At 32.6% G+C, this 72089-nt stretch overlaps 5 protein-coding genes and 1 pseudogene across 5 annotated transcripts; 4 read left to right on the top strand and 2 right to left on the bottom strand.

Moving 5' to 3' along the window:
* The first annotated feature begins 10020 nt into the window (after positions 1-10020).
* Positions 10021-14046, top strand: LOC131602244 (L-ascorbate oxidase homolog). The gene is made up of 8 exons (XM_058874311.1): positions 10021-10313; positions 10398-10507; positions 11888-12158; positions 12386-12485; positions 12576-12918; positions 13002-13367; positions 13493-13571; positions 13662-14046. The coding sequence occupies exons 1-8, from the start codon at positions 10185-10187 to the stop codon at positions 13872-13874; spliced, it is 1611 nt and encodes a 536-aa protein (XP_058730294.1). The 5' UTR covers positions 10021-10184; the 3' UTR covers positions 13875-14046.
* An 18241-nt stretch (positions 14047-32287) lies between these two features.
* Positions 32288-35521, top strand: LOC131602243 (rop guanine nucleotide exchange factor 1). Its single transcript, XM_058874310.1, has 5 exons — positions 32288-32916; positions 33052-33168; positions 33278-33798; positions 34013-34363; positions 34867-35521. The coding sequence occupies exons 1-5, from the start codon at positions 32658-32660 to the stop codon at positions 35293-35295; spliced, it is 1677 nt and encodes a 558-aa protein (XP_058730293.1). The 5' UTR covers positions 32288-32657; the 3' UTR covers positions 35296-35521.
* Positions 35522-42276: 6755 nt separating this feature from the next.
* On the bottom strand, positions 42277-45166 carry LOC131605276 (zinc finger BED domain-containing protein RICESLEEPER 2-like). Its single transcript, XM_058877651.1, has 5 exons — positions 45136-45166; positions 42983-45046; positions 42832-42900; positions 42420-42479; positions 42277-42323 (listed from the first exon to the last, which is right to left on the bottom strand). Exons 1-5 carry the CDS (start codon positions 45164-45166, stop codon positions 42277-42279), a joined length of 2271 nt encoding a protein of 756 aa, XP_058733634.1.
* A 7821-nt stretch (positions 45167-52987) lies between these two features.
* Positions 52988-57087, top strand: LOC131605275 (protein FAR1-RELATED SEQUENCE 5-like; annotated as a pseudogene).
* A 3199-nt stretch (positions 57088-60286) lies between these two features.
* Positions 60287-61725, top strand: LOC131605273 (uncharacterized). Its single transcript, XM_058877650.1, has 6 exons — positions 60287-60299; positions 60379-60530; positions 60669-60933; positions 61022-61111; positions 61433-61517; positions 61596-61725. Exons 1-6 carry the CDS (start codon positions 60287-60289, stop codon positions 61723-61725), a joined length of 735 nt encoding a protein of 244 aa, XP_058733633.1.
* A 1551-nt stretch (positions 61726-63276) lies between these two features.
* LOC131602242 (uncharacterized) lies at positions 63277-68211 on the bottom strand. Its single transcript, XM_058874308.1, has 5 exons — positions 67885-68211; positions 64449-64745; positions 64120-64344; positions 63906-64034; positions 63277-63597 (listed from the first exon to the last, which is right to left on the bottom strand). Exons 1-5 carry the CDS (start codon positions 68119-68121, stop codon positions 63370-63372), a joined length of 1116 nt encoding a protein of 371 aa, XP_058730291.1. The 5' UTR covers positions 68122-68211; the 3' UTR covers positions 63277-63369.
* Between the last annotated feature and the right edge of the window lie 3878 nt (positions 68212-72089).

Raw genomic sequence — 72089 nt, 5'->3', positions numbered from 1 at the left:
ATACGTTCATACTAATCAACACTTATACTGAAGCTAAAGAAGCTTGGGAAATGATTTTTGGTCGTTATCTTTATTGAAGTTTCGTGTTGGATGCATTTTTCACTTCAAAGCGTCTTCTTTGGTTGGACGGTGTTTGAGGTGCCTCGCATTAGCCTGTTGATGTATGTTAGGCAGTCAGCTTACCCGAGGAAGTGGTTTGAGAGTGACCAGGGAAACTTCTAGGTTGTCGAATGGCTCTGTCCAATGCTTCGTTGGATTGCTTTTTAATCGTCGGAGCAGGGTTCCCTCCCTGTCAAGTCTTTATTTTGGAAAGGGAATGTCGATGAATGATCAGAGGAAGTTATCTTCAGATCTCCTTGCAACTAGATTAAGGGGTAGTTTTCTTCTGGCATGCTTAGTGATCCTGAGATTTATGACCGATCTGGAGGCTCTGGTGCATCAAGTGGAAATGTTGTGGTACTTACATGATGCACCTCGGTATTGGATTAGTGCCCGGTATTAACTACGAACTTGTGGTATCTCAAAGACGCCATCTTGGTAAGAACCCCGGTAGGAAGAAAACACGAGGGCGACATTAGGTCAGTAGATGAGTCGATACCTTCTGGTCCCACCTTCATGGAAATTGCCTTTAGATCCCGAAACAACCCTAGATATGAATATGATATTATGCGGATTTCTCGAGGAAATTGGAGACCTCGATGGGGATATTAAGGCGGATACGGGGACTAACCTAACCGTTTGCGGAGAATCTCTGTGTTCATTTATGAGCACTCTCGATTCTGATAACTAAGGAAGCTGTGAATCATGAAACTGAAATGCGAACGTGATTCATGGAGGAGATCACTGAAACTGAAAAATTGAATGCATTTCTAATTCGGTAACCTAAGAAGGCTACGAACTGGTGAATTAGAAACTGAATCTAAAATTGTGGAAATCGTAGAAATTAAAGTAGATTCCCACAGACGGCGCCATTGTTCCGTTCGAGAACAAAAAATGGAAGCTTTAGTTCCGCGAATGAACCAGAAATAAGGAGAATTGGATAACTGTTGATCTTTAACAATGGTTCTGATCTCCTTTAAGGTGGCGCGGTGTGGCCCTGCATAGTTAGCACTCCAACGCTTAAGGCAGTTCAAGATTCAATATGAGTATAGTAAAATTGGAGGTCAAGGACTGTGTACCTTCTCATAGCATGTGAATATTTTTTATATATTGGGTCGAGTAGAATAGGTTTAAGATGGATTAGACGTTGGTCAATTAGGCCTTTGGCCGATCCAAAACGATTCCCTTATTTAAGCAATACAAGTTAATGATCATGGAAGCTATGATTGCCTTGTTTGATCATGTCCCATTACAACTACTAATGTGTCTTAAATGCATTGTCTTAGTGTTTAAAGTTTCGTCACTTTGTTGTCTCCTCTATATTGGAATCATATCAGTTAGGTCGGGCTAACTTCTTAGCTCGTGATCAAGTCAATCTCCTAAAAGAGATAGTTTGTCCTTAAAACTTTAGGGTTTGTTTTTTCAACCTTATCAAGAATTTCTTAGATCACAATCTATTTTTCGTATTAAGTCCCTCTATTAAAAAAATAAATCTTAAGAGTATAAATTTCAATAGTTTTTTTAAATGTTCTATTTAAATAATACAATTTAACACATTATAAATTGTTCATATCCACTCTATTATTTATTATAATGTGAATAATTAGTAGTTAAAAAGAAATAAGTCGAACAATTAATTTTTCTTTATCTTTTACTACTACATATTTTGTCATGCGTAAATAATTATTGTATGAGGGGGAGAGTAAAAAAATGTGTGAATGAATTAATGGCCATTTGTCATAATTGTCAATTTGCTTTATATATGAAACGAACAACGCCCGCCGCATGTGATGTGACTGGTTTACGTAAACCAACCACAAAGCCTGTGAATAAAATGAAGAAAAAGGAAAAGTATGTGGATGGTTCATTTCAATTTATTTATCAAGAATGCTAAATTTACACCGTATTATGACACTACACCGTATTTTATACGGTTTTTTAATTTTTTACAATATTTTATTTCCACCTAAAATTTTGTGCATGTATTTAATGTATACTACTCTCAGATAATATATACGGTGTAGGCCTAAAGTGTAAGTTTTAAATGTAAGTATAGCACTCCTCTTTATTTATATAATAAATCTGAACATATACAAAATGTCAAATTCACCAGGTTGGCTCTATACAGTCAACAACGACCAAATGTTCTATGTACATAAAAAGCTATTTATTAATTCATAAAGAAAGCAGTATTATTAAATTATTATGATTTTTTAATTATAAAAACTATTAAAATACCCGTGTTTACACATAAATACGGATATGTTATACACATATAATTTTAAAATATAATAAATTTAAAATAAAAAACATAAACTTATTTCACCAATTTTTTTTAAAAGATAATAAATTTGTGTCTATATTTATTTTTGTATATAAAAATATTTTAATAAATATTATGTTTTTTTTTCTATAAAAGTATTATTTTTATTTTGACATTATTAATAAAAATATTTGAATCAATAGTGAACCTGTACATAAATTTTAATTTAAAATTCTTTTTTGAAATTTAGTCAAAAGTATTTTAAAAAATAATCACCTTTAATTTAATTTAAAATTCTAGTCAAAACTCTTTAATTTAAAATCAATTATACACTTGTAAAATTATTATTTTTAAATAAAAATCAAAGATACATTTATAAAAAATTTCTAGCATATATATATATATATATATATATATATATATATATATATATATATATATATATATATATATATATATATATATATATATATATATATATATATATATATATATATATATATTAATCATTCATTTATTTATTTACTATAAAATAGTTTTTTAAATTCTAAATCTTAATATTAGTTTGATTTTTTTTTGTTTGAATACTTTTAAAAATTAAAAAATATTAGAACAAAAGCATATTTTGAATATCATTATTGTGTCCTAGAAAAATATTTTGAATATCATTCTTTATTATATTTTAATTTTGTACGCGCATTAGAAATATAATCGATAATTTTAGAAAATATATAAGTGATTACACACCTATACGACGAAGAGTAAATAGAATTCATCAAGATTATAATAATAACTTTATGGTATAAAATGCACAAAATAAAAATAATATTATTTATAGAGATCTAATTTCAAAAAACAATATTAAAATACCTAATAATCAAATTTGAGGATGTGCAAAACAAAACAAAAAAATGAAGAAGGAGTATATAAGTAAAGAATGACCAACAAATTTTCCTTTTTGAAACAATAGTTCATTTTAGTTATTTATTTGTGTTAGCATCAATTATATAAAAATTGTAATTATTATTGTAATCATGAAGATATAGTATAAACGACATAAAATAATATGATTAATTTTATTTTAATATCAGTTAAGTTAACAGTGTGTTGAAAATTAATTTTAGAATACATGTAACTTAATTACCCGAAATCTGTAATCAGGTTATAGGCATACATTTTTAATTTTTCTGTTAGTTGCTTTTTCTGTTAGTTGCTTGTATCCCAATCCATTATGTTTGTGTACCATTGAGGTATCAATGTAATGAGTGTGTTGGATGAACATTTTCACCCTCAACTACTCTCTCTCTCTCTCTCTCTCTCTCTCTCTCTCTCCCTCTCTCTCTCTCTCTCTCTCTCTCTCTCCCTCTCTCTCTCTCTCTCTCCATACTCAATTACTCAATTTTGACCAACTTTGTGGTTTCAAGTTCTAACATTTGGCATCGAGAGTCTGGTTCGATCCTTCAAACACCTAGTGTAAAACACGAATTAAGTCTCCAATGAAATAATCCCTTCAAACTAACTCATCCTTGATGGGAAGAATTACAAAAAATTGTGCAAGCAGATGAATGTGTTGTTTGGCTACCAAGATATTCTTGAAGTGATCAAGAACGGTGTGAATACTTCTTTTAAAGGTGCAACAGATGCACATCGAGCATCACATAAGGAATAAAAGAAGAAATATTTCAAGGCGTTGTTTTTAATCCATCAATGTGTTGATACGAATATTTTCAAGAAATTTGGTGATTGCGATTCATCGAAGCATGCGTGGGAAATCTTGGAGAAGGCATATGCAGAGGCTGATAAGCCGAAGGTTTTGAGGTTACAAACTCATAAATTTCAACTTTAGTTGATTTTAATGGAGGAGAATGAGACCACCAACAATTTCACGAAGAGAATTACTCGATTGGTGAACCAAGTAAAAGCATGTGTAAAAATGATCACTGAGCAGTATGTTGTCGAAAAAATCCTGTGTTCTTTGACGGAAAGATTCAATAACATAGTCGTAGCGATTGAGAAATCGAAGGATCTTGCGAAGATGCACAAAGAGGAGCTACAAAGCTCTCTTGAGGCACATGAGCAGAGAATGAAGGTAATGAATGTTGATAAGGCAAAGACAGAGATTGCTTTGCAAGCGCGTTTCAATGAGAGAGACAAGAAGGCGAATGGAAAGTGTTTTATGAGCAAAGGAGAGGGAGTTTTTAAAAAAATTGTGGAAGAGGGACCTAAAATTCCAAAAATTCAACATTTAAAAAGGGTGAAAACAATGGTAGTAGGGTTGCTGGATCAAACAACTCTAGAAGAGGAAATGTAATAGGTAGATGTGGAAGATGAATGGTTGACAAGAGCAGTGTGTTGTGCTTTAATTGTCAAAAGCTTGGAAATTTTGCAAGAGAGTGCAATTACAACAAGAAAGAACCTCAAGAAGATGAAGCTATAGTTGTATGGCAAGAGTTTGACGATGAAAAAACACTTTCGGTTATCATCTCAGAGGGGGAATACAGCAACAACAGGTTGCGGGACAGCAACAATGGTTTGAAAAATGTTGCAGAACTATGAACCATGTTGTGATTGATTAAGTTTTTTTAGCATAGATATCTTGCTACAACGACTAGTCAAGAAGAGTGGATATGGAACTATAGGCTTGGGCATCTCAATTTATGAGATCCCAATGCTTTGCAAAAGAACATAATGGTGACAGGCCTGCCATTAATCAACATACCAACTAAAATTTCTGAAGTGCGTGTGCAAGCAAAGCAACATAAAGGAAAATTCAGCAAGGATGCGGGTTGTAAAACCAAGCATCACCTTGAGATGGTGTATTTAGATGTGTATGGACCGATGCAAGTTGATTCAATTGGTGGCCATAGATATTTTGTCACATTCATCGATCATCATAGTATAAAGCTATTGGTATATCTAATAAAGAGAAAGGATGAGGTATTTGAAATGTTTAAGAAGTCCAAGTCCATGATTGAGAGACAAAGTGGTGACAAGCTCAAATTTCTCAAAATAGATGGTGAAGGCGAATATGTCTCAAATGACTTTGGGATGTTTTGTGATCAAGAGGGCATAGTACATGAGGTAGTACCACTTTATATACCGCAACAAAATGGTGTGGCCGAAAGGAAGAATCGATTTATTATCAATATGGTGAGAAGCATGTTAAAGAGGAAGAACTTGCTGAAAGAGCTATGGGGAGAAGCGATAACCACAACTACATGTTTGTTGAATAGGTATCCAACAAATAAGCTTGATAAGATAACACCAGAGGAAGCATGATCTCGACTTGAACTGAATCTGAATCACTTAAGTTTTCAGTTCGATAGCATATTGACATGTGTTGGGACAACTTACAAAGAAGATGTATGATAAGTGAGAATTGATGATATTTGTATGGTATCAATGGTGGTTACAATTTTTGTGATGCAACGAATAAAAGAACCATGCTTATTCAAGATGTTGTTTTAAATGAAATTAAGCATCTACAACAACGTGTAACTGGTTACCAGAAAGTTGTAATTGGTTACAACAATGAGAAAATAATCCTTATAATGCTTGATAAAACAGAAGCAATCCCCATTGAAACCCGAATTAAAGAGAATGTGAGAATATTAATAAGGCAAATAAGTTTTCCTCCAAGACTCTAAGATTATAAGTGGTTCCAATATAATAAGATCAATGATGATGGTGATTTCGTCCATTTTGCACTTATGGCTGAATCTGAACGCGTTAAAACAAAGGACGCCTTGAGTGATCCAAAGTGGATTTGTGCTATGAAAGAGGAGATGGAATCGATTGAGAAGAACAAAGCTTAGGAGTTAGTTGATCTATCGGAAGGAAAGAAGTTAGTTGGTGTAAGATGGGAAGGAAAATAGTCAATTGGTGTAAGATGGGTGTACAAAGTGAAGGCAAATCCCAAGGGTGAAATAATAAAGCATAAGACATGATTAGTTGAAAAAGGATTTTTTTCAAAGAGAAGGCATAAATTTTGAAGTGGTATTTGCACCCGTGGCTAGAATTAAAACCATTAGGGTAGTTGTTGGTATTGCAAATAACAACAATTAATCTGTCTACCAAATGGATGTAAAGTATGCATTTTTGAACAGACCGCTTGAAAAGGATGTATATGTAGAATAACCCCTGGTTTTATTGTGAAAAACCAAGAGTCAAAGTTTTACAAATTGAAGAAAGCAGTGTACGGTTTAAAACAAGCTCCAAGAGCTTGGAACAAGAGGATATATGGTTTCTTAAAGGAGATTGTCTTTTAGAAGTGTGTATCCGAACATGAGGTGTATGTGAAGAATGATACAAATGAACGGGTGCTAATCCTTTGTCTATACATAAATGATTTATTGATTATGATCATCAACTAAGAGTGCATTTTAAAGTTCAATTGTGAGCTTATGAAGAAATTTGAGATGACCGACCTTGGTCTTATAATATTCTTCCTTGGCATTGAGTTCCATAAGTTCAAGAAGGGACTACTCATGTACCAAAGAATGTAAGCGCTTGAGATTTTGAAGAAGTTTGAAATGGAGCAATGTAATACTTTCATTACTTAGGCTGAGTTGAGGCTGTAGTTGTCAAAGAATGAGGATGAGCAAGATGTTAATCCAAATCAGTATAGGAGACAAATTGGGTCTTTGTGTTACTTATGAAATATGCGATAGAATTTGGCGTTTAGTGTCGATATTGTGAGTAAATTCATAGAGAGACCGAAGATATCTCACTTGGAAGTAGTCAAGAGGATTCTAAGATACGTCAAAGGATTTATTGGCTGCGGAATTATTCTTCCCATAATGGACAGATGCAGAAAAATGCAATTTTCTCAGTTTTACTGATTCCAATTGTTACAGAGATAAAGAGGATATAAAGTTTATAGCTGGATAAATCTTTATTTTTTGATGAAACACCAATATCATAGAGTTCGAAGAAGAAGCCGATAGCAGTACTCTCTTCCTATGAGACTGGGTACAATGTCGCTTCGTTGTATGCTTGTCAAGCCGTGTGGTTAATAAATCTATTGAAGGAGCTGGGCAACGAAGAGGGTGATGATGTAACACTCATGGTTGATAATGTTTTTTGTAACACCCTAGACTGCTGTTAGGATTATTGATTGACCCAACAAACCAACACGAGTCTTTTCAGCATGACTTGTCCTCACTTACACGCTTTATGGAAAACTTCTCAGAAAGTCACCCATCCAAATATTACTCCAAGTCAAGCACACTTAACTATGAAGTTCTTATTTGATAGGCTACCGAAAAAAATATGCATCTTTTTGGTATATGTAGTACCAATCAATCCTTATAAGTCTTTCTTTAACCATGTCGTCCCTTCCCTACACAGCCTAAGGATCCCTCTCATTCCGATGTGAATTTCGTGACCACTCTCCGCCCTCATCGGCCCCATGTGTTACATGTGACCACTTTCTGCTCTCTTCGGCCTCGAGTGTTACATGCCCATCAGATTTCGCTCAGTTCATCCCTGAACCACATCGTATTAGGAGAGTTCTGCTCTAATACCATTTGTGACACCCCAGACTGCTTTCAAGATTACACACTAACTCCATAAAACAACACATGTCATTTCAACATGATTTGTCCTCGCTCACACGCTTTTCGAAAAATTTTCCAGAAGGTCACCCATCTAAATACTACTCCAAGTCAAGCACACTTAATTGTGGAGTTCTTATTTGTTAGGCTACCGAAAAGAAGATGCATCTTGTTAGTATATATAGTACAAATCAATCTTTATAATTAATCCTTCAATCATGTAGTCCCTTTCCTACACAGCCTCAGGATCCCTCCCATTTTGATGTGAATTCGGTGACCACTCTCCACCCTTTTCGGCCTCTGGTGTTACATGTGACCAATCTCCGTCCTCTTCGGCCTCAAAGGTTACATTTCCGCTATAAACCTTGATAAGAACCCGATTGAGTATGGGAGGAGGAAGCATATTGAGATAAGATTTCACTATCTGAGAGAACATGTTAGTGAAGGAAGGTTGAGACTGGGATATTGTATAAGTGAATACCAAATGGCCAATTTGCTGACAAAAGGAGTGTCAGGAGAAGTCTTCAAAAGGTTGAAAAATCATATGGACATGAAAGACTTGGAGCACTTGAATTAAGATGGTGTGTTGTGAAAATCACATAATTTAACTGTTGTAACATTGCTGCATTTTGGTAACTGATTACCACTGTATTGATTTGTCTTGTTTAGAACAGTTGTAACTTGGTATTGCGTTTTAATAAGCGGTTACCACTGTGTTGAGAATTAATTTTAGACTAAACGTAACCTGGTTACTAGAAAGTTGTAACCAAGTTACAGGCAGACATATTTCAGTTTTGTGTTTTTTCTGTTAGTTGCTTGTATCTCAATCAATTGTACTTGTGTATATATACCTTTGAGGTATCAATATAATGCGTATGCTGGATGAACATTTTCACCCTCAATTATACTCTCTTTAACTCTCTCTCTCTCTCTCCCTCTCTCTCTCTCCATACTCAATTACTTAATTTTCACCAACCTTGTGGGTCCAAGTACGTTCTAACACTCTTCTCATTCTTGACGTTATTCTTGTCATAAATATTTATTCCTTTTAGGCTTAATGACTAAATTGAGCTTCTTTTTATTGGATCAAACTTGGGTGCGGGTGCGGAGACTGATTAAGATCATATCAGATTTTAGCCTATAACTCAATACGATAATGGACCAGCTTTATTCCTCTACATTGCCCATGTACGACCACAAATTAATACTATATATAATTGTGTAAGTTTAATATCCCTTTTAATCATTTAATTTGTTCTCAGAGTTCATTTTGCTTCTTTATCTAAAAAAATATTATATTGATCTCTTGTTCAAAACGGACCATCTTTTATTCTTTTCATTCATTAGTGACACATTTTAATATTTTTTCCGTCATTAATTCAATAAATAAGATTAATATACTACATTTTAAAAGATTAAAAGACTGATATGATACTTTTAAGTTAAGGAAAAAAATGAATTTGGAGTCAAATAAAAAAAGTATTAAGTCAACTATGTATATTATTTCTAAAGTATTTTACTTTACTTTGTATTTGAATATAAAGGTGGAAAACATACGGATAATTAATAAAATTAATTCAGTCAAATTGTAATGTTTTGAAAAAATAATAATTTCAGTCTAATTTATATTTTTATATACAAATTTTTTAAATAACACACATTTTGAAACAAATAGAGTATCCACGAAACTTCCCTTCACCAGTCCTCCTAATTATTTCCAACTATAATCACAAAAAGCACCAACCAACAATCAAACAAGACAACATACATAGAACTAATACCAAAAATAAAACATACATAGAATGTCTTTTATAAAAACCGCGTACTTCAAATTTAGACATAATATTAAAAAGATACCGTGTGTCGCGGCTCAATGTACTGTCACACAGCTTCAACATTATATGCTCATTGCAAACTGGATCACACGCTACACGCAATCACCGCTTTTATTTTCCTTTTTTGCATTTATTTTTTTGTGATTTTATTATGCACCCTTCGCATTTATAATATACTAATAATCAACTACCTCTACAATTTGTCTTTATATTACAAATATTATTATTACTATATTGAGTTACCTTACCTATAAGGCTTTCGTGTGTGTATATATATTCATCATAAATGTGTGTGTTGTTAGTCCAACTATAATCTTCTCTTTACACTTTGTTGGATTTCTCTTCCTCTATTTATTTCATTTACGTTTCTCTCTCAAATACACATCCAAGTACAAACCATTTGTTTGTTTCTTTGTCTCTTCTCTGTTCAACATGAACCTCGTACTTGCTTTGTTCGGTTTCTGCTCTTTCTTTTTTCTTGTTGCTGCTGAAGATCCTTATAGATTCTTTGACTGGAATGTTACATATGGCGACATTTATCCTCTCGGTGTTAAACAACAGGTTTGTTATTATTTTTATCATTCTTCTTATTTTTGTTTGAATATATGTTACTTGTAGTATCTTATAATTTTGTATTATTTGCAGGGTATTCTTATCAATGGTCAATTTCCAGGACCTGAAATTTACGCTGTAACCAATGATAATTTGATCATCAATGTGCACAATAGCTTACCAGAGCCATTTCTTCTCTCATGGTATGAAAACAATGTAATTTATTTGTTGATATCTTGATTAGATTTGATAATCCACTAATCTGTAATGCACAAACACATCGTTTATTGGAAAATGCGGAAAACACATATGCTTAAATACCACATTCTTATAGGCATAGTTTCGTCACTTTCAAAATGTTATTCTGTTTGACTAAATTTAAGTTGACTTTTTGACAAATATTTTGTCTTTAAATATAATATTTTTTAAATTTATTTTTTAGTAAAATAATTCATGATTTTTCTTTTTTATAAAATATAAATAATATTTTTTACTTTTTATAAAATTGTAAAAAAAAAGTATCATTTCCTGAAATTTATATTTTTTATAAATATATAATTTCAAAGGATAAAAGTACTATGTTTATTTTCTGACAGTCTATTGCTTAGAAACTTTTTTTTTAATCATTATTTTTATAGCTTAAAAAATAAAAAATATTATTAATTACGGTTTTATCAAAATTATTTTTGTTTAATTATTATAAAAAATTTGAAGTAAGATAATAAATAATTAAATGTATTATAAAATAGTTTTTTTTCAAAAAAAAACAAAACTTAAATTTTGGCATAAACAATCTTAAAATGACAATTAAAAAAATAACGATAGTCTTACTAATTCATTTTATAATCCCAAAGTTGACTATTATAAGCTGTCTTTTTGCATCATTTCCATGTAGAAGATGAGAAATTAAAGTTGATACATTCATCAACTAAACAGAATTTTAACAAGTATACATACACAGTACATAAAATATAGACAATTTTTCAATACTAAACCACTTTTTTTGAAGGGACACTTGTTTAGTTTATATTTTTCTGGCAACTTTTTGTTTTAAATAATTTTTTATGAATTTCAATTTCCTTGATGAATTTGGATATCACAAGCCTTTCTGCCAAAATACTACTATTAACCTGTTGTATTATAATAATAATAATAATAATAATAATAATAATAATAATAATAATAATAATAATAATAATAATTATTATTATTATTATTATTATTATTATTATTATTATTATTATTATTATTATTATTATTATTATAAAAATCCATTTTTTGGTTACAAAAAACATGAGTTTATTAAATGCACCCACTCGACCAACATTTCTGCCCTTAATATCATATCACGGTTCAAACCCAACTAACTCCAAGCCCAATTAATATCTTCACGAGTCAGGCCCAATCTTTACTTTGGATTGGTCAATATCAATTATATATTATCATCATCATCATATATACTTAAAATAAAATAAAAATTATACCCAAAAAAATAAAAAAAAAATAAAAACATAAACTTCATTAACTAAACATAAAAACTTACATTATGAAACTCTAACAATTTTTTTATTGAAATGAAACAGGAACGGTGTTCAACAAAGAAGAAATTCATTTCAAGATGGAGTTTATGGCACAACATGTCCCATTCCTCCTGGTAAAAACTTCACATACAAACTTCAAGTCAAAGATCAAATTGGAAGCTTCTTCTATTTTCCATCTCTTGCTTTACACAAAGCAGCTGGTGGTTTTGGATCCATCAAAATCCTTAGCAGACCATTGATTCCTGTTCCATTCCCTACTCCAGCTGATGATTTCACCTTCCTCATTGGTGATTGGTACAAACTTGATCACACGGTAATCACCTAATTTATATAGCACAAACGAAACACCTATGAAAAAAATATGTCTACGTGTGAGAGTCTTGTCTGAAATCAACTCAGACACTTGTGATTATGTTTAATTTGTTATTTTTTTAAAATTAGTATGTGTCTGCGGTGTTTCTGGTATCTATGCTACGTAGCACTTAATAATGGTCTCAAAATTTTCATATCTTTATTAACATGTGAGTTTATGAATTTCAGATCCTGAGGAGATTTCTTGATTTGGGACACAGACTTCCACTTCCTCAAGCTGTTCTTATCAACGGTCGCGCAAATTGGACAACATTCACAGTTGAACAAGGTTTGTTACTTGTTTTTCTTATCAATGCTTTTTGTTTTTCTTAGTAACTGAATTATAAGTTCTAACAAAATTAACATTTGTGTTCGACAGGAAAAACGTATCGGCTTAGAATATCGAATGTTGGATTAGAAAACACACTCAACTTTAGGATTCAAGACCATACTATGAAACTGGTTGAAGTGGAAGGAACACACACTTTGCAAACATCGTATTCATCTATAGATGTGCATGTTGGACAATCTTATTCTGTTCTTGTCACAGCTGATCAAGCACCTAAGGATTTCCACATTGTTGCTTCCACTCGATTCACCGAAAAGATCCTCACAAGCACTGCAGTACTTCACTATAGTAACTCACAAGGATCTCTTTCGGACGCCATTCCTGGTGGACCAACCGATATTGATTGGTCCATCCAACAAGCGCGATCAATCAGGTAAATTTTTAATACTTAGCGTTAATAACATTGTTACATACAATAGTAACATTCGATATTTAATAATTTGTTGCAATTTATAGGACGAATCTTACTGCGAGTGGACCAAGGCCTAATCCACAAGGTTCATACCACTACGGTACGATAAACATTAGTAGAACAATCGAGCTAGTGAGCTCAGCTGCACTTGTCAACGGTAAGCAAAGATACGCGGTCAACGGTGTTTCTTTTGTACCGGCAGACACTCCTCTGAAGTTAGCTGATTACTTCAAGATTGACGGAGTTTTCAAAGTTGGAAGCATCCCCGATAGCCCTTCCGGTAAATCAACTCATCTTGATACCTCAGTCATGGGTGCTAATTTTCGATCCTTCGTTGAAATCGTGTTTCAGAACCGTGAAAATATCGTCCAAAGTTGGCACATTGATGGATACTCATTTTGGGTCGTAGGGTAAGAATTCGCAACCACATTACTTATTTCCATCAAACGCACTCATTCAATCAATCAAATATGATTGAATGAATGTGTAATTTTTTTTTTTACGAAGTCATTAAACATAATGTTTTCGAATACAGAATGGACGGTGGTACATGGACGCCTAATAGTCGTAACCAATACAACCTCCAAGATGCTGTGTCTAGGAGCACAACACAGGTTAGTTTGTTTACTACAATGTTTTGTTTTAATTTTTTTGTTCCTATGATTATGCTAAGTTATTGAAATATTTGAATTTTTGTGCAACAGGTATATCCTAGGTCATGGACTGCAATTTACATGGCACTAGACAATGTGGGAATGTGGAACATTAGGAGTGAATTTTGGGCAAGACAATATCTTGGACAACAATTCTATATGAGGGTATATTCAGATGCTGGATCCCAAAGGGATGAATATCTAATTCCAGAAAATGCTCTTCTTTGTGGCAAAGCAGTGGGTAGAAAAACTACACCATTATGAGAAATGTTAACCAACAACAAACTATATATATATATATATATATATTAGGGAATAACTTTGTCATATTCTTTGCAAATTCTTATGTAATTTCTTTGTATTATTTATTTGTAGTTTTGTACTACTTGTTCATCATCACATTGTGATAATAAGGTAGTGTCCCCTTATTGTTTTATTTTTTGTCAATTAAATAATTTTTCTGTGATCAATGTATCAGCATCTTGCTGCTTTAGTTTTACAAGAATGAATTGAAATGAAATGAAGCAGACTAGTTCAATCTGAATGTGTACAAAACATGAGTATGGCATAAATGGAGAAAGACAATAAAGTTGAAGTTTCATATTTAGATTTGAAGAATTGTGATGTGTTTTCATTTAAGATTGTGGATTTGTTAAAAAAAAAAAAAAAAACAAATTAGAGGTGTGATTAGCTGAGCTGAATTAAACAAAATTAATACTAGTTTATTTCAAGTTTTAAAAATCACTAAAAAAAATAAATAATTTGTTCTATAATTTATAATTATAGTTTGATTTTATGTTATGAAATAATTTCTAAATTGATTTATATTAAAATTATATTTAAAAAATTGTCTCTCTTACTTAAAAATAAAGTAGAATATTTGTACAAAAGACTAAATTTATTTGACTGAAAAAGTAAAGATCCTTATGTAGTAGATGACAACATTTCTCAATGTCTAGCAAATAGCCACCACCATCTAATCTGCCCATGCATCTAAAGCGACCAAGTCTAAAGTTGATTGTTACATATTGAGTTTAGTGTTTAGGCAAATGGAATTTAAAAAAAAAACACTCTAATTTAAATATATATAAAATGTTTAGACTTCTAAGACGTATCAAATTTGGTTATTTGAGTTAGCTACTTTGTTATGCTTTGATCGGCCGTCAGAGATATTACCACAAATATTTTGATACTTAGTTCAGCAACCGAAAGAGATGGACAAAAATATTTTAGGTTTTAAAAATTGTGTAAATTAGTTTGACGTTTTACTACCCGTTATATAGGAGGTTTCTAGGTTTACGGGTTCGAAACCTTCTATAATAGGATCACGATCCAAATAAACAAGTGGCAGAATATAATCTATTATATCAACAGACTGTCCTCCTTCTATCATTTGCTCATATCAAGTGTTTTCTAGGTCAGGCTCATGTATGTTCCTGATGTCCAAGAACTATCTATGGGTATGCATTTGAGGGCAGGGCATATCAACCCTACACCACTGGCCTAACATAATAATTTTTAGTCCATTTGAACAACATTTTGGCTTTACCGGCTTTTTATTGGGCCAAATGTTATTGGGTTACAAATCTTATTAGGCCATAAGTTCTATATCAACCCAAGCGGGAACACTTACCCCCCCGGTCTGGTATGGCGGTCTAAGACCCAAGCTTCTAATTACGTATTATGTTGAAATAATATGTTAATTAGAGTAATTAGTAAGATTAATAATGTAGATTATTGAACCAATGGTATATTAGACCTTGAATTGAGTAAGCGAGTGTATTTTGATCATTGTGCAAGTTAGCTATTCAAGCTCTTTTGGAACTCAATTTCCTCATTTTCACTCTATCATTCTCTCACTTAAAAAACCAGATTATAGGAGTTAAGGCATAAAGAGAAGACACGAGTCTTAAGAGGAAAAAAAGAAAAATTTCACCAAAGCTCATCTCCATGGATTGCATGTGAAGAATTTGAAATACCCAAGTAAAAGCAACTTCAACTCATTCAAATCTTTTTGCCACTTGGCTTTTCAACTTAAAATCTTTTCACAAACGAGAGACTTAGTTTATTTCACACCGACGCAATGAAGCTTCCACAATTGAAGATCGAGCGTTTTCCACTCGAATGTGATGATGTCCAGAATCTGTATGAATCCATGATTCAGCCATCCATTCTTGTAGTGATGCAAACATTCTCTTATCCATGTGTCGCGTAGCATTGTTTCCATTTGAAAGTGATCGAGTATCTCTCGCTAAAATCAATCAACAAACTTCTGTGGTTACTATCACCATGAACTACGAGGCTCTGACTTCTTCATTGCACGTGGAAGATACGTAGGCACGAGACTTTTGAAGTTTTGGCGAGCACAAAAAAAAAAACTTCTTTTCTCATCACCTGAATCTTTTTGCAAACAATACCGCTTTAGCGTAAAAACACATATTTTTAAGAGGTTCCTGTGGAGTACCACATATGTTAGGGGTGCTAATACATTCCCCTTGCATAACCAACCCCCATATTCAGATCTTTCTTTGTTGGGTTTTATCAATATTTTCCCTTTCCTTTGGAAATAATAATGTTCGGTGGTGACTCTTGCTTTGTAAGTTAAGTTAATCAAATGCTTAATCTCAATTTTTCTGCCGCGACACTATGTTATTTTGGTTTTTATGATTGGCGGATCATGCATAACACTCTAATTGGTTAAGTTTATTACTGAATTTTCTTATTTTTTGTCGAGTCAGGAATTAGGATGTTACAGTTTGTGATGGGGTTTGATTGATTTAGTCATACGGCGGTGGCGTTTGTGACAACACCTTTCACTCATCGTTACATTTTATAATCACAAGGAAATGAGAGTTTCGATATGATTTATTTTTCCTTTGTTGGAAAAAAACCATACATCACAATAGCATTTACGTATTACATATACCGTAAGGTGAATTTAACCAAGCAACAAAACCACTACCAATTAGCCACTTGGGGCATTGGTAGGACACATGATAACCAACTTTCCTTGCAGATGCTCGGTTAGAGTAATTTGCGTAACCTATTAGGGGCTTACTTTTCATATCCTTTAATAGAATGGTGACAGAAGCGACATTGATCTCCATGACGTTTCCTTTGTCTTTCTTTTGGTCGTATTATAGAGCCTTGTATATCATTTTTTCCTTACATAAGTCGATCCATATTGTCACCCAATCATCATGGACATTGTGATACTTCATCTTGAGAGGGACCAAGAAAGCCATTTGGGTCTAAAGTTATTGGGAAAGGTCCGCCTAAACTACAATTATAGACGTTTTTGTAGAGAATCACCAAGACATGCAGGCCGACTATCTTGATGTCTCTTACTTCTACCAAGTGACCATTAGTTTGACATACCCCTAGGGGCAGCTCAGTGTTCCATTGAAATCTTGAAAGTTGGATCCTTTATATAGCCCCAACTTCTCCTTCTTTAGCCCTAACTTTTCAAAGAGGTTCAGTTACATGATGTTACAAGAGCTTCTGTCATCAATGAGGATTCAAGAATTGTCAAAATATGCAATGGATACATTATCACCAATGGATAATTCTTTCTAATTCCACGGCCGAAGTCACCCATGTTACAAGAGCTTCTGTCATCAATGAGGATCCAAGAATTATCAAGAATTGTCAAAATATGTTTGGTTCACGAGGGGAGGGGAGAGATTTTATTAATAATTTACATTTTTATCCTTATGATTTTATATAAGTGATATGATATTAAAAGTTGAAATTTCATAAGTATTTTTTTTGAAATATTGATAATATTGAGGAATTAAAAAGTCATAACTTACAACATAACGATAAAAAAAATTGAGTACACTTGATTCGTATTATAAATGTTGACATAAAATAAACTATGTGTTGATAACAACTTTTGACTACATAAAATCACTTATTATTAAATATTATATACATTACAATATAATAAACCAAAAAATGAATTTTTTAAAATTTTATATAAAAAATATATATAATAGAATACATAACAAAATTAGAAAAAAATTAACATAATTAAATATACAAATAAAAAAATTTAATAAAAAAAATTGTAGTGGTTATAATATTTATTAAATAAAAAATAATAATTTGAAGGTGAAGAATAATTATAATAAATTGATGGAAGTAATAGAGAAAAATCACAAAAAAAGAAAAGCAGAAACACGAAAGAAAATAATAATTTTAAAATAATAAAATAAAACTGAGGATATTCTAGTAAATATATTAATTTATTAAATATCAAAACTCACTCCCTCTCCTCTCCTCCGAATCCCCCCGATTTAGGGGACGCAAAAAGTGTGATTTGGAGGAGTTTTGCTCCCTTCCCTTCCCTCCTCTCCGCTCTTAGAAATTGAACCAAGCACATTTTATTATAAATATCCCATCCATTTCCCTCCCCTCTCCTCCATCTTCCTCGAACTAAACACGCCCTTAGTGTTTTTTATCTTTCCCCCTTTTGGCTCCATTCACGAACTCTTTTCTTATTTGGAGAATCTTCTCAGCTCCTACGCCTTGTATTATAATCCTGGCCTCTTTCGCGATGACCATCTCGGGTGTACTCAGTTAGTTACCTCTTCTTAACCAATTATTTTATTGCATCCTTCAAATGAATGCAATCATTTCTGTTGTACTCGTGAATCTTATGGAAACAACAATATTTTGACTTGTTCGTCCTAGATGATTCTCAAAATAGGAAGGGATTCCTAATACCAACCTTTTTGAACTTAGTGTTTGCCCACTCCTTCCAGACTTTCTTCCTTGAAATGTTCAAAGGAGTGTAAGAGCTGAAACTTGATCGAGGTTTGTGATCCTTGTCTTCTCTACAACAAATGTTGTCTCTTTCTGATGTTCATGTTCGAGGTTCCATGCTCCCCAATCTCCCTCCCATTCCGTGTTCATGAGTTTTTATTTATAATTGGTATAATGATATTCCGTATTCAACAAATCACTTAGACTACACGCTTCTTCGATCCCCATATTTTTCTTGAACATGAAGTCTGGTCTCAACCCCTTCTTAAACATCCAACATTCTAGCCGTCGTATGTGCCCCCATTGATATTACCACTTTTGTGAAACATTCAATGTATTCGCTCAAGGTGTCCTTCTTTCGCTAAATGACTTGACTGATGGCCATAGTTGTGGTTTGTCGCTTTCATGCGAAAATTTGTATGAGGAACCTATTATTGAAGTCCCTCCATGAATCAATGCTCTAATATATGAGGGTCTTGAACCACGTTATCGTAACTGCAGTCAAGGTTAGTGCGAGAAGCTTGCACTTCACTACCCATTGGGATTGATACTAGTCCAACCTGTTGTCTACATGCTCAACATGGTCGTCTAGATCTTCAGTTCCATCATAGATGTGTAGCTTTTGTGGCTTATCTAAAGACCTCAAAATCCCGCTATCGAGGATGCAGAAAGACATCAGTTCTTTTTTTTGCTTTAAAATAAAAAGGTTTCCATCGTATATTTCTCTTCTTCAGAAATGGCATGTTAGTGAATGATGAGAACGGTGAACCTCAATATGAGTATGACTTCTACTACCCCTATAGAATCATGTGGGGAAGTTCTATGTCTTTATTGTCGGTTACGAACTTGTGCCCTTGGGTCCACTTCTTATGATGCAACAATATCAATGAAAGTTGACTCAGACTGCTTCCCGCATAATGTTGTTCCTTGATGCAATATGTTGCATACTCTCTTCAATTTTGAATAATCTATCTACCAAGAATTGTGAGTTCTTCTCGTGAACTAGATTATAGACGTTGCTCAATAGGTCAATGACCCCTTGTACTAACTTTTTTCCTGTAATAATTGGAGGCCTGTGAGCATTTCTTGTCCAAGCATGATTGATAGATGAAGAGGTTTGTGTAATGGCTCGCCTTGGTGGGGCTGTTGTATGGACCTGAAGGATAGAAGATCCAGGAATGCTCCTTGTCCAACTCTTGGAGGAGTAGAACCTTGTTTGTAAGTTCACAAGGATACGCTACCATAGTTGGCTTATTTTCTGCAGGAAGAGGATGATGGAGAGGTCAAACTCTAACAACTTCAGCAACAGCACCGTGCCATTGAATGACAGATCGAGTGACTTTGGATGTCACCATGATTGAAAAATAAGATGGTGAATCTTACGGAGGAACATGTTGAAACTTCAAGAAAATGAGATATAAAACTTTGGAATCAAAAGAAATCTGAGTGTGAAATTCACAAAATTTATAAGTCGATTCTCATAGACGACGTCAATGTTTTGTTAGAAAAACCTGAATATTCCCTGAATCGGTGAAATGAGATCTTTGGTCAATGGTGCAAGTTTTCAATGCTACAGAGATAGGTATGACCTGCATGGTAATATCTCTTAAGTCCAAGTCAATGACGAAATGAGAAATAATGTGAGAGTGAGAATGCATTTTTTATAAATGACGCACTTTACTCTTATATACTAAAAGCAATTGAAATCATTCACGTGTGGTGTAACGCGTTGTGCGAATAGCCGTGTACAGGGTCGTCCCTAGGGGTAGGCCACCAAGGCTACCCGCACTACAAAAAAACTCAAACTTGCCAAGTGAAAACCACCCCGCAAATACAAATATCACCTTGCAACGCAACAATTGCGAGGTGGTATGATCACCCTGCAAAAACGTTAGTCGCAACTTTTTGCATGGGGATTCCCCACCCGCAACCTCCGTGTCTGACACATGTACATACTACTATGTACCATCATTAAGTTCCAGATCTATTTCCCTCTAATTTTATTAGAAAACTTGCGAAGTGGTCCTTACGCCGCAATAAAAAGAGACGTTGCATGTTGCGAAGTGCATTCCACCCTGCAACTAATGTGTCTAACAAACCGCCTCTGTTACTTTGTGCCATCATTAATTGCCAGGTTTACTTTTCTCCAAAATTTTCAAAAAAACTTGCGAAGTGGTTCTCACCTCGCAACGTACAAAGATGTTGAGACTTGCGGGGTGGCTTGTACTTCGCAACTTTTGTGTCAGTAAAAGCAACAAACGGTCACCTGCCACCCTGACTTCTCAGTAAATGCAATATTTGATTTTCCAAGAACTTTTTTAAAACATTGTTGCGGGGTGTTTAGCACTCTGCAACTTTTTTTTTTCCAAAATTTCAAACTCCCCTCCCTCTGTTGCGAGATGGAAAAATATTTATATTTATTTTTTAAAAAAAATTGGGTTGCGAGGTGGTTTGCATCCTGCAACTGCAATAATTTGTGAGGTGGTTGCCACCTGACAAACTCACCCAACTAATCACCAGTTTTCTTGTAGTATCGTTTAAGGCCTCACTTTTTTATTTTATATTTATATAATTTAAGTTAATTGATTTTTTTATTTTAAAAAAACAACCTGTTAGATAATGTTATATAAATTTAAATAATAACATATTCTAAATGTATAATAATAACAATTATTTATAATATTATTGTTTTATTTGTTAATTTAAAAACCAAATATAAAAGGAGACCTAATATGTAAGTTATTATTGTTTTTTTATAATTTTGACATTGTATTTCAATTATGATTTTTTTAAATAGTGTTTAGATGAGTTAAATTTATCATTTATTAAAACGAAATATTAAATAGAATTAATTATAATAATTTAGTAAAATTCGAAAACATATAAAATATAATTAATTTAAAAATATATATTTTTATTATATTAAAAATATTTAATTTTAAATTTTACCTCAAGCCTTAAGATGTGTTGGGCCGACTTGACCGTATATATGTTTTTGTGTTATTTTGCATTTATCTACATTTTTTTTTAAATCGGCTAATGGAGATAATGTATTTTCTCCCCTTCTTTGTGACTGCAGGACAGATTAGCGAAACCAGCTTAAGCATGCATGAACAACAGTTGTCATCATAACTCACAACCATTTCAATCATCGCTGTCAGCATGTTTACTCAAGAATATTGTCTTTCGTAATACTCCATAAATGTATCCGTTGCTCCGGCGTGTTTTATTTTGTCATCATATATCACAAGCCACCGTTCCCATTGTAGACAGTTTCAATACAAACAATTCACCATTAACACCATTAAATTATAAACATTGATTCTAGTTGATCACATTTTAAAACCCATTTAATGTCATAATCACACTTCTTCCTTTGGAGTACGTTACAAGCGTACTCATGCCTAAAATCTGAGATACACATTCGTTAATAACAATAAATTAACAATATAATAATTGGGATATAAATAAATAATGGCAGCCAGTCCTAGTAGTATTAAAGTGCATCCGTGATAGAGTGCGTGAAGAAAGCAAATGAAAAAAAGATTTTGATGACGCAAAAAATATCTTGTTCGAATGATGCGACACGTGGCCCAAGTTTCTTGTTTGGTACCAAACACGATGGCTCAGTGTACAATAGTAGCAGTAGTAAAAAAAGAGGTAAAGCAATGAAGATGTAATAAAAGTATAAAACAAAGGACAATAGCTGTTGTCTATGTAATGCAATATTGCAAATTGCAATGCAACCTCATCCTTGTAATCCACTCGCTGGCAAACGTGAAGGAAGTGGAATACTTGTGCTTCACACAATGTCAGATTTGTCTGCGCCATGCCAAGTTTTTTTTCCTTTTTTTTTGATTAATCGATCCGTCCATGATCGAATTTTTTATGGTCCTACCATCTTTTTAGAAACTAATACCCAATATACCACATTTTTCCTCCTTTTTCCCAAAATACCATGTTTTTAAAAAAAAAAAACTCAATTATAGAGCATCCGCCCTTTGAATGGGCGGAGCTTCACCTTTTTTAGGAACATCCGCCCTTTGATTGGGCGGAGCAGTGTCTTTTTCGTTTTTTTTTTTTTAATTTTTAATTAAATTAAAAAATAAATTAAAATAATATAATAAATATTATAATTAATAATAAATCAATAATATATATTAAAAATATTATAATAAAATATAATATTAATTTCACAACTTGTTTATAATTTTTTTTATTATTTAATTAAACTATTTTATTATATATTAATCATATTATTGAATTAATATATTTTATATATTTTTTGTTTTAAATATCAAAAATAATACAATTAATTTTTTTAATTTTAATATAAATTGAATTAAAATATATTAAATCATGCATCCATAAATAAAATATTTTTAATTGATAATTTAAGTTACAATGCAATTAAGAAAAATAAAATTACAATAAAGTAAATTAAACGGTATTTAATTGCCGCCTCGACCTGGTCGGCGTAACCGTTGGTTGGTTCCACAATTAGGAGGATGTACATCTCTCGTACTTCTTCGAAGAGGCCCTTCATCATTTGCAGGTTGAGTAGAAGGACCTATCTCATATCCGCGATCATATAATTCTTCGACCATTTCTTCATTGATAAAATCAGCCGCCGTCGCACTGCCATAACTCAATCTGGTCCCCTCGTTATTCCAATCCTGTTGAGTGGTGTTATGCATTGAGGTTTGCATGTTGACATAGTTTTCTTGATTGGTGTTAGGGGTAAATTGTTGTGATTGAGAAAAAGGCATTTGTTGTTGGGGGGTTTGATAGTTGTGGTATTGTTGTTGATTATAAGATGTAGATGGGTTATGTTGGGTAGTGGTATGTTGCATTTGGGTGTATTGGGGTGTTTGGTAGTGGTGTTGGTAGGTTGGAAAAGGGGTAGGTTGTGAGAATGGTGTTTGTGGTTGGGTGTATGAATTATATGGGTTTTGGTGATGATATTGTTGGCTTGGGGTAAAAGGTGGTTGTGTTGGATTGAAATTTTGTTGGGTGTTTTGAAAATGTTGTTGCATGTTAGGGATAGGTGGTCTGGATTGTTGGAAGTTTGAGGTGGAGGGTTGGCTACGAGGGTCAAACAAGTATCTATTCGGGGATAAATACAAATTTGACACAGTGGCATACCATGACATGTAGTATGGGCTCGGTTTACATTCTTGAGGCATGATTTCCCCCTGCAAGACAGTTTTATGGCGATTATGCCACTGACGACGCTCATTCTTGTAATGGTCTTTCCAATCATCGTATGGCCATTGATCGGATAATTGACTTTTATGATACTCTTCCATGCAAGTTGGAGGATCCGGTATGCCCTGTTTAATGCCAAACTGGAGCTTAACCCTATCTGAATGATGCATTTCAACATAAGTGAAGCTTATGATAAAAGTTTTTGAACTCCACACGCCACTATCAGTTGGTTCCAGATCTTCGAGTTCGAGATAGGGCCTCCATGTAAACTGTTACATACAATTGTTTAGTTAAAAAATAGTTATATGAAATAGTAGTAATTGATTTAAGTGTTAAATATATTACATCTGTCGGCTCGAAATGATCGATGAACGTTCGATATCCAGGAGCACAATGATGGGGTGTTTTTTCATAATTCATCCCATGTGCAGACCACCTAAAAAAAGAAGAAATTAGTACCTAAAAAAATAAAGATATAATTGTAAAAATATATTTTACGTACTTAGTTGCATATGGAAAAATGTATGGGTTACGATTCACTGGTGCCAGTCTCGGCATTCTCGACCACCCCCAGGCTTGAAGTAAGACTCCACAACCTGCAAAATTATGCACTTCTTTTTTGGCGCATCTACACAAGTGTCTGTACAGATGTGCTAGAGTTGCAGATCCCCAACTATACTGACCTGTTTTATTAAAATCAGATAATAATGGTAAATACTGCAGATGTATAGTGTTACCATTAGTATCGGGAAATAATAGACCACCAAAAAGCAACAAAAGATAAACTCTAGCTTTTTGTACAATTTCTTCGATGGTAGAAGCATCGGTTAATGTCATTCGTTTTTCATATTTTTCTTTGAGCCAAGTCATTTTAATGAATTGGCCCTTTCTACTTGTGTTTGTTAATGGTTCACCCAGTAGTTCTTCAGCGATAGAATAAGACACGGATGTAGATCCAGCTACTGCGAAACCATCGATACGTAAACCCATCAACATATGAACATCTTCAAGCGTAATGGTGCATTCACCGGTTGGTAGATGGAAAGTGTGTGTTTCTGGTCGCCATCTTTCGCATAAGGCTAGGAGGAATTTTCTATCTACGCCATAGTGTTGGGCCAGATTTGTATTTGTATTTGTATTTGTATTTGTATTTGTATTTGTATTTCTATTGGTTATGTATTTGTATTATCCTTTATTAAATCAACTAGTTGTATCTTTGTCTCGTTGTGAAATTGTCTTCAAGGCCCATACTGCCACTCTTTATTTTGGACAGTCAAATACGCATGCTTTCGTCTAGTCCCATCAGGTCAGTCATTGATCAGTGTGTCTGCATTTATCATACATGTTAGGCGTGCTTGTAAACAGTACGCAACATCATTACTTTTTTCTACCCACTACTATTATAAATTAGGGGCTCCTATGGTTGAGTTTACACACAGATACACAAACTCCAAATACCAAACAATCACACAAACACAACCATGCCTCGCCGGACAACCATTAGGCCAGATGGATGTCACCGGACAACAGAGTTGCCGCCCCGGAGATCAACATGGCGTGCCGAACCTGAACCGGAGTATCGCAGAAGGACCGGACATGTCATATTCTCCGCCGTCAAACCTCCCATGCCGGTAATGTTTTGGAATCTCTCTTCCGTCGAGCAACTCAAGAGGACTCTCCTAAGATTTTTAGAGGGGGAGTACGAGGTCGGCGAACAGATAAGAAGCATCAAGAGGCTTAAAACAAGGGTCGATGCTGTGACTGGAGCAACGATAACTTTCTGGGATAACGTGGCATACGACATTGATGCCATTCAAATGATGCATGGACCTAATGACATTGTTTTAACCGTGGTGATTTCTTAGATGTTTTAGTTTATCTTTTTCTGTTGGTTATTTTCTATGTACCTTTATCTTTTTCTGTTGGTTTTAGTCCATTTGCGGTCCTTTTAATTAATGAATGAACTACTCTTTTCCGTGGACATTGTTTCGAGTTAGCTGATTCACTGATCTTATCTCTTGCAATTTAATATATATTTTTTTAATATTTTAAAATAATGACAATTTTATTAATAAATAACAAAAAAAACAAAAAAAAAAAGGAATACCACATAGGCGTCACCCTAGGTGGCTTGAAAGAAGAAAATGAACTATCAAGCCACCCTGGGTGGCGCATAGGTTCAAGGCAAATGGGCATTGGCGCCACCTGAGGTTAAACTTGATTCTTTGGATTTTTTTTCCATTGCAGTGGCGGATCTGAAATTAAAAAATAAAATATTTAAAAGCTCCGCCCATTACAGTGGCGGATCTGAAATTAAAAAATAAAATATTTAAAAGCTCCGCCCATTACAGTGGCGGATCTGAAATTAAATAATAAAATATTTAAAAACTCCACCCATTGCAGTAGCGGTACTGATAATTGCAGTGATATACCAGTATTTAAAATTTATAATTAATAATAATATGATTAATATATAATAAAATAATTTAATTAAATAATACAATTTTTAATAAACATGTGAAATTAATATTATATTTTATTATAAACAAGTTGTGAAATTAATATGAAATTAATATTATATTTTATTATAATATTTTTAATATATATTATTGATTTATTATTAATTATAATATTTATTATATTATTTTAATTTGTTTTTAATTTAATTAAAAATTAAAAAAAAAAACGAAAAAGACACTGCTCCGCCCAATCAAAGGGCGGATGTTCCTAAAAAAGGTGAAGCTCCGCCCATTCAAAGGGCGGATGCTCTATAATTGAGTTTTTTTTTTTTGAAAACATGGTATTTTGGGAAAAAGGAGGAAAAGTGTGGTATATTGGGTATTAGTTTCTAAAAAGATGGTAGGACCATAAAAAATTCTCCATGTTCCGATACATGTTCTCATTAAACTCTTTTGGGAATGAAGTCCCCACTCTTGTATTCTTAAGTGGACTAGTACTACTATTTTGTTGTGTGCGAGTGTGACCACTAATGAAAATCAACAAACACTAGCTAGAGACTTAGGAAATTACATTGACATTTTTAGACAATATGGTTAAAGTATTCCGTACCGGTATATTAAGCTTAATTCACTATAGGTAGTTTGATTTTTGTAAAAGCCAAAAGTAATTTTTAAAATACAAATTGATTCCAGAGTGATTTTGAAGTGTTTAGTTAAATTGATTATATTTGAAATTAAATTTATAACTTGTGAGTTTAAACGTGTTTTTTATACTGAATTTGGTTGTTCAAATTATTTTTACATAAATGTATTTAAATATAAATCAATTTTATCAAATTCAATACAGTTAAAATTAATTTTATTGAACTCAATACAGTTAAAATCAATTTTATTAAACTCAATTATGTCAAAATTAATTATGTGCACTACCAATCCAAACACACTATGAGTATTGTTCCAAATTATAACAAGTTAATTCATCAAACAAACGAGTCAGTCTAAAATTGTTAGAACTTGAAATCAGTTGGTTTGAATATGGAAAGAGAGGGGGGGGGGGGTGTTTACAGAATTAGAAAGAGAATATAATTGAGGGTGGAAATATTTTCATTATTATTGATAAAATACATCCAAGGTATTTAAACAATTACAAGCGAATTGGAACACAACCAATAAGTCAAATAATTTTAAAAAAAACAAAATTGTGTACTTGTAATAGATTACACAAAACTTGTATTCAGTTAAAGTATTCCGTACCGGTAGTATTAATTTTAATTCACAATAGGTAGTTTGATTTTTGTAAAAGCCAAAAGTAATTTTTAAAATAAGCCAAAAGTAATTTTTAAAATACAAATTGACTCAGAGTGATTTTGAAGTGTTTAGTATTTTGAAGTTAAATTGATAATATTTGAAATTAAAATTTATAACTTTTGAGTTTAAACGTGTTTTTTATATTGAAATTTGTTTTTCAAATCATTTTTATATAAATATATTTAAATATAAATAAAATCCACTAAACTCAATACGGTTAAAATCAATTTTATCAAATTCAATTATGTTAAAATCAATTTTGTGCATCGTCAATCCAAACACACTATAAATATTGTTCTTAATTAAAACAAGTTAATTCATTAAATAAACGAGTCACTATGAAATTGCTAGAACTTGAAATTATTTGCTTTGGTTGGTGAAAATGGAGGGTGAGACATAGAGAGGTAGAGAATTAGAGTGAGAATATAATTGAGGGCGATAGTATTTTCATTATTATTCATAATAATACCTCTAAGGTATTTAAACAAATACAAGTTGATTGAGACACAAGAAACAAGTCAATAATTGGAAAAAAAATCAAATTTGTGTACTTGTAACCGGTTACACAAAACCTGTAATCGGTTACAGCTGGTAAAAACTCTAAAAATATTAACAGTGGCAACCAGTTATTACGAATGCATAGCCGATTACACCAACATCAAGATTTTTTTTCTTCAATTTATTTGACTTTTTCACATGTCTGTAACCGATTACACCCCGGTGGTAACCGGTTACAGCACTTGAATTATCAATTTTCACTTACACACCAATTTAATTCAAATGCTCAAAGTCTTCCATGTTCGTGCTCATCTTCAATCTTTTGAACACTTTAATTGTGACTTCCTTAGTCAACAAATCAGCCACTTGGTCTTCACTTTTACAATTTTCCAATCTCAACTTTCCTTTACTAACAAGTTCTCTCACGTAGTGAAATCTCATATCTGCTCCTCCCATGTGCAATTTGGTTCTTAGCAAGGTTTATAAGAGAAAATTTATCAACTTAGAGCGTTACATCGTCACCCTTATCGTTGCCCAATTCATTCAATAGGACTCATTAGCCACACGACTTGTCACACAATAACGAAGCGGCAATGTACTCGATCTCACAAGACGAGAGTTCTATTACCAGTTCCTTATTCGAACACCATGAGATTGGTGTTCATTCGAACATAAAGATGTTTTCAGCTGTAGACTTTCGATCATCTTTATCTCCGCACAAATTAGAATCGACAAAACCAAGCAAATTGCATTTTTTGCTCGTGTCCGTTGTAGGATTTTTTTTTTGCAACCAATAGGTACTTTGACGTATCTTAGAATCCTCTTGACTGCTGCCAAGTGAGACACCTCGGTTTAGCTAGAGTAATGGCAGCATTACAATGCCCCATTTCAAACTTCTTCAAAATCTCAAACACATACCTTCTTCGATGCATGAGCAGTCCTTTCTTAGACTTGTGAAACTCAATACTGAGGAAGTATGTCATGAGGTCAAGGTCAGTCATCTCAAACTCTTTCATAATCTCACTCTTAAACTTAGAAATACACTTCTAATCGGTGCCCATAATAAACAAATCATATACATATAGAAAAAGGATTATCACCCTTTCACTTATATCCTTTTCACATATACACCATGTTCGAATACACATTTCTTGAAGCCAATCTCCTTTAAGAAACCATCTATACTATTGATCCAAGTTCTTGGAGCTTGTCTCAAACCGTACAATGCTTTCTTGAACTTGTAAAACTTTGACTCTTGATTTTTCACAACAAAACAAAAGGGTTGTTCTACATAAACCTCCTCTTCAAGCGGTCCTTTCAAAACACAGATTTCACATCATTTGATAGATGGACTAATTGTTATTATTCGCAATACCAACAACTAGTCTAATGGTTTCAATTCTAGCAACCGATGCAAATACCTCTTTAAAGTATATGCCTTCTCTTGCGAAAATCCATTTGCAACTAATTGAGTCTCATGCTTGATTATTTCACCCTTGGGATTTGCCTTCACTTTAAACACATATCTTACACCAATTGGCTTCTTTATTTTCGGTAGATCAACTAACTCCATAGTATTTTTCTATCAATCGATTCCAGGGTCTCCTTCATAACACAAATCCATTTCTGATCACTCAAGGCCTCTTCCATCTTAATGGGTTCAGATTCAGCCATAAGTGCAAAATGGATGAAATCACCATCATCATTGATTTCGTTGTCTCAGAACATCTCACAATCTCGGAGTCTTGGAGGCAAACCTCTTTGCCTCGTTGATCATCTTACGTTCTCTTCAATTTGGGCTTCAACAGGGGCTGATTATGCACTCTGAAACTCGGGAGAATCTGAATTTTCAGTGTTGCAACCAGTTACAATTTTATGGTAACCAGTTACAAGTTACTACAACTCCTTTATTTCATCAAAAATGATGTCTCAGTTGATCTCAATCCTTATGTTTGCTACATCATACAACTTGTAACCTCTGGTGGAGTGATACCAAACATGTATCATCAATTCTCCCTTATCGTCCAACTTATTTCTAAGCTGCTCTGACACATGTTTATACGTTACGAAGCCGAAAAATCTCAAGTGGTTTAGATTTGGTTTGAATTCGGACCATGTCTCTTCCGGCTTTATCTTCTCCAGCTTCTTTGTTTGACACCTATTCAGCAAATAGGGAGTTATGAATATCACTTTCCCCTGTAACTCTTTTGGCAAGTTCTTCTTTTTTTAATATGCTTCTCACCATGTTCATAATCAATCGATCCTTACTTTCGGCAACATCGTTTTGCTGCGGTGTATAAGTTGGCACTACCTCATGTACTATTCGTTCTTGATCATAAAACCTCCTAAAGTCATTTGAGATGTATTCACCTCCACCATCTGTTCTGAGAACTTCGAGCTTGTGACCACTTTGTCTCTCAACATTGGACTTGAACTTCTTAAATACTTCATGAACCTCATATTTTCTCTCGATTAGGTATGTTTGTAGCTTTCTACTATGATCATCGATGAATGTGACAAAATATCTATTGCCACAAATTGAATCAACTTGCATCAGTCTACACACATCAGAATACACCACCAAAAGGTGATGCTTGGTTCTTCAACCTACATCCTTGCTGAATTTACCCTTTCTGTTGCTTCGCTTGCACACATTCTTCATTAAGTATCAAAACTCAATTTGCATCCATGACGCGTAACACCTTGTTCTCCATACGAATCTTGTAACCATTCTCAAGCAATTGACATATACTTATAAGGTTACATTTGATTCCATAAATATACAACACATCCTTTATCAAAGGAATGTTTACCATCCCTTCTCTCGATTGATACATCTCCATCCCTTTCGCCATTAGAGTGGTGTCATCTGCGAACTTCACTTTGTCCTTCATGGCACGATTAATTTTGACAAACCAATTCTTCCTTCCGATAGAACATCTAGAGTTCAAGTACCATTCCTCACTGCACGAAATTTCCTCTTTCGTACTCATCATAACATTTTCTAATGCCTGTAACTGGTTACAACTTTTACGTAATCGATTACAACATGCTTCTACAACGTTCCCAGAACTACAGCTGCTTTCCCACACCCTGTTGTTATTGCATCCCCCCTACGTGATCATGACCAAGAGTGTATTCTCATCATCAAACTCTTGTCTTGCAACCTTGGCTTCATTCCCTTGAGGTTCTTTCTTGTTCGTGTTGTACTCTCTTGCAAAATGGCCAAACTTTTGATAAGCAAAACATTGCATCTTGCTCTTGTCAGTCATTTTCTTTTCACCTCTAAAGTTGCCTTAACCACCATTTTTGTTGATGTTGCCTTCACCCTTTTGACAATTTGAATTCTTGGAATTTTGGAATTTTCTTCCATCAAAATTCTGAAAATTTCCTTCACTCTTCATCATTTTCCTTTTTACTTATTGTCTTTCTCATTGAAACGAGTTTACAAAGCGATCTCTTTCTTTTCCTTGTTCCTATTTCTCTCCTTCATCCTTTGCTCATGAGCCTCAAGAGAGCTTTGTAGTTCCTCTTTGTTAATTGTCGCACGATTTTTTAATTTTAATGTGACACTTTTGTTTTGTATTTAGTATTTATCATTTAATTTGAGTGACTTAGTTAAAATTTTAAAACTCATTATTTTATTTTTATTTTATGTTGAGACTTATACTTAATATGATTTTGAATATGAGATGATGATTATATAGTAATAATTTTGTGTTACTTTTTATTAGAAAACAATTCATCTTCATATTATTTAAATTTGAATATTAGATGTTTTAAATTTAAAGTTTTATTCTAGCGCATGGATTAAAAATTTGATTAGATTTTATAACTTTTAAAAAGATTTTATAATCATAAGTTTGTTTTAATTAATATTTTTTATTTTGTATAATTACATCAATAGTCATGTGATCTCGAATTTTATGTTATGTTTGAATTGACGTTTGCATCAATAAAATCACGTTCTAATACATTTTTAGAGTAGAAACAAGAATCTACAAAATATAATTTCTGAATCAAATATGCGTCTGACACTTTTCCACCGCATATCCAAACATGTCATTAAAATATTGGATGAAAATAGTTTTAGGACAAATTTTGTCACATTAAAAAAAAAAAGGTTTTTAAAACCTTATTAATATAAATATTTATTGATTAAATGATTAATTTGTTAACAAAAATTTATTTGTTAAAAGGGTTGGAGTTATAGGACGAAATAATGTACATTTTGTGTCTAAAAAACAGTAAGTACTAGTAAATCTTTAATGAAGATGGGCCCTCCTAACATTCCTTTACACGGATACCAATGAACAGTTAACCGCCGTTTACTTCCGTTTCCTCTTCAGTTTCACTTCCCTCCATCTTGATATCAAATCAACGGTCTCTCCTTCCAACCTGACCCACAACCATCCAACAATCCCACTCCACCTCATCAACTCTGATCCCATATCCCTTCACAAACAGTGGACCCCACAGAAAAAATAGCGTGTCGGACGCTTATCCTTCGGTCACGGAAAGCCAATCCCACAAACGCCGTCTCTTTTTCACTTTTGCCTCCATCAAATCATCACCACCACTATACACTAACACAGGTCCACACCAACAAACAACAACAACACAGAAGAGAGTACCAAATAATAACAAATAAAAAGAATGTGCAAGTGAAAAAGAACCTTACTCTTCTCCACTTACTTTACTTACTCTTTCTTTGTTATTGTTGTTACCAAATTATACTGAAAATTGAGATTGAAAATGTGTGTTGCCAAATTAAGATCTGTTTGAAATTTTTGATTTGGTGTAAGCAATGGGAAGTGTTTCGTCTGAAGACGTTTCCGAGAGATGCGGAAGTTATAGTCCGAGTGCTGACATCAGCGAATCGGAAAGTTCTAGTAGCTTCTACGGTCGCCGTTTCGATGCCGAGGGAGCTTCGAGCTCGGCCAATCTCTCTCCGCGTCAACTCGCCGCGCATTTTAACCTACCGACGGCGGCGCAAGTCATGCTTCCGGTTATCGGTGGTAAAGACGTCGTCGTTTGGGATCATAAGCCTGAACTGGATTTGTCCGGTAATTTTTCCGTATAATTATTACTAATCGTTTTATCTTGCTTTTATCTCTTCAATTCATGTGTGAGATTGAAACTGTGAGTGTGTGAAGTGTGAATGATTTATTTATTTATTTATGTATTTTTGCATTTTGCAGAAGTTGAAATGATGAAGGAAAGATTCGCTAAGCTTCTGTTAGGAGAAGACATGTCTGGTGGTGGAAAGGGGGTTTGTACTGCACTTGCGATCTCGAACGCAATCACGAATCTCTCTGGTGAGGTTTTTTGCTTGTTAATAAAGTAATGAATCTTTAAATGATATGTGTTGTGTGTGGGTTTGGATTGAAATTGTAATTGTAATTGTTATTGTAAATGTAATTGCAGCAACTGTGTTTGGAGAGTTATGGAGGTTGGAGCCACTAGCACCACAGAAAAAAGCAATGTGGCGTAGGGAAATGGAATGGCTTCTATGTGTGAGTGATTCGATAGTTGAACTTGTGCCTTCTGTGCAGCAGTTTCCAGGTGGGGGGACTTATGAAGTGATGGCGACGCGGCCGAGGTCTGATTTGTACATCAATCTTCCTGCTTTGAAGAAGCTTGATGGGATGTTGATAAGTATGCTGGATGGGTTTTGTGATACGCAGTTTTGGTATGTTGATAGAGGAATTGTGTTGGCTGATTCTAAGGATTGTGATGAGTATGGTAGACCTTCTGTTAGGCAAGAAGAGAAATGGTGGCTTCCTTCTCCTAAGCTTCCGCCGAATGGGTTGTGTGAGGATGATAGGAAAAGGTTGCAACAGTGTAGGGATTGCACTAACCAGATACTTAAGGCTGCCATGGCGATTAATAGTTCTGTTCTTGCTGAAATGGAAATTCCTGCTGCTTATGTAGAATCCTTGCCCAGGGTAATAACGCTTTCTCTTGCATCTTTGAGTTGCAAGTACTTTTTATTTTTGTGAAATATGTGGCGTAGAGTGATGAAATCAGTTTAATCTATGGTTCAAAACTCTAAGCTGAACTGGAATCCAATAACGGTTTGGTATTGGATAGAATGTTTTGTTTTCTTCTTTCTAAAATTTGATGAAAACTAAATATGCCTTTGTTGTTTTACAAATGCAGAATGGCAAAGCTTGTCTAGGAGATATAATTTATCGATACATAACTGCTGGCCAGTTCTCACCTGAATGTCTTCTTGATTGCCTGGATCTATCATCTGAGCATCACACACAGGATATAGCTAATAGAATTGAGGCTGCTATACATGTATGGAGGTTGAAAGACATACAAAAACTTAAAAATTCAGCGAAAGCTCGACGGTCTTGGAGTGGAAAGGTAAAGAGCCTTGTTGCTGATGGTGAGAAGAACCAGTTTCTTGTCCAACGGGCAGAGACACTACTGCAAAGCTTGAAACACCGGTTTCCTGGGCTCCCTCAAACAGCACTAGATATGGCCAAGATACAATACAATAAGGTACATCTTTATTATGGATTTGACTCATAATTTGTTTGTTGATCTACAGCATGCACTTTACTCATAGTTACTATTAGTTTGTGTTGAGGCAATATTCAATATCTTTGGTGCATCAAATTGGATAAATTATTAAGTCTGCTCCAATTAGCAATCAAACATTTTAGCCAAATATAAAATCCTGACAGTGGTACAAAGAGCTACTTGAGGTCCCTTGTGCCAGTATTTTGTAAGAGAATAAAAAGTATTTGCTGTGGTTAAGTGCAGTATGATTTCCTAACATAATACATAGTAGCATATTCTCAGTTTCATGCACAATCGATATTGATGATTGATTATTGCATTATCTATGTGATAGGTTTTTGTACATGGCTTCTAGTCTAGATGTTACCACTCTGGCCTATTAAGTGATTTATGAATAGTGTATGGTTACTGATGTTAGCTACTGGGGGAAGGGAGCTTAGAATCAATGAATTAACTTCTTTGGAACGTTGTTTTCCTTGCAGGATGTAGGACAGTCCATTCTTGAAAGTTATTCTAGGGTGACAGAGAGCTTGGCATTTAACATAATGGCCAGAATCGATGATGTCCTTTATGTAGACGATACAATAAAACGATGCGCAGCTGCAGATTCTATCTTGTTTGGCAGGGGAGGTTTTGGTGGTATGCCTATCCAGAAGCGAATGACTCCGAGCCCTTTCTCAATTCAACACACCCCATTCGCCTCTCCTTTTGCCACCCCAACATTCTGTTCCTCCTCTCCTGCCAGTGGGAGCCCTTGCAGTCCATATAGGACACAAACTGTTAAGCGAAATGCCAAGGGAAAAGATTCCAAGGCCGAAAAGTTGGCCTCAACCGATTATGAGAAGGTATGGTCATACACCGGAAACCTCAGTGTTAGAAGAGTTTCTGGCGAGGCTCCAGAAAGAGACTAAGATCTAGACTTAGTATGATCAGGTTAATGTCTTTGGTACCGTCTCTGTATATGAGGGTATAATTTTTGTATATTCGTAGGCAGTATGAGTAGAGATTTATGAAGAAAAATTATGCCCTTGGAATCAATTAAAAATGTCTCCTCTCAAGTATAAATTTCTGGAGGCTACTCACAAGATGGTTTTTCTGTTTTTATAAATGCAAAATGCTAGGTAGACTTTTGGATCATACTCCCAATTTGAGAGATTCAGCACAAGCCATGTGCTATTGTCTCCTTACCATATTCAATGATGCCTAAACAGCTATGGCTCCATATCACGAGTCTCAAAATTTACTACTAGTTTGTTTCAAAAGAAATATATTATGACAGTACCTCTTAAAATAGCTGCTAGTAATCAAGAAGTCTCTTAAAATAACAACCATGAACATGTCAAGAAAACAATTTGTGGATGATGGCTAACCAAGTTTCTTCAACTACATTATTGTCTATGTAAAAAACTTCACAAGTATTGTAATACCTGGTTGGAAAACTTTGTTTGACCAAGGAAATTGTAGAATGAAAATGCTTGGATAGTCATGATTTTGTAGTGGAAAATAAATAAAATAAAATGGTTCGAGACAAAATGTAGCAGAACAATTTTCAGTGCAAGAAAAAACAAAGCATCTTTTATTTTTACCCTTCTCTGGTTCTCCTATTTTTATGTTTGGGTGTACATTATGAAAGCAACAGCTAGGAAACTAGTATGTTCTTTTTAGTTTCCCTTTTCTATTGTCTCTTCCTTTTCACTCAATATTTATATACTAATACCACCATACCAACTCTCTTTTTTCTTTATTTTCCATTTCTTTTACTTTTTTTTCTACTCTGTTCCCATTGTAAAAGACAAATGAGTAAAATTTCCCTACTACTCAAAAGAGTTTTAACGCATGTAAAGTTTACACTGAAATATATTATTTAACTTACTTATTTAACTTACTTAGATATAGGACTTCAAGCTTAATAATAGTGGACTTTCAATGACTTCATGCATTTTTACATCTTAGAAAGACTATGTGGGCTTCAAGCATTTTCATAAAATTTTATTGATGTTCAAAACATGTTATTTATATAAAAATTTGTAGATTGTTAGACTTACTCATGTTGTGAAACACTTTAAGCAATTTTGATTTATGATAATGTTTCCAATTCATTGGTTGACTATCAAAATTTCATTGTCCTTCCTAGTTCTATATAGATTGTATAATTGTCTATAGCATAGCATTCACATTCATTGATAAATAATAGTGTCAACATTATTGTCTTAGTACGTTTTTGTTGTAACTATATGTCATCTATGATGTAAATTGATTCGACCCCTTCCTTATGTTGTTGAAAGTCCACATCAATAGCCAAGCTAGAGACTAGAGAAATAGGACATAGATTCAAAACAGGACAAAAGTATTTATGATATTTACAATCAATTCAACAGTTATTTGCTTTAATTTTCCACCAGTAACTGTAACCGATAAGGCAGTTGTGTGATTCATGTTTTTTCTTTTAAAGCATGTTGAAAATTTGGCCTTGCAGCCTGTTCCTAGTGCATGAAAATTGAGGTATTTGATTAGTCTTCATTGTGATTCCAACACTTGTACTATGGTAAGTTTGAAGGGGTGAATTTAATCTCACACTATTGTTTAAAAATATAACATGTATTATATTTATAAATGTATCAATATTTTATTTTAAATATTGGTTTTGAAACAACTAGGTAATAAATCCGTGCAATGTATTTAAATAAATTATTTATGATAGAAAAATAAATTATTTTTGTTTATTTGATTTTTTATAATTTATTTTTTTGATAAATAGTTGTATATGGTTTGATTTGAACATAATTATTTATAACTAAAATGATGATTTTGATATGTATAATTACAAAAATTAACTTTATTATTTGTTGGAGAAATAAAAATAAAAATTAAGGCTTGAGAAAAACGTGCATATTTTTTATGATTAAATTAGGTTTACATGCATATGATCAAGGATTTGCTTGCTACTATAATAAAAGAAGAAAGATCTGTATTTGATATTAAAATAGTGAGGACAAATGATATCAAAAGTGGTCTAAGAGGCGGAAATAAAAACAATAATGTTAAAATGTATTTTTTTTTTTAGTTTTTTTTGGAAAAATTATGATGATTAGAACATTCTTTGTCATTGATATATGAAAAAAACAATTCATTTAAAAAGATTTTTTTTGAAATTTATAGTTCATTCAACCTCAAGAATTCTCCTAATGCTATGAGAATTTAAATTGATTTAGACAAACATAAAATTAAAATTTAAAATATAAAATTATTTGATTATAGAAAATAATGTGTTAAAAAATGTCTGATACTATATTATTAAAGTGTCTATTATAATATGCAATTATAATGGTTAATAATGTATAGGAGAATTGTAAGAGACGAATGTGTTTCTAATTACTCATCTATTGATAATAATAATATTTTATTATTTAATATTTTGTAAGTCTCAAATATATTTCAATTAAAAAGTATAAAAATATTAGATAATTTTTTTTATATGTATGTATTTTTATGATTTTAATAATATTTTATTATTTAATATTTGGTAACTCTCAAATATATTCTAACTATAAAGTATAAGAATATTAGATAAAAAAACTTTTATAAGCTTATATTTTTAACTTTTATATGTATGCATTTTTATATTTATATTTTTAATAATATTTTATTATTTAAATTCTACCAATTAAATATAATAATAATAAGAATTATATTTAATTTTTAATGGACAAAAAATTAATTTTTACATTAACTCAAACTCTTCCAAATTACTCATCTAATGATTATAATAATATTTTATTATTTAATGTTTATAAGAATATTTTTAATAATATTTTATTATTTAATATTTTGTATCTCTCAAATACATTCCAATTATAAAGTATAAAAATAATAGATAAAAAACTTTTATATGTGTGTATTTTTATGTTTATTTTTTTAATAGTATTTGGTAACTCAAATATATTTTAACTATAAAGTATAAATATTAGATAAAAAAAACTTTTATATGTATATATTTTTAACTTTTATATGTATGTATTTTTATGTTTATATATTTAATAATATTTTATTATTTAAATTCTATCAATTAAATATAATAATAAAAAGAGTTATATTTAATTTTTAATGGTTAACAAATTAATTTTTACATTAACTCAAATTCTTCCAAATTACTCATCTAATTATAATAATAATATTTTATTATTTAATATTTTGTACCTCTCAAATATATTCCAATTATAAAATATAAAAATATTAGATAAAAAACTTTTATATGTGTGTATTTTTATGTTTATATTTTTAATAATATTTTATTATTTAATCTTTTGTAACTCTCAAATATATTCTAATTATAAAGTATAAAAATATTAGATAAAAAAAACTTTTATATGTATATATTTTTAACTTTTATATGCATATATTTTTTTTATATTTTTAATAACATTTTATTATTTAATATTTTGTAACTCTCAAATATATTCTAATTATAAACTATAAAATTATTAGATAAAAAAACTTTTATATGTATATATTTTTATGTTTATATTTTTATGCTAGCTCAGAAGAATAAATTGTATTAAAATTATTCATTGTAGTAATGATATAATCATTTATTGTGGTTTGTGGTTTCAGAAGTTTTTTTTTTCCTATTATGAATACACTGATTTTTTAATTTTTTGTGTTTTAACTAATTTGAAAAATGTTATTGCAACCGATTAACCAAATATTAAACACAAAATATAAAATATGTGTCATCTTAATATTAATTGTGATTGTAGTAAAATTATGACTCAGAAGAATAAATTGCATTAAAATTATTGATTGTAGTAATGATATGATCATTTATTGTGGTTTGTGGTTTTAGAAATTTTGAATAATGTTTTTATTTAGGTATTGCAACCGACCAAATATTAAACACACATTTTTTTCATAACAAAAATAATATAGAAAATTAATGAGTTTTTTCATTTAATATCATTTTAATATAAAAAATATCAATGGTGATCTAAATAATATTTGGTTGATAAATTGAAGTTTGAGATGAAAGTTGAAAATATACATTTTAACAAAAAAACTGTTATATTTTTTGAAGGCAATGGAGGTGTTATATATTTTTATATCCAATAATGGATAATAGCGTGGATTAGTTATTTATTTATTTATTTATTTATTTATTGTTGAAGGTAATATAACAATTTTTTTAAAAATTAGGACCATGTTCTCCAGAAAGTAAGGACAAATTTCTAAATTAATTTTTTCTTTGACAAAGAGAGTTTTTTCATAATTTCATAAAGGTAAAATACCTTTTTTCGTCCCTTAACTTTAAGTCGGGGTCCATTTTAGTCCCTTAATTTTTAAAATGTAAGGTTGTATGTGTGGCATCTGACGGGACAATGTTTTGCACGCATGGCAGGTTACGTGGCATATGAAACCACCAAGGATTGAACTCAAGACACATTAGTACTAGTACAAATGGGTGTGCCATTAGACTATGAAATTTTAGTTGATGTCTTTTCCTTTTGTAGCTACTTATTAACTAATGCATTAGTTAATTTCTTTTGCTTCTAAAACTACTTGTTAAACACATTAATAATAATAATAATAATAATAATAATAATAATAATAAAAATAATAATAATTTATACCTATATATTTATTTATACCTATATATAAAGAGGATAGATTATTTTGGACTGGCCTATTTTTTTTCCAAATTTACCCTTATGTAACTCACTTTATTTCAAAACCACCCATATATAACTCAATCAAAAACTTGCAAACCACTGCATACCGTAACTGCTATATGTATATGTGGAATTAAAACTGCCTCTCCATGTTCACGTTCAGTGTTGAATTGAACTTCACACTTGCTATTCATAGATTCATATAATACATTAAAGACATGCATTATATTTGTAAACTCTCTAAAATGAAAAAAAGAAAAAAGGATGCCATACAAAATGAACACCATCCGAAATAGCAATATTTTAATTTTTATTTCTTTTCAGAATCATCTCTCTTTATGAAACAATTTGAATGCACCCAGTGTATTTTTCTTTTTCATATTATTTTCTTCGTCTTTTTTTCATTTCACTATTCAAAAATTGTAGTTAATAAAATGAGGATAGTCTTTGGTTAAAAGTAATATAGAATAGGAAATAATAGTAATACTTATAATAATAATAGTAATAGTAATAGTAATAATTATAATAGTAATAATAATAATATTAATAATAATAATAATAATAATAATAATAATAATAATAATAATAATAATTATAATACTAATAATACTAATAAAAATAATAGTAATAGAAGCAAAAGAAGTTAACTAATGAAGTAGTTAATAGAAACAAAAAAAATTAACTAATGGAGAAATTAATTAACGAAGCAAAATAATAATAATGATAATACTAATAATAATAATAATAATGGTATTATTATTACAATTATTATTATTATTATTGTTGTGAAAAACGATACCAATAACAAAGTATAATAGGGAATTATAGGGGAGAAGAAGAACACAATAATTGGTTATAACCGTTATTCTTTTACTTTCTCTTAAAACAAGATTACAAGTTTACAAGAATAACTAGGGGTGGGCATCGGTTCGGGCCGGTTCGGGTTCGGGCCCAAACCTCCCAACCGAAGCAATCCTCGGATTAGAACTAGAGGCCCAATTCCGACCGGGGTTTTTTCCGGATATGTCGGGTTCGGGTTGAGTCGGGTTCGGGTTTCTGGGTCGGATAGCTGCGGGTGTCGTTTTTTAAATGGGCTTATTGAATTTTCAAGCCCAAAACTAAAATAATCACTTAAACTGTTTTATTTTTAAAATTTTATGGATTGCTCAGCTGCAGTAGTTCATAATACAAGACTCAAGCCCATTTAAAAATCATTTCAATCTAATAATAAAAAGTAATTGCTTGCAGTAGCATAAAATTCATTACAAGTTTATAATTATAATTAATTGCAGTAGAATCAAGTTTAGTGGCGTAAAATTTTGCAGCAACAAAGTTCAGAATTACAATATTATAAGTAAACTTGACAAGCTACATAATAACACAACCAACATCACTTCCAATTCTTGTCCATCTTCACAACATCTTCCAGTTCTAGCACCCCAATCAGCACAAAAGTTTATCTGCATAAAATTGAAACATGGAACTAATTCAGTAACAACTTTAAACATTAAGTTTGTTTATTTGGAACAAAAATTTAAACATAAATTTTCATACTCAAGTATCTCAAATTGCTTTCATACTCAAATTTACCTTCTGACATCAGTTTGAAACCACTTGCATTCAGACATGTAATCAATTTTTCTGTGCGGAGCAATTCTTATAACAGTTTGCTTTGGTGCAAACTTCCACATAAGTGAGAAGGGTGCCACTGGAGAACAAGGAAAAACAAAAAAAGATTGAATTTTTAAGGTGCTTTCAAATAACCTAGATGAAATCTAGAACAATGGAAATTTTTAATTTGCAATAAGTTTTTCCAGAAAGTCATAAAAAGTGTGGCATCATAAGTTATTAATATTGTAAAACTTTAAACTGTCACTAGATCAAAATTAATTATTGTATGTAAAATATATAAACAAGTTTGTCATGCTTTTATATCTTTGTTTTATTCTCAGTAGCCATAATAAACATTAGATGCTTTGAACTCTACTTCAACATACCTTTGTAGAATAGTAATTCCCAACTTGCTTCTTCTTCGCATTGAACCGGACACCCTTTGCAATTATAGAATTGCATCCTCCACACCATATATTATAAGGCATTTAAAACCTGAAAGCATGGTCATCAAACAATATGGAATAAAAAGTTAAGATAATACAAATAATCCAGATGGGAAAATAGGCCATCTGCAGACTATCAAGTATATATGCGAAGCTGAATTATTGCATTCACTCAAATACACAAACTAATTAGAACACTTGGATTATCATAAACAAAATCTGAAACAGAGTGAAAATAGAGGATTATCATAAACAAAACAGAGTAAGAACAAAGAGAAAACAGAGTAATGATGGAGTCATGGGATTGGTACCTACTGATGGAGTCACCAATATAAACAGTATGGTTCTTCCACTCTAAAGATCCATCTACAAGAACTGGAACATATTTTAAACCAATAACCATCACATTCAAAACCAATAATATTGTCAAAACCAACAAGTAGATAGTTTCAAAACCAATAACTTACCCATGATATTATTTCCAAGACAGCTTCAGCCGATTAACCCCATGCAGGACTGTCAGACTTTGATGTGCAGGACTGTTTTGATATTCAAAAAATTGTTGGTTGTGTTAATGTTGGCTTCAAAAAATGAGTCATCCATGACTCCAAAAAATTCAAAATCCTGCAAATATCGTAGAAAACATTATAGAATACATATTTATTTAAACAAAGTAATATGAAAACATTATAATACAAGGGAATTCAACCTTTAGTAGTTTAGGCACAGCCAAAAGGCTGTGACTGAGTCTGAGATGATGATGGTGCTTCACTTCCGACTGAAGTCTCGGTAAATCCTATAAGACAGTTTTAAAAACAATTAGCAAAATATTAGAAAACAACTTTAAAAATAACACCTAAGAATGATATAAGTAGTACCTTGTAAAACATCTTCAGAAATCTCATACTCCTCATTGAATTCCAAGTCTTTGAATTGGTAAAAAGAAGGCCTCAACCAATTCTGAGCACAAATTAGAGCCTCTGCCATTTCTGGTTTGAGGGAGCTTCTATATACTTCTAAAACCCTCCCACCCGTGCTAAAAGCACTCTCAGAAGCCACTGTTGAAACTGGCGTAGGCATAATGTCTCTAACAATTTGGGACAGAATTGGGTACTGGGCAGCATTATGTTTCCACCAACAAAGAAGGTCAAACTTATCTTTATCCTTTTCACTAAAAGTTAGGCATTTTCCTTCTATATAGCTCTGAAGTTCGGTTTCTTCTTCTACTGAGTCGATGGACATCAAATGTTCTTGAAAAGCATTTTCCCTAGCTACATGTGTGGGTATTTCATTGCTGGCAGCTGTTTCGCCTTGAGAAACAGCCGCTGCAACAGATGGATTTGAGTCCACAGTAGTGTCATATTGTTGGACATAAAGATTAAACATCTTTGAAAGATTGGCATTGATATCTTTTAATAGGGATTTCTTAGTGTCTGAATCTTTTCCATACATATCATTAAAACACCATTCCACAAATCTTAACTTATATCGGGGATCAAAGATAACACCAAAATAAAGGAGTTGGTTCATCTTAGTGATATCAATCCAATATTTACTATACTTTTCTAACATGTCCCTAGCAACCTGCGCAAACAACCCATTAAGGTTCATGTTTAAGTTCTTCAACTCAACGTATATTCCAGCCAAGTAAGGAAAAGCTGTATGCAAACTTGCTTTTGTTGAAACAGAAAAAACCTTCGTGGCATCATAATATTGCTTCAAAAACTTAATGAAAACCCTAACATTATCCCAGTCTTCAATACTAGGGGGAGATTCAAACTCAAAGAAATCCCTATAGGATTCATCCTCATTTTCCAACTTATCAAAAGCAGTTTGAAACTTTTCAGCCCCATCTAGCATCAAATATGTCGAGTTCCATCTTGTTGAAACATCGAGACATACTGATTTTTTGCATTCAATCCCAGCATATTCCACACATTCCTTAAACTTTAAGGCCCTATGGGGTGAAGATCTAACAAATCTAATTGCATTTCTAACACTTGAAATTGAGGTGTTGGCTACTTGTAATCCATCTCTCACAACCAAATTCAAGACATGAGCACAACACCTCATGTGAAATCCAAACCCATCCATTAATAGTCCATTCATGTTTCGTATTTTTTGTTCTAAATATCTAACAGCAACATCATTGGAGGCAGCATTATCTACCGTGATGGTAGAAACATTTCTCAACCCCCATTCTTTCAATACATCCTCAACCTTCTTCCCAACAGTTTTACCGCGGTGATTTTCGATGTCCGTAAAGCTAATTATCCTTTTTTGGTAATTCCATTCCCTATCGATAAAATGGGCGGTGATGGTCAAGTAGTTTAGATTCTGGACAGATGTCCAACAATCTGTCGTGATAGCCACCCTGCTACAATCAGACTTAAAGAAAGCTCTCAACCTCACTTTCTCATCAAGATATAGCTGAAAACAATCCCTAGCTATGGTTCTCCTTGACGGTATAGAAAATTGGGGTTGCATTTGACTACAAAAATACTTAAACCCCTCCCCTTCAACAGTACTGAACGGTTTCTCATCCAAGATGATAAAAATGGCCAGCCCATTTCTGCAAGCTACTGGACTAAACCTAGAACTAATCGGAACCAACACACTTCCTTCAGTTGTTGAATATGACAAGACGGTTTGGGTAGGGTCAGTAGATAAGTTCAAGGGATATTTGGGACATGTTTTCATGTGACTCTTTAAGTTTGATGTTCCATGTTTCTTAGAGTCACACATGTACTTTTGATGGCAATACTTACATGCCGCAGTTGGTGGGTCACTATTAGGAATAGGGTTAAAGTGATCCCAAACCTCGGACCTCTTCCGATTACCATTAGCATTAAGTCTTCTTTTCCTTTGGCAAGTAGGTGGAAGGTTAGAAGGGGGTTCAGAAGGTACATTAGGTGGTGCTGTTGTTGTTGGTGGTGGAGGACCTATAAGTTTATTATTTAAATTAACATCCTGGAATTATAATGCTAAAATTAACAGGATTTATTATATTATGAATGAATGCTAAACTTACAATTATTTGACACATTGTCAACTCCTTGCATATTTTCAGCTCCTTGAATATTTTCAGCACCTTGTATATAAAACAGTCGCAATCAATCACAAAAACATAAACAGAAGCAACTTTGGCATGTCAAATTGAAACAAGTGTTAAACAAAAAGAAAAATAGTAATTTCATAAATAAATAAATACTAAACAAAGTATCCAAAATTGTATATTTGTTTGTTTTTACTTCTAATTAATTGGTTCAATTCTTTCAGCTACATAACATGACAAGATCTACTATACAGAATAAACACATAAACAAATTAAAACACACATAAGCAATCATCAATTAAAACCTAAACTTACGGATATTTTGCAAATTTCTAGCTCCTTGAATTTCTCCAGCTCCTTGCATTTCTTCGGCTCCTTAGTTTTCTCCATAAAAAACAACAACAATGAAGTTATTATAACATAATAAAAAGACTATAAAACTCTTAAAACATTACCAAAGTACTAACCTTCAATTGACTCAAAGAACTCTTAAAATAACACCAAACCTGAATGTTCAAATTTCATTCGAAGGATTAGAAAGCAAATCAGAAAAAAATCAAGAAAAGAAAGTAACTTAGTGTTTAGTAGACAAAGAAGAACAAAGATGAAAATATCAGAATAGCTACCAGATTCGGATTGAGGGATGGTGTAGACTTGATGTTGGATTGGTTTGAATTGGAGTAGGGTTTCACTTTTGGTGGTGAGCGAGAGAGACGATGGCCGCCGAAGGTTTTGCGTCTTCCATTTAGGGTTAGGTTAGGATCTTGGAAAATTCTGAACTTAGGTTTTAATTGGGTTAATTGGGCTGTGAATCCTTGGGCCTCATATTTTGGATCGGAAGAGGTATAACAGTAATAATAAAACTGTATCGGTCGGTCTCGGATTCCGACGGGCCCAGAAAATTCAACCGAACCCGACCTAACCTACCCAACACTACCCACTTAAACCACCCGCTCAACCCGTCCACCCGAACTAACTCGACCCGTTGATAAAATTTGCTGTCGGTTCGGTCGGTTAGTGTCGGGTGGTTATTTCATGTCCACCCCTAAGAATAACAAATAACCTCTCTCACCCTAAATTAGGATTTGCAGCTTAGCAATGATGAGAGACTAGTATGCTATTTATAATAAAACCTAACATACTAACTAATGGGCTTTTTCCACAAGGCCCATTACACAAGTCAACTTAATAAACAAGCTAACTTAACAAATTAGGGTTTAAACACTAAAACCTAATTTAACATGCTAACAACCCTAGCATCTTCGACACAAGCATGTGAACAACCTTCGACTTCATGCTTAACCCTGTCGAACCAAGAAGCTACCCTTCGGCCATACTAGAGTTCGATCCAAAATCTCACAAATCTCCACCTTGGATCTAACTCTACAACATCAAGGGAACAAACTAGCTTTCTTCATGCAGCTTTATCAACTGCATACAGTGGAAAAACTTGCAACTCGACAATGTCTTGGTGATCATATCAGCAGCATTGTCTTCAGTCGAAACCTTCAGCACTTGGACTTCTCCACGCTCGATTACTCCTCTGACGAAATGCAGCCTCACATCAATGTGCTTAGTTCGCTCATGATAGGCTGAATTCTTCGACAGGTGTATTGCACTTTGACTATCACATTTAACAGTGATACCTCGACCTTGAAGTTTCAGCTCCTTCGCAAAACCTTCAAGCCACAATGCTTCTTTCACAGCTTCAGTTAATGCAATGTACTCCGCTTCAGTGGTTGATAGAGCAACAACCTTCTGAAGTGTTGCTTTCCAACTAATTGCAGTGCCAAACATAGTGAAAACATATCCAGAAATAGATTTTCTGGAATCCATACAACCTGCATAATCAGAGTCGACATATCCTTCTATTACTGCTTTACTATTTTCACCCAAGGCTCCACCATAAATTAGGACTCTATTCAGAGATCCATTTATGTACCTTAAAATCCGCTTCAATGCTTGCCAGTGAGCCTTTCCAGGATTCGCCATGTACCTGCTTACAAGACTTACTGCGTATGCTATGTCGGGTCTAGTACAGACCATAGCATACATCAAAGAACCGACTATATTAGCATATGGGATGCTATTCATATAGGCTCTTTCGACATCAGTACTGGGACACTGATCAATACTCAGCTTGAATTGAGGGTTTGTTGGAGTCACAACTGGCTTCGAATTTGACATACCAAACTTTTCAAGAATCTTCCGTAAATATGCCTCTTGAGATAGGCATAACTTCGACTTCTTTCTATCTCTTCGAATGTCAATTCCAAGAATCCTGGAAGCAGCTCCCAGATCCTTCATATCGAACTCCTTATTGAGTTCAGCCTTCACCCTCGTCACATCTTCAACATTGTTGCTTGCTATGAGAATATCATCCACATAAAGCAACAAAATAACAAATGAATTACCAGGTCGAAATCTGAAGTAAACGCAGTGGTCGAACTGACTTCTAATGAAACTTATGCGTGCCATGAACTTGTCGAATCTCCTATTCCACTATCGAGGAGATTGTTTCAGCCCATACAAAGATCTCTTTAACTTGCACACATAATCTTCCTTCCCCTTTTCGACATACCCTTCAGGTTGCCTCATCAGGATCGTTTCATCTAAATCACCATACAAGAACGCAGTCTTCACATCCATTTGTTCCAGTTCAAGATCGAACTGTGCCACCATGGCAAGCAACATTCGAATGGACCTATGCTTCACAACAGGAGAAAACACATCATTGAAGTCGACACCTTCTTTCTGAGTGAAACCCCTTGCAACTAACCTTGCCTTGTATCTTTTCGACGTCACTCCTTCAATTCCTTCCTTAACTTTGAAAATCCATTTACAGCTGACTAACCTTGCCCCAGCAGGTTTCTTGATCAGTTCCCAAGTATGATTATCATGAAGAGATTTCATCTCATCATCCATGGCCTTCAGCCATTCAGTCTTATTTCGACTCCTCATAACTTCCTTATAGTCTCTAGGTTCTTCGTCTAGAACCTCACTTGCAGAGATTAAGGCATAAGCTATAAGATCTGCATATCCAAGTCTCTGAGGTGGCTTGATGACTCTTCTCGACCTATCTCTCGACAATAGGTAGTCATCGTCAGTTTCCTCAACTTCAGCATCTTCTGCTTCTTCTTCGACTTCATCTGGGATATGCAATTCAGCATCAACATGCTCCACCTCAACAGGAATCTCTACCTGTTCCAGCTCTTCGTCAGATGTTTCTGTACTTCGACCAACATCATCAGTTTTCTTAAAAGCCATTTCAGCTTCATTGAAAACTACATCTCGACTGGTGATACACCTCCTGTGACCTGACTCTAGGCACCATAGCCTATAAGCTTTGACTCCTTCAGGGTATCCCATGAACATGCATTTCAGAGCTCTAGGTTCGACCTTGTCTTGCCTAATGTGAGCATAGGCTACGCAGCCAAATACTCTCAGTTTGTCGAGATCTGGTGGATGTCCCGACCAAACTTCTTCAGGTGTCTTCATATCTAACGCTGTCGAAGGACATCTGTTTATCAGATATGTTGCTGTCGAAACAGCCTCAGCCCAGAACACCTTTGTTAACCCCGCACTAGTCAACATGCATCTGACTCTCTCCAAAATAGTTCGATTAAACCTTTCAGCCAAACCATTTTGCTGTGGAGTACCTGCAGTAGTTCTATGCCTTGCAATACCAGAGGCAACACAAAAACTGTCGAATGCCTCATTGCAAAATTCAAGGCCATTGTCGGTTCTCAACCTCTTGACCTTTCTGCCAGTCTGATTTTCAACCAGAGTCTTCCAACTTTTGAAATTCTCAAAAGTTTCATCCTTAGTCTTCTGGATGAATACCCATAATTTTCTGGAATAATCATCTACTATGGATAGAAAATACCTTGCTCCTGAATGTGATGGACACCTTGCAGGCCCCAAAAGATCAGCATGGATGTAATCAAGGGATCCATGTGTTCTTTGTTTGCCTTTGTTGAACTTCACTCTGCAAGATTTTCCAAGTACACAGGGTTCACAAAACTTCAGCTTTTCGATTTTGTCTCCACCAAGCAGATTTTGTTTCCCTAATTCGACCAGACCCCTTTCACTGACATGGCCCAATCTCATGTGCCAGATTTCTGTCTTCGACAAAGGTTTCGTGGATACAACATTTGTCGAACCACTTACAACTTCAGCCTCAAGGGTATACCAGCCTTGTTTCTTCACGCCTCTCAAGACTTCCTTCGAACCCTTCATGACTCTTAGGATACTTTTTTCTCCTTGGAAAACATATCCTTTCTTGTCGAATTCACCAAGAGAAAGCAGATTTCTCTTCAAATCAGGAACATACCTGACTTCAGTCAACAACCTTATTGACTCATCATGGAGCTTGAATCTAACAGATCCAATACCTGCAATCTTGCAAGCCTTGTTGTTTCCCAGCAATACTGATCCACCATCTTGATCACATAATTCCTCGAACAAGTCTTTGTTTGGAGTCATGTGCCAAGTGCAACCTGAATCCATAATCCACTCTCTCTTAGAGTCACTGCTTGAAACCACAAGAACATCAGATGATTCGAAATCATCTTGAACAATGGCAGCGTTGCCATTATCCTTACCTCCATGATATTTCAGGCGTTCAGGGCACACCTTTCTTGTGTGACCCTCCTTTTTACAATGGTAGCATCGAATGCCAGATGCTTCGCCACTGTAAGACTTCGACTGGCTTTTGCCTTTCTTCTTGTCGAACTTACCATCCTTTCGTAAGAGTTTTCCTTTAACGGCCAAACCTTCGCCAACAGTCGAAGGTTTATGCTCCTTTCGTTCATTCAAGTCCTTAGAGTACAAGGCTGATTGAACTTCTTCAAACGTCAGAGACTCCCTTCCATACAAGAGAGTTTCTTTGAAGTGAGCATGTGATCTAGGCAAAGAACACAATAGTAACAGCGCTTGATCTTCATCATCGATCTTCACATCAATATTTTCAAGATCAAGAATCAGCTTGTTGAACATATCCAACTGCTCAGCCAATACTTTGTCTTCAATCATCTTGAATGAATACAAAGCTTGCTTCAGGTAGAGTCGATTTACCAGCGATTTGGTCATATACAAACTTTCAAGTTTCACCCATAACCCTGATGCCGTCGTCTCCTTTGATACCTGTCGGAGAACCTTATCACCAAGGCTCAACAAAATTGCGCTGTGTGCTTTCTCGATCATAGTTGTCTTCTCCGCTGCCGTTAATGCAGCATTCATGGCTGCCTCTCCCTTCAACGCTTCCAAACAACCCTGCTGAACCAGTAGGGCTTTCATCTTCAAGCGCCACAGACCGAAATCATTCACTCCGGTGAATTTTTCAATCTCATACTTTGTTGACGGCATCTTCTCCACGCTCACCGCACCAATTTGTTGTGAAAAACGATACCAATAACAAAGTATAATAGGGAATTATAGGGGAGAAGAAGAACACAATAATTGGTTATAACCGTTATTCTTTTACTTTCTCTTAAAACAAGATTACAAGTTTACAAGAATAACAAATAACCTCTCTCACCCTAAATTAGGATTTGCAGCTTAGCAATGATGAGAGACTAGTATGCTATTTATAATAAAACCTAACATACTAACTAATGGGCTTTTTCCACAAGGCCCATTACACAAGTCAACTTAATAAACAAGCTAACTTAACAAATTAGGGTTTAAACACTAAAACCTAATTTAACATGCTAACAACCCTAGCATCTTCGACACAAGCATGTGAACAACCTTCGACTTCATGCTTAACCCTGTCGAACCAAGAAGCTACCCTTCGGCCATACTAGAGTTCGATCCAAAATCTCACAATTATTATTATTATTATTATTATTATTATTAATGTGTTTAATAAGTAGTTGTAGAAGCAAAAGAAATTAACTAATGGAGTAATTAATAATTAGCTTTAGAAGGAAAAGATATCAAGTAACTTATCATAGCCCAATGGTACACCCATTTGTAGTATTACTAATGTGTCTTGAGTTCAATCCTTGGTGAGTGCAAAATTTTGGAAGAATAATTTTTAGAAATTTTTGGACCTGCCACGCGTGCAAAACATTGCCCCGTCAGATGCCATGCGTACACTGTTTAACGTTTGTTTCCAACAAATTGACGGAAAGGACTAACGTGCAACTTTTTTAATAGATAAGGGATCTATCTGAACATTTTAAAAATTAAAGGACTAAAATGGACCCCGAGGTAAAGTTAAGGGACGAAAAAGGGTATTTTGCCTTTCATAAAATTGTTTGGGAGGATCTTTCGCAAACAAAAAGAATCTTTAATAAAGATTTAAACTTAAAAAACAAAATTTTGTCTAAATTATTAGTTTGTCCCTTATCCAATCTCCTTAGGTATAGATCTAATAATTAATGCTTAATTAAATAGAAAAAGATTTATTTGACTAGCATCAAAACAAGATAAAAATTTAAATAATGAAAATCTAACTTTTGCCATATATAGGAACGATGTATACCAAGTAAATCAAAACAAGATTTTCTTAACAATAAATCTAAATAAGAGCAATGATTGGATAGTGAAATCTGATCGATGTTATAGCTATAAAAGCTCTAGCTCTAGCTTTATGTTTAGAAACAATTTATATCAGACAAATTGATCCGAGACTTAAACCAAAAATCAGTTTATTTTAATAATAGAAATTTGTAGTTTATATTCTATTTTCTTCTAAGTGGAAACCTCCATCCATGGAAACCTTCTTCGACTTACATGTGTGCTCAACTCGCGAGCCAATCGACTCTTCACGTAACATTCATGATTTTAGGAAATATTTTTTTGTTGATTTTGAGTTCAACCACGCGTATTTACCTTCTCAAATTGATGCCACGACCGACTTAACATCCACAATCAGAGAATTTGTGTCAATTCCTATTGAAATCTTGTGTAATTGTATGGAAGGAGATCGTAAGATTTTCATGTATGACAAATTTTCTTTCGTGCCAATTAATATATTAGATGCGATTCTACTCAATTTGGAACAATGTGCTAGACAAATGGTTGCACACAATGGTGAAGAACATGTCATATTAGAGATGCGCGTCCACCTTTTTTCCGTAACACCAATTGAAGTTGAGGAAGAAGATTTTAGAAATGAAGATGATTATGGTCAAGTCCAACAAATTGTTGATTTGATGGAGAAATTAGAAAATTATTATCTTTTTTCTTCTGATTCGACTGGACAATGTTCTATTTGTTTGGAAGAGTTTTGCAATACGACAGAATTTGTTCGAACAAAATGCTCTCACGTTTTTCATAAGAAGTGTATTGCTTCATGGATCCAACAATGCATACACCATTCATCAACTTCCACTTGCCCATTGTGCCGAGGCCTATTATAAATAAGTGTCGATAATATGTGTATTCTTGTTTCCTAGAGTATATTAATCTTCAATTGTAATTAATTTTAATGTTAAAGATACTTTTTATCTTAGTTATTTGAGCATGTTTTAATTTTTCTTCTATAATTTTTTATTTATAATTTCACTCTTATAGCATAATATATTTTGTCTTAATTTTTATACTCTATGGCCATCATAAGAAAAAAAGTTAATAATGTCTTAGTCATTAGATTGATTTTTTTCTCTACCACCTCATTTAATATGTCGTGAGGATGAAAAATAAAAAAAAATCAAAATATAAAAGAATTACAGAGAAAAAAAAATTACAACTCGCTTAAATAATAGGGTACGTAAAGTGATCTTGGAGTAAAGTGATCTGGCACTTGAATATCCCGCCTAGCCGGTCTCTCACGGTTTGGCGTATGTTTCATCACAAGCTTCCCACGAATGACTTCATCATGAAGAAGGGAATTCCGTTGGCTTCCCGTTGTCCGATCTGTCTTGCTGATTCCGATACTTTCCAGCACCTGCTGTTTTATTGCAAGTTCACCAAAAGACTTTGGTCTTGGCTTAGGATGAAATTACATTCTAACTCTTTTCCTTCCACTGTCACAGATTGGTTGGACAACAACCTTTGTCTTAATACCCCGCAGGTGGCGTTGATTCATGGTGCTGCTGTTGTTAATTCCTTGTTCTCTCTTTGGGAAATCCGGAATTCTGCTAAGCACAATAACCGCAAACCGTCTCTCAAATCTGCTACTGATTGGATTTTGCAGCAAGTCCAAAAATCCGGCAACTCATCCAGCAAAGGATCTTTTATTAGCATGCAGGATTTCTCCTTCATAAAAGATTTCAAAGTCAACATTATTCCTCCTAAATCTCCCACTATTAAAGAGGTTCTTTGGAGTCCTCCGTCTTTGGGTTGGCTCAAATGCAACTGCGACGGTTTCTTTATTCCCGACATTTCCAAGGCGGGTTGTGGAGGTATTTTTCGTAATCACAGCGGAGATTTCACCCTTGCTTTTGCTGAGCCTATTCGTTTCAACTCTTCTCTGCATGCTGAATTCGGCGCGGTCATCCGAGCCATGGAGATTGCCATTCTTAACGGTTGGAATAAGCTTTGGGTTGAAACCGACTCTAGCTTGGTGGTCAAAGCTTTCTCCAACCATAATCTTGTTCCCTTTGTTTATAGGTTTCGTTGGCGCTATTGCGTTCTTCACACTAATTTCTCTCATCTAACTTTCACTCACATCTATAGAGAAGGTAATACTTGTGCCGATTTTTTGGCGAATTTCGCGCTCGGCATCGGTTCTACCGTTACTTTTGATTCCATCCCGTTGGAAATTAGGAATGATTTTGTAAAGAATAGGTTAGACATACCTTTCTTTAGGTTCTCGTAATCTTGGGGCTAACTTGTTCCCCCCCTTTATATCTTTTCTTTTCTTTTCTTTATATATATATATATATATATATATATATATATATATATATATATATATATATATATATATATATATATATATATATATATATATATATATATATATATATATATATATATATATATATATATAGGGGGCGACTCAAGCGAGAACGCTTTGCTATTATGAGAAACGAGAACAAGTAATTAGAACCGTTAGATCTATTTAATTTATATTAGCGGATCAGATTTCATTTTAATTAAAAATGGCACGTGAGATCTTTCTATTTAATGTTAACAAATCAGACCATTTTTTTTATTCTTATTATTATAATTACAACGAATATAATACCCTTGCCTTATTATTATTACTAGAATTGCTACCAATATAAAACCCTTGCCGCCAGGTAGCGCCAACCCTATTCTTATTTACTGTTTTCGATATTTTTCATAGAAGTTGCATAAGGTACCTACTATCCATCATCTCTTAATTTTGTTACTATCTCCAACAATAGTTTCAGGTAAGAAAAGTTTAGTAATATCATCATATAGAAACAGTGATATATTGTTTTATAGTTATTAATATTATTTGATCGTTATTATAATAAATTACACATGTCTCTATATTGAAAACTTTTGTTGGTTTGTAATGAAAATAATTTAAATTGATCACTGCATATTTGATATAAATTGTTCTTGCATCATCTATAATTTCGGTAATATTTCTACACTTAACGAGATGGTATTTAAAATATTGTATGTTAATATTCATACTTATATATTTTTTTCTATTTTTTCAAGCATGAGTGATAATCATGACGGTGAATATGGACTTGGTAACTTAGAAGATAATCTCATTTCTCAGGTAAATGAGCATTTAAATTAATTATAAATTCTGGGTGTTTTTTTTTATAATTTAAACATGATTTTGTTCAAAGTTTTTTTATAATTTATTTTACTTTTTAAAAGATAAATGAATGGGTGCCAAATTGTGAAGAAGAATCCAAGCCTAAGATAGGACAGTTATTTAATACATTAGATGATGCTAAACAATTTTATAAAAGATATGCACATACTGTTGGATTTAGCGTGCGTTGCTCATCTGAAAGTAAAAACAAAGAAGGAATGAAGCGTTGGAAGTATTTTGTCTGCTCAAAAGAAGGTTACAAACCAATAAGAGAGAAAATTGAAAAAGAAAATGAGTCCACCATTAAAGTTCGAAGAAGGAGTCTTACAAGAGAAGGATGTAATGCTAAAGCTGCTTTCAAACTATCAGAGCAAGGAAAATATGAGCTTGCTCGATTCCATGAAAGTCATACACATGAACTTTCCACGCCAAGGAAGAGACAATTTCTTAGATCAGCAAGAAAAGTGAACCCTGTTCATAGGAATATATTATATGTTAATAGTCGAGCAAATGTTGGACCATCAAAAACATATCACTTATTAAAAGAACAACTTGGAGGTTACGAAAATGTTGGGTGCACACAAAAGGATCTTCAAAATTGCTTGAGAGATTTAAAGACATTGACTAAAGATTCTGACGCGTGTGTGTTTGTTGATAATTTTAAGAGGAAACAAGAAGCAAATCCTTCATTTTATTATGCATATGAGGTAGATATTGAAGGTCGATTAAAACATATATTTTGGGCAGATGGTATTTGCAGAAAAAATTACTCTTTGTTTGGAGATGTGATTTCTTTTGACACTACATATGAAACAAACAAATATTCTATGATTTTTGCACCATTTACCGGATTGAACCACCATAGACAATGTGTTTCTTTTGGAGCTGCCTTTCTAGCAAATGAGAAAAGGTGATTCATTCATTTGGTTGTTTGAAAAGTTTTTGGAAGCGATGGGAGGACATAAACCTGATCTTATAATAACAGATCAAGATCCCGCCATGAAACTTGCAATAGAAAAGACTTTTGATTCTTCTTCTCATAGATTTTGCATGTGGCACATTATGAAAAAAGTATCTGAAAAGGTTGGTGTTACTATAAATGCCAATGATGAGTTCAATAATAGTTTCAAGTCTTGTGTTTGGAGTTCAGAGACGCCACATGAATTTGAAACATCGTGGAATTCTGTCATGATTAGGTTTAACTTGGAAAAGAATGACTGGCTCTCACATTTGTATGATATTAGAAGTATGTGGATCCCAGCGTATTTTAAAGATATTTTTTTTGGGTGGAATATTGAGAACAACATCTATATCCGAGAGTGAAATTCTTTTTATTGCACCTTTTTGAATTCTAAGATTGGTTTGGTTGAATTTTGGATGAGGTTTGAGTCTGCCATAGAAGCTCAAAGGCATAAAGAGATACTTGCTGATAATGATTCCTTACATTCTCAACCAATACTAAAGTTGGATCGTGCTTTAGAGAAGCACGGAGAGATATCTATACTCGTGAAAATTTTTACATATTTCAAAAGGAGTTATGGATCGCATGTGTAGATTGTGGAGTTGAAAGTAAAGATGTGAAAGATGGGGTGGAAATACTACTTATAGTTGATAATAGTGGAGACAATCGTAAATTTCGTGAGGTTATTTATACTATTTGTGATAATGATGCAAATTGTTCATGCAAAATGTTTCAATCTCAAGGCATACTATGTAGACATATACTTTGTGTTCTAAAGGTTAAAGGTATAAATGAAATACCAACTAAATACATCATTAATAGGTGGACCAAGTTGGCAACTAGTAAGTCTATTTTTGGTGTTGATGACAAGGTGTTGGAAGGGTGTTCTAAACCAAAAAGTGTAAGTCAACTTATATCAACTGCATGGGATTACTTTTTCACTTGTATGCATATGGCCGGACAAAGTAAGGAAAAATTAAGCGTTGTAATAAGTGGAGCTATTAGCATGAAAAAACAACTAATTGAATTTGAAGGTAGTTCTACCCAAACCAAAGATAAAGAAGTTGAGTCCTTCATTGGATGTAATATTTCTAAAGAAGTAGAAATTCGTCCACCGCAAATTTCAAAGACGAAAGGAAGTGGTAAACGATTTAAAGGAGGAAAAGAGAAGGCTATTGAACAACAACAAAAAAGAGCGAAACTTTGTAAAGCATGTGGTCAATATACATATCATGACAGCCGTAATTGTCCTAAAATACCCAATCTATAATCCGGTAAGCATTCTTTTTTATACTTAATCACTCACATATAATAAATATTTAATCTCATGTTTTTCTATATCTTGATTTATATGCAGGAATGCTATGCTCAATGAATAATTTCTTTAAAAATAATTTTGACATCGAAGGAATTCAGAATTTGGAGTGCCTCTTGAAGATTTTAATTTGCAGTCGACTATTTTAGTTAGTTTTAAAAATAACACTTATATGTAGTTAGTTATTAATTTTATCTTATAAATTTTAAATTTTAGTACTTCTATAAACAACTTTTGTGGCACTATCAGCCTAGTATAATAAGAATCATAGAAAGAGAAACAAATCTTGTCCATTAAAATCAACAAATCTAAATCTAATGGTTGTGATTCATTGTTCTCATTTCTCATAATAACCAAGTGTTCTCACTTGAGTCGTCCCCTATATATATATATATATATATATATATATATATATATAGATAGATAGATAGAGAGATAGATAGGTTAATAGTCATTCACCCCCTGCCATATAGGCGAGTTTTGATTTTCCCCCTTTAAAAAAAAGTTTTGGATTATCCCCCTATAATTTTAAAATTTTTAAAATTCTAAGTCTTTTCCCCTAAGAGGAAAAATTACCCCCTGTAAAATATATTTTTTTGATTTACCCCCTGGTTTTTACACGCTTAGGGGGGGTGCCCGAAAAATATAGGGGGTAATCCAAAACTGTTTTTTTAAAGGGGGGAAAATCAAAACTCGCCTATATGGCAGGGGTGAATGACTATTAACCCTATATATATATATATATATATATATATATATATATATATATATATATATATATATATATATATATATATATATATATATATATATATATATATATAGGAGAGTTATATTTACTCCAAGAGTAAATTATCAACACTTACTCCACATCTTAACCATTAATTTTCTTCAATCTAATGGTTAAAATTAATGAGTAATTAAATATGGAGAGAGAAAATCAATACTCATTAATTTTAACCATTAGATTTAGAAGAATTAATGATCAAGATGGGGAGTAATTGTTGATATATTACTCTTGGAGTATATATATATATATATATATATATATATATATATATATATATATATATATATATATATATATATATATATATATATGGGAAGGAATCATTTGACACCGGTGTCATACTCTTATTTTTGACAAATGTTTATTGAGTCATACATACACATATTGATGACAAAATAATTTTGTATTTAGTCATTTATGCGTTATCAAATAACAATAAAATTCATCAAATTTGAATAACAACTTTTCATTTAACGTACAAAAATAATATTAGATAAAAGTGGAGTAAAAAACATAAAATAGTAACATAAAATACTATAAAAACATTATAATTGTTCAGGACCTGCCCAACACTAAGAAGCGGCCCAATTCACGAACACCTTTGAGATGGCCCAATGACCTAGGCCCAATCACTCACGGGCGGAGAAGACATTCTCCCCACGCCCGACACCGAGCGCGACGCCACCTAGCCAACCAGGCTAGCTCCCGCGTCCCTAGGTGTTCATTTGGCTCCCAAGATCTCACCTCGTGTCGACCCGAATCGCCCTTCTGCTCGCCTAACGGCTAGTGTCGAGCAGTCCCCCAGAATTCTTAGGTTTACTCCTATAATTCTGACAATTACGAGTTTTGGGCCTAAACTCACGGTTTAGCCCAAACACTTGGACTGTTGGCCATGCGCTGGGGACATTATATAAACTCTCTCCCTTGAGAGGGTTAGATAACACATTTTTCATAACCCTAAACACTTATTCATATCTGTGATCGTACTGACTTGATCGTCGGAGTACCTTGCAAGTACACCCTCCCCTCTTCTTCCTCGACACCGTGCAAGACATCCGTGGCCCCTTTCTGGTTTCGACTCCGAGGTCGAAACAATAATGAAATAGAAAAAAAAGAGATGAAATATTAGAGAAGATGAAAAAGAAAGAGCTGGAGAGATGCGATTAGATAAGAAGAGGAACATTAAAAACGTAATTGGAAGAGAGAACAGTAGAATAAAAATAATAAGATTAAAAGAAAGAATTTTAGAGATGAAAGACTAGAAAAGAATATGTGACATGTAATTGGAAAAAAAGATGAGAAGAAGGTGCAATACCGTTAGGAGAGATTTGAGAAGACTTAAAATGAAACCTTAAGTGTGAGGAAGAGAAAATCATTCGTAATCGTAAGGTTAAGGCATAATAGGTTTGAGTTTGAGTTAGATATAAGTTATTTGAAATTTGAAGGTTGTAACAAAATGCGGTTTGAGAGGACCAGCCCAACATATATGGAGGTAAGGCCAATTTTATAATAAAATAATTTAAATTATTAAGAATAAAATGTACTTTTTATTAAACAAATTAATTAATAAATCACTAATTTTTTAATTGATAAATTAGTATTAAAAAATTTCATAATTATTTACAATTTTAACTTTGTTTATAATTTTATATTTTTGATTTTTTTTTACTAATAAATTCTTATTTTTCATTTTTTTCTATGCTAAATGTTGCACTTTTAAATTGTTTATTCAATGACACTCAGTTTTATTGTTAAATTAACTTTTTTTTGTTATTCAATTAAAATTTCAACAATTTATCTTTTGTTTTGAGTATTGAAAATTTACATATTTGGTTGACAATACTTTAAATAAAATAAAATAAAATTCAATATAAAAACAATAAAGACAAATAAGAAAACAATAATTTCAAAATAAAACAATTAAAAAAATATAAATATTTTATATTAAAACTAAATAAAATAAAGTTACTATATAAATAAAATATATTTTAATCCTTTTACTAAAGATTGAGAGGACACACTCGTAACACAACAATATCAATTAATCAAGATTCTTAATTTGCAAAATTTTTAGTCGCATATACTCTCTCATCTCTCAATTAAAAATATAAAAATATCTAATGATAATAATAATACTTTATTATTTAATATTTTGTAACTCTCAAATATATTTCAATTAATGTTCTAACTGTAATCGAAAATTATTCATCTAATGATAATAATAATATTTTAGTATTTAATAATATTTTGTAACTCTCAAATATTTTGATATATATATATATATATATATATATATATATATATATATATATATATCTTATTTTCATCATCTTATCACATACGTATCTCTCTGAATTAACCAAAATGACTACCAATAGTTAGTATTAAACATATATTGTCACTTTATTATATTTTGTAATTTTTTACCTGATTAAATTTATATTTTTTGTTTGTAGATATCCCTTCCATGTTAACTCCTGTATCAGAAATTTGTGGTGACAAAATTGAAATTAATTTGAAGGTTAAAGTAATACATCTTTGGATTATACCTGATCGCATAAATCCAACAGAGAATGAAAGTCTCCATACGCTTTTATTGGATGAAAAGGTATTATTTGAATTACTCTATATGATCTAAAAATTTCTTTAATTATATAAATATATATATATATATATATATATATATATATATATATATATATATACACACAATAACATGTTTATTTTTCCTTTTATTTATGAATAGTGTGGAAAAATTCATGCAACAATTCAAAAAAATCTCATTCCACATTTTAAGGAAATTTTTTTAGAAGGTTCTACGTATGTTTTTGAAAAAATTTTGGTTGCTCTGAATGATGTTTCATTCACAACAACAAACCATAAGGACAAGCTCAATTTTATGGGATCCACAAACTTATTCAAAGTGAATGCTCCGGAGATACATATTCATCATTTTGAATTTATGTCATTTCTTAATATTCTGTCTTCAACAAAAGAGGATAAGTTACTTGGTGAGATTTATTATGATTTGTGTGATATAATATATTCATATCTTTAAAATATAACTTATATTAATTTTTTTTAAAATTTGTTTATTAGATATTATTGGTCATGTCGATAAGAAAAATAGTATCAAAGAAATAGAAAAAAATGGCAAAAAAGTTATGGATATTCACTTGAAGATTTGGAGTGAGTTTTTTATATGGAGAATAACTAATTTTTTTTATTATCATGTATTATAAGCATGTAAAATAATATAATTTCATTCATTATATTCATATATAATGTAGTAACAATAGAATTCACTGTACTTTCTGGAGCGAATTTGCTGAAATGATGGAACAATTTTTGGAAAAACATGACTCTTCACATAGTGTCATCATCATATTTCAAATCTACAAGTTGAAGAAATATTATGGTTCGGCTATAAATATGAATTTACTATTTATTATATTTCAACTTTATATATAAATAAATAATATAATAGCTGATATTGTTATTTTAACATAGGCACAATGGGTGTGTGTAACTCATTTTTTGAAACAAAAATGTTGTTGAATGTTGATATACCTGCTATTAACGACTATAAATTGAGGTAAATTTGTTTTACAATTTACCTATCATTTATTATTCTTTGCTTTATAAGTAGATATTTGACAATTTAATTCAACAGGTTGACTGGGGAAAATGCGAATTTGACTCAAGGAGTTAGTCAAATGACCGGGTCAACCATAATTCCATTGGCAGATGATTTACTCCAAACCAAAAAAAATACTATTGAAGATTTGATTGAATCTACATAAGTAATTGTTTTTTATTTTTAAAAAACTATTCATATTTTATGATAACTCTGACGGTAATTAATGGTAATTTTTTTTAATTTAAATGTGACAGAAATGTTTTGGCTCTGTCTTAGTAAGTGTTGGAGGCAACTCGAGGAGGTCAACGAGGGAGCATTTTAACTTTGAACACACATTTGTGAAAGACACGCCACATCTCCACCTAAAACCTTAAGGTGATAGGTGTGTGGGTTCTCTCACTTATAAAGTGTTCATTCTTTCCTTTTTTAACTAATGAGGGGCTTCTTCCTCACACTTGATTCTCAACACTCCCCTTCAAGTGTGAGGCTTACACAATGCTCCCCTTCATGTGGAAGCTCTCTCTCCCACATACACTTGTACCACCGTTGACACTCAACGGAACACCTTCTACCCACCACCTGCGGGAAGTGTTTCGATACAAATGAGCCGGTCCCTATCTCGAAACCAAAGGCTCATGATACCACTTGTTAGAGGAAAAAGCCCCACATTGGTTAAAAAAAAGAAAGAATGATTACTTTATAAGTGAGAGAACCCACAAACCTATCACCTTAAGGTTTTAGGTGGAGATGTGGTGTGTCTCTCACAAATGTGTGTTCAAAGTTAAAATGCTCCCTCTTATATATGCTCAAGTCACCACATGCATTTCCAATGTGGAACTATTATCCAACTCACACTTGCATTACTCTCAACAGTAAGAACATGTGAGCTTGATACGATGCAGGATGGTTCTATCAAGCATGCTCCAAATGTGCCTAAAAAATTAATATTATTGAAGGAAAGTTATATTGTGACAAATGCAAGATGCCAAAAACTGCAGTTCCTAGGTAAGTAAAATAATGTTTTATAATAAATTACTTTGAATTAATATAATACATGTTGTTAATGAAAAATATTGTGTTTCTTTGAATATACAGGTTTAAGGTTCATATACAATAATACAAGTCATAGATAAGACCGAATCAACAACTTTTATATTGTTTGATCGCATTGTGTCTCAAGTGCTGGACAGAAATGTACAAGATCTGTTTGATTCTATGGATAAGGTTGATTAATTGGAATGTGTGTGTATATATATATATATATATATATATATATATATATATATATATATATATATATATATATATATATATATATATATATATATATATATATATATATATAAACCAAAGGGTCACGAAACGAGATAAAAAAAAGGAGCCTAAACCACAAGCGGAAAATTACCTACCAATTGAAATTTAACATAAGTAAAATAATGAATTTTTGTCGAACTCATAGAAATTGCAATTGGCATGAGAAATATTCACCCTCTTAAACACTATCTTATGTTCAATTTAAAAAAATATCAAAATTGATATTAACGACTAAATATTTGATGGAGATGAATTATATTTTAGATAACTTGCAATAATCTATTATCACAATAAGTCTAGATTGACCTCTCATGAGGTTAGGCGCCTAATTTGTTGAGATGGTTGAAGAAGTTATATAAGTGTATGTGACTGGAGAAAAAGAAAATTATGCTAGTAATAATTTACCCAAAATAAATATTTTATTATAGTTATAGGTTCTTAATATCATCCATCATATACATACATACATAGAAAGAGACATATGCAGATGCTTCTATGCAATCGTTGTTTCAGTAGTAGGGGATGGCTGCAGAAGAGTTGAAGATGAACCCAGAGGCTCATGCACTACAGAATTTGAAGAAACTGATATAGGATTTCCTTCCAATTGCAACATGAGACTCCCCAATATTTCAGTTAATATTTTCTTGAACTCATCTTCTTTCACCAACTTCGCGTCATCAGCACTCACCATCTTAAACACTTCACCGATAACCTTATCCATCTGTAAAATCAAATATAAATGTCAGAGCCGTCATTGAGATCGTGTAAGGCAGGCCAGTGCACGTGTTTCAAAATTTGTCACGACTCACGATTAAATCTTAGTTAAATAAGACCTCAAGAAATATCTATCACGGTTAAACTATGGTTAAATAGAATTTCTATTTGTTATTTCATGATTGAACTGCCACTAATTTACACAGGATCTCTGAAAACTTAAAATGACTATGATGAATGTTAAATTCGGTTTCGGTCTTAGTTAGCATAATAGAGAAAGAAAAAAATGATTAAGTGAGAGAAGAGACAACAAACCTCTTCAACTGCACCAAATGGAGGTAAAGCAGCGGACGGAGCCACCACGTCCAGCGCCACTCGGAGATAATCCTTTGACATTTTTCCATTACGATCTTTCGGGAGAGTCTCCATAGCCGAGCTCAAAATCTGCATTCCATCATTAGTTAATTATATAACAATCAATAAGCTAAGAACAATAAATTTTTTTCAAGGAGTTAATTAACATCCAAACCTTGTCAAATTCAAACTTATTTGATAATAGTCTCTTAATACCACTTCCATCAAATTTGCTTTCACTATGAGCAACTATGACCGGTTGCTCCCGAAGACGATTAGCTACGAGCAAAGCCACTTTCTTAAATTCCTCCATAAATATCTCTTGAGAAACTGGCTTATTCAAATAAGTTCCATGTTTAGAAAGCAGTGCTAGTGCTGGTTCCACAATGTTGTTAATAACCTACACAAAGAATCATAAGCCACAATGTTCCAAAAACTATAGCAATAACTTATAACTTTCATAACAAAATTTGTTATATGATTTTTATAGGTAGAATTGGCTACCCAAGGATCAGAAGTAGGAGGAATCCCTTGATCAACATTGAGTTTGCTAAGAGCTTGAATTATAAGATCATGAAGAGATGCATGAGGTGATTCAATTTGAGAGAAAATGGATACGATTTCAGGTTCATAAACGGAGCCATTAAGAAACTCGAGAAGATCTTCGCCATCAATGCGAAGTATCACAATCGGGTCTCGTTTGAGTCCAGCAGCCATGCCCAACAAAATGTCTGAAAGAACCTCTTTGAACTCAGTCTTGCTCACTTTTTCATGCTTTCCATGTGTGAATTCATTCAAAACCTGAGGAATGATTAAGTCAATTGTAAATTTTTTTGTCATTTCTTAGTTTTCTTATTGGTTCAATATATTGGTTAATCAAAGACAAATACTTATCAGCAATAAAAGATATAAACAAAACAATTATTAAAAAAATATATATTATACTCTCTCGTTCTATTTATAAGAGAAAGTTGACATTTTTAGTTTAATTGAATAAACAATGTATCTAGTCTATTATACAATTCAAATACACTGATTATTTAATTAACCTAAAAAGTAAATTTTCTCTCATAAACAATGTATCTAGTCTATTATACCGGTCCAAATTCACTGATTAATTGAACTCATGTATATGTATGTTTTTCAATTTGTTTGACTAAATGTGTGCTTTCACATATATATTGACATTGATTGATTGATGTGTGAGAGATTATATTTAACAAATGTTTAACCAGAGCCATATAATATATGATTGAAGGATAAAAGCATGTTGACTTTATGAACTCACAAAAGTCTAACCCAAAATTTTCTACTACCGTAGCATTGTCTAAGTACTGAGTACTTAATCATAATTAGATTTTAATCTAGTAGATTAAACAAAACTAATCAATCATCATTTTTATATTAGAGACTGATCAAAGTCAAAATACCAGCTGAGTAATTTCCGCAAGATTCTTCTTTTATATATGGAGATAAGAAAATGGCAACAAAAAGTTAAGTAGCAGCGAAATCAACTACAACTTTGCCACTAAAAAGCTTAGTGTCACACCACCGACTCATAAATTAAGTCCTATATGCAAATGATATAGGGCCACAAGTTTTTTTAGATATCTATACCGCATTCAATTATTTAATAATATGTCCTTTTTAATATGTAATTATTTTTAAAAAATAATTATCATAAAAAAACCATAGAGTTGCTAATATATTTTTTCTCCAAAAAAATAATGTGAGTTTGAGTATTGAAGTCACAAAGATATTTCATCCGCAATAAAATAAAATTTAAAAAGTTAATGGTATAGTCTAAAATTCATTCCAAAACTACCATTTTTTTTAAAAAATAAATAAATGTTTCTTAAGGATGTGAAGATTATGAATTTTTTTTAAAATAATCATATTTTTCAACTTAAATTCCAAAATAACTATCTTTTATTTTCCAACTACATACGAAATGTTTCTTAAGGAGGTGAAGATTATGATTTTTTTTAAAAAAATAATTATATTTTTCAACTTAAATTCCAAATTAACTATCTTTCCCAACTATAGTTAATTTTATTTGAATTTTTTTTTTAAATAATCATATTTTTCAACTTAAATTCCAAATTAACTATCTTTCCCAACTAAGGAGTACTAAATTTTCCATGTTTCAAATAAAAAAATTTCAACATAGAACATGTGTTAGACCAATTGACACATGATCTCAAAATTATATTTAGGGGCCAGACTTATTAACGCATAAATATTGCGAATAAAATAAAAATGAATTTATATTGGCGTCAGTCCAATTGGCGCATGCATATAGCAAGAGCATATAAATTCCAATAAAATTGAGACATACATATAACACTCATACATAGACGTCAATTGATCTGGTGCATATTCTTTATTGCGATTTTTTTCAAACATAGATAGTTTGATATATACTTGAGAAAGATGTTTAGTTTAAAAATTAAGTTAAAAAATAATAATTATTTTAAAAAAAATTATGAAGATTATAGCCTTACTTACTCAATATATTATAAGACATGAGGATAACTTAAAAAATAATTACCATATAAGATCATGTATCATGATGCTTATATTTCTAGAACCAATGGGATGTTTCAAATTTGAAAAAAAAGTAAATTTAACAAATCTTAATAACAATTTTCATATACATACTTAACTTCATTTATAAAATAATTTTTCTTATGAAATAGTTTTAATTTTCTTTTTATATTTTTACGATTATAATTGAATTGATGATATGTCCTATAACTTACCAATTTTTATGTTTAAAGTTGTCCAAAGATTGTTATATGCAAAGCTGATTTAAAATTTTGAAGATTATGTGTAGCCACATTTTAATGAAAAAATAATTAGATATTTGATTTAACCACATTTTAAGGGTGATAATAATACAATTTAACCATAATAAATTTAGATCTTGGCCTAGCCTCTTGCACGCACGCACGCAGGGGGTGAGAATAGGCTAGATCAAACTTAATTTTTCCAAGCTTAAGTCTGATATGCTACACAAGTCAAAATCTAAGATTGTCATAGACTTATTTTTATGTTTGATTTTGACTTTTTTGAAGGTCTGATTTGATTAATAATCTATTTAAAAATCTATTTCATTTGAACAAGTGTAATAAGTAACTCAATTAATGTTTAAATATACTAACATTCTAAAATACCAATATACTAAATGTTGGTTGGCATTGACTTATTTAAGATTACATAATAAATTAAGTTTTTTGAAACTATTTGTTTAGAAAAACTTATAAAAAAAACCTATGATATTAGTCATATCGTGTTTTCTTCCTATTTTCACAAATTCTTCGAGATAACTAAATTTTTTTTTATTACTATATAACTAAATTTGTAAAAATTAAAAAAAAGAATTTAAATTTTGTTTCTTATATTTTATTCCAAGTGTATATGTATATATAAAATAAAATTGTCACACACACCTATAAAAACAACAATTAAAGCAAGAGTTTACTATCATTTGTAGGGTAACTTCTCTGTCGACACGTAGCCTTTTAGAAAACCGCCAAAGACTCAAAAACACTTCTATAGGTCTTTTCCATACCAAAACAAATCTAAACCACAAAGAAACCTACCCTCTCTAATAAATAAATAACAACAACAAAAACAAACATTAGAACCACACCAAATCATATGATGAATGTAATGACATCGATCACAACACTCATTACACTATTTTAATTTGGAATAGTGCTAACCTAATTAAACCTAGAAAAGTTAACAAAAAATAATTCATAGCCTTATCTTCTTAATAAGTCGGTTTAACAATAATAATAATAGATTCTTAATAACTGTTTCTCTAAGCAATAATAATAACTATGAAGATAAGATAATCATATAAATTCTTAATCATATAATTAATTAACATGAAATTAAAAGAAAGAAGGTAGTTAGTTAGTTAGTTAATTACCTCAGAATAGATGTGATCAGAATCAGGATTATTCCCTTTAGGAGGCAAACCAAGAGCAGCACCGATATCAGAAACAGCAGGTTTCAGTTCATTCACAGAAAGTTTACCATCTCTATCTCTATCCAACTCTTGAAACTTATGGTTCACGAAGTTGCTGAAAACATCTTTGTTTCCAACTAACTCCATAATATTAGAACCATCTAGAACATCTACTGCCTTTCCACTTTTCCTCTCCATTCCTGTGATTCACCTTTTTTTCTTGCTGCTCTCGTGACTCTTTTTTCCTTTTTATTTCTGTTTCTGTCTTTCGCTATGTGTCTTGGCTATTTGAGTATTTATTTAGTTCAGTTCAGTTTCAATTCGAATAGGACTTTGCTTTTGTTCTATAATATCCACCGCCTTTTATTTTATATAATATATATTTTAGTATAATATTTTTTTATTGTGATGTTATATTTTTTAACATTAAACTTACACGTCAAAGGATGAAAGTGTAGAATTCTGTCTTTGAACTAAGCGTTTATTTATATTAAATATTTGTGAAGTCGATTATCATGATTTTTATTGTGAAAATTCACGTGATGATATTGGTAACTGCGAGGGTGTAGTATTTTTTATTGACATCGATGGTGTAATCCATTACACATATGCATAATCGATTATCACTACTTTATGATTTAATTGTTCAAACAATTATATAACAGGTTTTACCGGTTACATATAGTTAATATTACTAGTTTTTAGATTTTATTACTTGTGTGTCGATCAATTGTAATTTGTCCAAATATCTAAAGTGTATCATAATTAATATAAGGTTCTGTTTGGTAAAACTACCTTGTGAGATATTGGATCGAACTCTAGTATGGCCGAAGGGTAGCTTCTTGGTTCGACAGGGTTAAGCATGAAGTCGAAGGTTGTTCACATGCTTGTGTCGAAGATGCTAGGGTTGTTAGCATGTTAAATTAGGTTTTAGTGTTTAAACCCTAATTTGTTAAGTTAGTTTGTTTATTAAGTTGGCTTGTGTAATGGGCCTTGTGGAAAAAGCCCATTAGTTAGTATGTTAGGTTTTATTATAAATAGCATACTAGTCTCTCATCATTGCTAAGCTGCAAATCCTAATTTAGGGTGAGAGAGGTTATTTGTTATTCTTGTAAACTTGTAATGTTGTTTTAAGAGAAAGTAAAAGAATAGCAGTTATAACCAATATTTGTGTTCTCCTCTTCTTCCTTGTCCTTTATTCATCCCTTATTTTATACTTTGTTCGTGGCATTGAATTCACAACAAATTGGTGCGGTGAGCGTGGAGAAGATGCCTTCAACAATGTAAGTTTTAACATTAAACTTACACGTCAAAGGATGAAAGTATAGAATTCTGTCTTTGAACTAAGCATTTATTTATATTAAATATTTGTGAAGTCGATTATCATGATTTTTATTGTGAAAATTCACGTGATGATATTGGTAACTGCGAGGGTGTAGTATTTTTTATTGACATCGATGGTGTAATCCATTACACATATGCACTAATCGATTATCACTACTACTTTATGATTTAATTGTTCAAACAATTATATAACAGGTTTTACCGGTTACATATAGTTAATATTACTAGTTTTTAGATTTTATTACTTGTGTGTCGATCAATTGTAATTTGTCCAAATATCTAAAGTGTATCACAATTAATATGAGGTTCTGTTTGGTAAAACTACCTTGTGAGATATTGAATCGAACTCTAGTATGGCCGAAGGGTAGCTTCTTGGTTCGACAGGGTTAAGCATGAAGTTGAAGGTTGTTCACATGCTTGTGTCGAAGATGCTAGGGTTGTTAGCATGTTAAATTAGGTTTTAGTATTTAAACCCTAATTTGTTAAGTTAGCTTGTTTATTAAGTTGGCTTGTGTAATGAGCCTTGTGGAAAAAGCCCATTAGTTAGTATGTTAGGTTTTATTATAAATAGCATACTAGTCTCTCATCATTGCTAAGCTGCAAATCCTAATTTAGGGTGAGAGATGTTATTTGTTATTCTTGTAAACTTGTAATGTTGTTTTAAGAGAAAGTAAAAGAATAGCAGTTATAACCAATATTTGTGTTCTCCTCTTCTTCCTTGTCCTTTATTCATCCCTTATTTTATACTTTGTTCGTGGCATTGAATTCACAGCAAATTGGTGCGGTGAGCGTGGAGAAGATGCCTTCAACAAAGTATGAGATTGAAAAGTTCACCGGAGTGAATGATTTTGGTCTGTGGCGCTGTTTACGGTGATTTCCGGTAAACAACCGCTAGTCTTCCAAACTATAATAAATATGATTTGGTTACTCGCAGGATCGACTAGATTGATCCTAGGACACATAGTCAAGAAGATTGTTATCAATGTTCATTCGAACCACATTCATGATTTGTCTTCTTCAATAAGTGTTGTTCGATTAAAGAACAAATAGTCTTGATAATCACTTTGTTATATATAAATGTGACTTCAACGAAAAGATAAGTAACATAACATATGAAATTAAAAGGACTATTAAAACGTAAAGAATCTTAAACTGCAGAAACGTTAAAGACTTTGAAAGTAAATAACATGAAAGTAATTCGAAAGCAAATGACATTAAAGTAAAGATACAGAAATGTAAATGGCAAGAAGTAAACGAAATGCAGTAATTCTGGAAGATATTTGAAAACAAAAGATAATACACACGTATTAAAGTGGTGGTGTCATACGTACATTTTCTCAGCGAACTCTTTCTCTTAACGCTTGATACTTGAGTAAATATGTGAGTGATTTGTACAAAATGAACACACAGAATCCTAACATTAAGACTCCTATTTATACTAGTTTCGACCTTAACGGTCCTACATTAATCTGCTGCCACGTTTCTCATAAGAACTTCTAGCGACGCCATCTGTTACTTGGACAGTTACGAAATCGTCTTCGAATTTCAAATCTTCCCGCCTGAGTCCGTCTTCGACGCGTGGCAGTGTAATAAAACACTACGAAAACACGCTAAGTAGTAATACTTGAATATATTTATAAATTTTGTCTAAGTCCCCGAAGACACATACTTTTCACTAGCTTTCAGTATTCATTATCTTCATAGCGAACTTAGAAATCTTTATTCTCGAAGCATGACCATCAGTAGCCATTCTTTTATTTTTAAGGGATGGCCATCAGTAACCATCTTTCCTTCGATTTTCTACTTCTTCGAAGGACAAATACTACAAAACGAAATCTTCAGCTAACAAATTGCCCCCAATAAATGCCTGTTTCGAGAGTCAACATAAATAGGCGTTTCTTGTCATTATAAGATTTCGTTCTTTATTGATCTTTGAAAGTTCCAAGACTACTGACTAACGTCATAATCATTGATGACCCTGTTTCCGAAACGTCTTGTCATTTTCAAAGATGTCTTCTCATAACTTACATTCCCATGTTTTAACCTTACTTCTTGATCATTACTCCTACATACTAGGAGTGAAGCTAACTTATTCGACCGCCGTTGGATTAAATCACCAGCCGCCACGTGTTCTTTGGATTTTACCCAAAAGATTTAAAAAGGGTTTCCGTTAAAACTTTAAATACTTGGTCTTGTACTTCTACACAACCTCTCATTCCTATTTCTTCATCTTCTTCAACAAAAAACCAAACATCTTTAATTTCTTCAAAATCTCGCTCTCTTAATCAGAAATTTCTCTATGGCTTCATCTTCAAATGTTCTTCAACCTGCTCTGAAGCTCCAATCAACAACACGGTCTGGGGAACAAGAGCACGTTCAAAACCCTAACACCGAAGAAATACGCGCTATTTACGCTTCCCAGGTAATCATTCCCTTTGAACTTTCTAGAAAATCTCTCGCTTTTATGGGTCCATTACCAGGTGAAAATATCCCATCTCTGAATAAATTCTTCCCTGCTTATTACAAGACTAGACCATTAGTTAGCAAAATTAGGATAGATGAAGATGGCTGTTCTCCCTCAGGAAAATCTGCTAACATGGAAGAAACTCCAACTGTAACTCCTTTAGCTTTAGCGAAAATTAGGTTAAACTATATGACCAACTCTGTAAAAGTGTTTAGGTCAATTCCTTTAGCCAAAGATCCTGATTTATACTATGCCTAGTTAGAAAAAGTAGAGAAACAGAAAGAATCCTTCTGGAAATCGTTAGGAATATACGATTTGATTCAACTGTCAAAGACAGGTTTAGAATACAACCAACCCA

This window comes from Vicia villosa, linkage group LG5, assembly GCF_029867415.1.
Source record: "Vicia villosa cultivar HV-30 ecotype Madison, WI linkage group LG5, Vvil1.0, whole genome shotgun sequence".
In the NCBI taxonomy this organism is placed as follows: domain Eukaryota; kingdom Viridiplantae; phylum Streptophyta; class Magnoliopsida; order Fabales; family Fabaceae; genus Vicia; species Vicia villosa.
Note: the sequence above shows the minus strand (reverse complement) of the source record. Positions and strands in the feature narration are given on the sequence as shown.

Bases quoted from the DNA above. Each gene is read 5' to 3' on its own strand.
- LOC131602242 (XM_058874308.1), bottom strand. From the start codon at position 68,121: ATGGAGAGGAAAAGTGGAAAGGCAGTAGATGTTCTAGATGGTTCTAAT. The intron at 64,746-67,884 runs GTAATTAACTAA...ATCATTCCTCAG, and splicing joins CTGATCACATCTATTCTGAG to GTTTTGAATGAATTCACACA. The intron at 63,598-63,905 runs GTTTGTTGTCTC...TTGATTTTACAG, and splicing joins CATTTGGTGCAGTTGAAGAG to ATGGATAAGGTTATCGGTGA.
- LOC131605273 (XM_058877650.1), top strand. The intron at 60,531-60,668 runs GTATTATTTGAA...ATTTATGAATAG, and splicing joins CGCTTTTATTGGATGAAAAG to TGTGGAAAAATTCATGCAAC. The intron at 61,518-61,595 runs GTAAATTTGTTT...TTAATTCAACAG, and splicing joins ATTAACGACTATAAATTGAG to GTTGACTGGGGAAAATGCGA.
- LOC131602244 (XM_058874311.1), top strand. From the start codon at position 10,185: ATGAACCTCGTACTTGCTTTGTTCGGTTTCTGCTCTTTCTTTTTTCTT. The intron at 12,919-13,001 runs GTAAATTTTTAA...TGCAATTTATAG, and splicing joins CAACAAGCGCGATCAATCAG to GACGAATCTTACTGCGAGTG. The intron at 13,368-13,492 runs GTAAGAATTCGC...TTTCGAATACAG, and splicing joins TACTCATTTTGGGTCGTAGG to AATGGACGGTGGTACATGGA.
- LOC131602243 (XM_058874310.1), top strand. From the start codon at position 32,658: ATGGGAAGTGTTTCGTCTGAAGACGTTTCCGAGAGATGCGGAAGTTAT. The intron at 32,917-33,051 runs GTAATTTTTCCG...TGCATTTTGCAG, and splicing joins GCCTGAACTGGATTTGTCCG to AAGTTGAAATGATGAAGGAA. The intron at 34,364-34,866 runs GTACATCTTTAT...TTTTCCTTGCAG, and splicing joins CCAAGATACAATACAATAAG to GATGTAGGACAGTCCATTCT.
- LOC131605276 (XM_058877651.1), bottom strand. From the start codon at position 45,166: ATGCAAGGAGTTGACAATGTGTCAAATAATT. The intron at 42,901-42,982 runs GTACTACTTATA...ACTGTCTTATAG, and splicing joins TTCTGAAGATGTTTTACAAG to GATTTACCGAGACTTCAGTC. The intron at 42,324-42,419 runs GTAGGTACCAAT...ACTCTGTTTCAG, and splicing joins TTATATTGGTGACTCCATCA to ATTTTGTTTATGATAATCCA.